Here is a 70304-nt window from a genome sequence, read left to right as displayed (position 1 = left end):
GCCAGGTGCAAGTCAGACTGGCTTGGCTCCAGCATTTAGTCACTCCTTCGGGGGAGAGGTGATAGCCAACAGCAAGTGGTCTGCCACTCAAGGAGCTGCTTAAAATGCAGATTGTTCCCACCCCAAAACCCCTTCGGCACCAGTCCAACCAGGCGCAGATCATCGGGGCCTGTGGTCCATTTCACACTCTGCCCATAATCACTGGGGAGGGCCCCCCTAGTGCTCTGATGGCACCAAAGCAGAGCTGTCCGGTAAAGCTTCATAATGAGAAGAGGGTCTCAGTATGGCACCCCACTGGTGGTCAGGCACAGCCACTCTCCCCTTATGCCAGAGGACTAGGGGTAAGGTCTTGAGTTCCCGCTGAGGGGTGAAAGAGGACAAGTGCAACCCCCACAGATCCTGATCTCCTCATAATGCCTGGGAGACAGCAGACCACATTAGGAGTGAGCCGAGCATGACCAAAAGAGTAGCCTGATGGGGCCCTTGGTGTCTCAGTGGAGCACTTGGCTGGGTTACACTTGTCTTTGTCTGAAAGGACACATGGATTAAGTTCATCTTAAACTATATATCAACACAGTACAACAGCCAGGCCTGAGGCTACAAATAATTAGTCAAGCTCAGACCTGGGTGGATCCATTGATTCAATTGCTATGGTCATGACTGCCATGTTTTAAATGATAAATTAATACAGAATGATCACATAATGACTGGATATGGAGTTAGCTGCTAAAACACAGCATTGCTGCTTTGGACAGTAATGAGAATAAGTTAAACTGCATCAGACAGCTTAGTCTTAAAGCCCTTCCTAGGATGCTCATGGGCTGCTGGGCAATGTGTTAAGATAAAGGAAGGAAGGCTTTGACTGACTTTATTTGTTCAAGTGTGTGCAAATAATCCTTTGCCAAGACTGACTGGGAGGATTGTATTTGCATGAGATGATTTAATGTCTACAAGGAAACGAGTAATGGTAGGGAAATAAATAAAGGAAGGAGGCCCTTAGAACCAGGAGAGATCCATACAGCAATATTTGTGTGATGAAGACCTACAAAAGCAAGGACAAATAGTAAAAGATTACAAAGTGAAAACCAATAGTGAGTAACAATTTTGTCAAGTAGTAAAGCTACAAAACCCCTTCCAGCCCTAAAATCCACCTCATTAAGCAGAACTTTTGTGCTTTGAGTAGATAAAAAAGATGAAAGCAGCCAGAAGCTGAAGAACATTGGACTTTCTTAAATGATGAATTGGTGAGCAATGGGGATCAAACAGGTGGTTGTGGAAATGACCATGGCACACGGGGTACAGAGGGTTTGAAGAGTGACCAAGCAGGAAGTAGCAGTGCATAAATTTTCGGGAAAGTTCATTTTTTCCCATTTCTGTGAACTAACCATGCAACCAAAAAGTCTCAAATCAGAAGGACACCAGTAACAGAAATGGTGATGGACGTTCGGCTCAATCTAAGCAACAAGCAAACCTCCCAAGAATTAATAGTGAAATATGGCAGTTATCACAAATTCCAACTTCATAACTTTCTAGCATTGTGGAACCCTGCACAAGACTTCTGAAAAATTCTCCCTGCAACTCTTCAGTATCTCTCATTTCTGTTCAGTTGGAAACACCTGTCGCTCGTTTTGTGTAAAGAGACCCTTTCCAAGCGCGGCTGTCAGTATGGGCGGTGAGTGAGTTATTAAAAATCAAAGTGTTACCCTGTGATGCACTGACCTTCTATCCAGGGTCTGCTCTGCCTCATGCCCTGGATAGGCTCCAGACCATTGCGACTCTGCGCTTGACCACAGGTTACTGATAATGTGCAGATGGAGAGAAGTTTTTTTTTGTTATAGCTCTACAGACTCTAACTTGTAAATATATGGAGGGATGTCCGGATTATGTACCATGCATTGATTACAACTCGGTGCAGCACCAGTTGTGTTTGTAAGCTGAGGAGCCAGTGAAGTAAAAAAAAAAAATTTTTAAAAAGTTAATTAGCATTTATGAATTTTTTCAATAAATTAGATGTGAAACAAAGAACATGCAGTCCTTTGCGGAAGAGCAAAAGCGGTGGTGGAAGCAAGCAGCGTAGGGACGTGCACACGCAGCTCGGGTGTGGAGAATCTGTTAGAGAATCTGTTGGAGGGTGCAGAAGCGGGTCAAGAACCAGCGTCTCCCCAGCTGGACGTCAGAGCTGTCAATCCAGGGCCTGGAGAGACAGACAAAAGGGCCTGTCTGCACCGAGGGGCTCGTCTGGCTGCCGCGCTGGGTCACGTGACACAGCTCTGGGCGCCATGCCGACAATCGAACAAATGGGGATTACCCAGGAAACACAAATGTTCCCAAAATCAGTCTGCCAATGAAAAAGCCTTTTAAGGAAGTAAACATATGGTCTAATGATCAACGGTTCACTTTTATTGCCGTGCTGTTGCTTAGCTCACGCTTTTATGACGCGGAACTGCAGCTCGTTTTTCTCGTACGGTCGGAGATTACAGCAGAGTCCCTCGAACAGGCAACAAAGCGAAGCCCTTAACCACTTCTCTACCTGCTGCCCATGTGCTGCAATGCGAAGAGCAATAGACTTTGTCGTTATGCTCGGGTACACATTTGGCACCGAAAGGACCACATCGCAGCAGATCCTCAGCAGGTACGCTCACTGCTATCCAGATATTAATTCCGTCCTAGCAGCGCTAAACTGCTCACTGTGAAAAGGGCGGCAAAGGGGGTCTTGGGGGTGTTGTTGTCTCTGTCAAGAAGGCTGCCTGCCGGGGGCCGTCTGGCACGGACCGGGCTCCTCCCATCCGCCTGCATGCGGCCGGGGGGCTAGCAGACCGCACAGCGGGTACCTCTTCCTGAAAGGAAGGAGCTGCGGGGTCTTCTCACAGGTGCCAAACGGCTCAACGAAAGTTAACTACTGCCAGGGGCTGCGGGCCAGTGAAAACGGGAGAGGTGGAGCAAGGAGCGAGCAAGATCACACACACACACACACACACACACACACACACACACAGAGTTCATCAAAAGCAAGCACATATCAATACAATTAAGCGTGTTTGTCGGCACAAAGCTCACCTGAGCGCACATGTACCGACACAATTCAAGTACGCACGGACAGCATTCAGAAGAAAGCTAAAAGCAAACAAATGAAACTGTTGAAGCCCTTACATGTCAACCATTCATGCATTAAACACATTTGTATGGCATTGGTCGCACTATACGTTCAGCACTTTGCAGAAGTGTTTAGCCTCTTATTTTACTGGCTCATGGAAACGTTCCTCAGTCGTCGTTCGAAATACAGACACACACGCACTGACTGAAACCGCTCATCCCAAGTGGGGTTGCAGCGAGCCGGAGCTGAACACAGCAACACAGGGCGCAAGGCCGGAAGGGGAGGGGACACGCCCAGGACGGGACGCCAGTCCATCGCAAGGCACCCCAAGCAGGACTCGAACCCCAGACCCACCGGAGAGCAGGCACAGTACAAACCTGCTGCCGCATCACTCCCCCTCTTGTTTGAATCACTGAAACCCAAAATTATATTGGCATTGTTTCTGTTAGAATTTTTAAAATATTTTAAGAAGAATTTAAACAACTGACATATGCCGTTTGCATCAGTGTTCAAAATCCAGGCTGTTACGGCTGGTTGAGTGACACCTATGGTCACTGTGCTCCCGAGTTGCTGGGTCACAGTGATCCGGAGCCTATCCTGTACATATAGTGCACTAAGCTACCCGTGCTACATGCTGGATGGATGTCACTCAATCACAGGGTAGCGACACACTCGCACACTCACACCCAAATTTATGTGAACTGAATGCACCTTGTAAATGAGAGTGTGATGTCAGCAAAGGCAGTTCAGGAGGTTAAGTCAACATTAAATCTATTTTATTTTTGTGATTCTTCAGATCTTTGAGTACTAATTCCACGAACTTGCCATTTACTATAGTTTAATGTTGAATATTTGAACACTATGAACACATTTTCCTGTTTTTACAGTAAAGCTGTCTAGTTTCCTCTTGTAGTCCCCTTCCTCCTTGCGCTGCACCACAGCGCTAAATCCCATTGGATGCAATAGTCTAGTTCTGTGCAGCTTTTCCAATTGCAAGACAATCTCAGTCTCCATGTGTATGGAGAGCGTATCCATTCTGTTGCAGTAAGTAAGCGCTCTAGTCCTGTTGTGTGGATGGCTTGCAAACTAATCACTCACTAGGTTACAGGCTCCTCTTGCATTCTAACCAGGCCTCCAATGTCAGCATCAGCACTGGAATATAACGTTAATCATTAAGTTAAAGGATATTTTGCTAGCTCTAATAAACTATCCGTATTCCTTATTTTCAAGATAATGCTTGTTACTATGTCATTTTGATGTCCTAAATGAACCCTAACTCTAATCCAGGTAGCAATATAAGTCAGGTAGACTTTCACTCAAGTCGATTTTAAACGTAATAGTACTTTAGTTGTTTTTGGCTGCTCTATCCAGCTCGCGTTGTTGTGCTGTACTGTGAAAAAGAAGAAATGATTTGAAGTATGTTGTCACTACTAAATTTGTTTAACCCATGAATCTAAAATGACTCAAAATTATATAAATTTGTCTAAAAAAGTAAAAGTGAAAGACAAAAGGATTACTGTCAAGTGTAGGAATTAGTCAATTTGATGATCAATATACCTACTGGTTGGGTAATTTTTTTGGCACATTAGATATTAAATAGTGTATGCATGACTCACTGTCGTTTGTGAAATTGTGTGCAGTGTAATTTTTTTGATTCATACACCTTTGCAAAGTTTTAGAAAACCACTGAATATTAGTGAAGGGGTGTGAGGTGGGGCCTTTCTTGGGATATTACAGTATGTGATACATACAGCATTGGAGCTTGGGCCTTCCTCACATTGCATCCATTGGCCAGATAGGTGTCAGGACCAGTTTTCAAAACAGGACACAGCAGGTGACACTCAAAATCCTTTGCAGTTTCCGTAGCACCAACTTGGCACTCCGATAAGAAAATTTGCATACAAACAAAGGGCAAAATTTAGCAGAGTAAATCCCTCCCTGTTTGAAATGCTGAAATAAAACAGGACCATAAAATATGCAGATGGTGGGGGGGATTTACTTGCTCACTGAGTCCTGAGTGCCCAGGAAGTGCAAAAAATCACTAGGCTATGGCAAAGGCTAGAGCTCCCCGGAGCAGAAGTTCTGCTGTGAATATTTCAAAGGTAGATGGGTTTCCGTCAGTTGCCTCCCAGAAAATTCTTCTTGACTGGGCTATTGATTCATCTGGGGAAGGATGGGAGGTTTAAACAGTTTCGTGTTCACTTTCACATGAGGTGTGAGGGTGAAAAGGTTAAGAATCCTTGGTGCTGGGGGGACACGATATCTTCAGCTTTTATTTTCATCCCTGAGCACCTTAGTAGATGATTGATTCAATGACAAATATTGATCAATTTGCTGATCTCTTAATGCTGAGATATTGGCTGTGCACAAAAGCTGGAAAACTTGCCCACTCTGCAGACCCCTAAATCCAGAATAAGATTCTACAACATAAAGAACTGTAAGTAGCATAAAATCAAATATTCCTACAAGATATGAAGTTTGGCCTTCAGATTTCTGCGAATCATGACTACTTCCTCTAATGGGAATCACTTCCTATAAGCAATGAGGAGCAGATGGGTGGATGGAGCATGGCGAGTTCTCTTGAGCATATGCAATCCAGTTCTTACATTCTATCAGCTTTTTCACAAGTCCATGGCTTCGTAAAAGGTGGAAGAATGTTTTTTTTTGGGGGGGGGGGGGGGTAGCAGGGAATGGAAAAAAGTTTGGTAGTGCAGCAGGAGTGACATTGGTAGTGATCCCATAGGAGCTGAGAACGGGTGGGAGATTCTCTGCACTCTCAAGAGGATTTCATTGGGAGGCGCAAACACTTGTGGAGATATCCTTTACAGCCATAAACTAGAATCTATCAGAAAATATTAAATAAACAAACACTAAAAAGTAGTATTAGGACCACTGACAGGGATTTAATCAACAGTCATAAAATTTTCATAGACCAACACTTACACATAAATAGAATAATAATATCCCAGTGGCAAATAATGCTTCAAAGATGATAGAAATCAAGAAATATGACTCAGGTGGCAGTCTGGCACTCCATGTAGCTGTGACAAGCTAATAGCAGTGCTGAGAATAACTGAAGAAAATAATACTCAGAAAAAGAAGAAAGTAGTTTTGAAAATCATTTCAAGTCTGAAAACTGACTGGATCACAGGTATAAAGTGTCGTGCAATGGATATAGGTGTGTGATGTTGCTAGGAATATCTGGTGCCACCATTTAGGAAACATCTCTCAATGCACCTTCCGGAAGTGTGTGGAGAAAGTTGCTCTCTGGCTGGCAAGGTAAGTAAGACCTCACTCATCTCCTTTCCTGTTCCTCTTCCTTTCCAACCTGCATTGTTCATGTGAGGCACCCCAGGCAATGCAGCAGTCCACATGTGCAGGGAACATCTGGATAAACTGTGGCGCATCCTTCACAGTGTGCTCTTTCAACAGGACATGTATTTCTGCCCAATTAGGCACTCAATTAGTCTGAGCAGAGAGACGCTCTGTTCCACAACATCTGGCAGATGGGGGCTGGAGAATCAGGTTCAGCAGCAGAAAATAAGATACACATATCTGCCCTTTCTTGAGGTACAAGTCATTTGGAATTTTTTGAACTGGGTCAGGATTAATCCACTTTGCCCGCTCTCACACAATGCCATCGGTAATTGGCTTACAGTGAAACGTGATTATCCTGTTTCCTCCAGATTTGTAGCCGGACAGAGGATTTTCCAAAAAAAATAATAAAATTATACGATGGACAACAATGATTCTATCTGCAAAATGCTAGCAGTTCTGGTCAGACAAAGGACAGCATGCAAAGCTTTCACAGCCCCACTTATATAGTTTTTTTCTTGACATAGATGTATATGAACCCTGTTCCCATTCTTTCATAGGATGCAAAAAATACTTTACAACACTGTAAGTAAACTTACACTGTCAGGCTTAGCCTTCTCCGATTCACAAGTGCTCACAAGGTTACAGAGCAAGAAGAATACGATGGTAGTTTAAAGTACTATGTTTCAATTATATTTATTTATTCACATGATAATATTCTCCAAAGCAATGCACAATGATTTACCCATTTATACAACTGGGTCATTTTTACCAAATCAAGTCAGGGTAAGTACCTTGCTCAAGATATTTGCTCAGTGGGGTGTAGGATTTGAACCTGAGCTCTTTCAGTAGGCAGCAGGCCTAATCACTGTACCACCTGATGCCCCTTAAATGTTAAATACTAGTTCAATTTAGGTATAAAAATAACTAACCAAATATTTTAGAATGATAATCTATGGCTAACACTACAGCAAAAGTGTTGGTAAAAGCTGTCGAATGACAGCATTTACTGCCATTATGTCACCAAAGCATGAAGACCGAGGTTTTCTTGCCCATGGTTGCCTCTGTCGAGAGCCATGAAAGACACACATTAGATCACAGGATATGATGGGATTAAGGAGCCTGTGATAATACAAGTTAGGGTTTATCGGACTAGAGTTTGGTTCTCCTGCCAGGAGCAGGCTCAGGGTGGGATTAGCACAGGTTTATGGCCAGGATTAAGATACATTAAGATACAGAGTACAGGCAGCTTACGTCTGGCCAGACCTACAGACCATCATGTGGCCCCCATGCAATTAGTTTTTACAAAGATTTAATGGGTACATTTTGTAAATTGTAATGCCTTAGTAATAGCGTACAAGAAAGCATTTATGGGATGGATTATATTTAGTTCCATATAGCAAATTTTCTCTGTTAATTTGTTCCACAGTAAAATTTTCTTTTTTCTCATTAGCGCTTGGATGTGCAGTTGTTAATATATATTTTCCCCACCACTACCACCATCAACACAAATAACAAGAGTAATAATAATAACTAGACAACCGGTAAAGTGACTCATTGCGATTTTGACTAGAACTACTTATTCCCTCAGCCTAGCTGGAATGCTTTATTCTAATTTATTAATTTAGGTTTAAGATCAAACTTTCCAGCACTTTTACAGCCTTGTGGTAATTACCAAACTATTGCATCATTGTTAAATTTTTCTTTAAAATGCACTTGTTTTTTTCTATTTGGATCTATTGAGTAACCTTCTGACTATGTGCTTGTTTTAGTGTATGTGTCGTGTTGTACGCTATCAGAGCTATGGTCTGTGTGTGAGAGACAGAAGACACTGTAACTCCTGAACTGGTAGCCCAACCCTGACCTGGAGAAAATGAGTCAGCGTCCTCACGCCAGGCTGATGATCTAGGGTTAGCTGTGGCACAATGAGGCTAATTAGAAGGAGCTCTCCATGGTTCTGTGGGTGAGAACCCCTGGCCTCTGTCCAGTGCTGAAAAGCTCATCCATCCTTCCCTCTGGAAGCAGCAAGAGCTACAATACATAATGACCCTGAATATGGCTGTTGATATCCCCCATGCCCTCTATAAAACAGGTGAACAAGAGAAGGAGCAGAAAGGGACCTACCAAGCAAAGCATCAGTGTGTTACACCATGTTTTTGAGAAGGCAGAGATAGAGTGTTGAACACAGAGATTTCTTGGAGGGCGAAGTTTCAGACACAGCAATTATGTGATTGACCAGGTATGTCACCTGTTACATGTGTGAACTGAAATCTCCCAGCAGGACCACAGAATCGAGTGGTACCCTGTTCATCATGTGTTAAAGGGCTTGGGACTCTGCACAGCTGTTGACAGTTACATTTATTCTTTTATTCATTTAGCAGATGTTTTTGCCCAAAGTGGCATGCAGTATATCTCAGAAAACAATACCACAGCACATTACACCAGCAGAAGGAAAGATCTGGATGCAGCCATATAGTAATGCATACAGTCAATTCGGTGCACAGGCACACAACTTTGAGTTTTACCCAATGCAATTCATGCTGCACAATATCACTGCACATGATTCCAAAGTCCCGGTCAGTGTAGTCTGGAGACCGTCTTCTCATAATTTACGGTTCCCCTCACAATCCATAGATGGGTCACCTCGCTGTGAAAGTGGGCTACGAGTAAAACATTCCACTGCCAAGGTCTCTTGGTACAGCAAGTTGTGTTTGGGGCAAAATCTGAATGTTTAAATGCCACTAGTGTTTAGTATTTTTGCATAAACTGTACTTTCAGTTTTATTTCAATATATGAACATGGAGGGGCACTTTGTAACAGCTCATCATTGAGTAACTATTGCATTTATGTTTATTCATTTAGTTGATGCTCTTCTTCAAAGCAATTTATGGTATTAGTCTACCTGCAATTATTTGAAATAATTTATAGAGCTGGGTAAGTTCACTGGAGCAATTTTATGGTAAGTACTTTGCTCAAGAGCACTACGAGAGGAGGTGGAATTCAAACCTGCAACTTCTGGATTCTAAGGCAGCAGCACTAACCGCTAAGCTACCAATTACCCCTGCAGTCCTTGCTGTTAAATATAGACACATCTAACAATGTGAGCTGCTCTCTAGCCCTGCCTGGTAGTCTGCATGACACAAACATGCCATCCTTCCATCCATCTATTTGGGGACAATTCACCATGTGACCCAGAGGATGTTGTTCTTCTGTGGTTAACATTCAGGAGAGAGGCAGACAGGCTTGGGAGAGTGTCTGCCAGGGCGCAGTTCCAGTAAGATTGAGGGGCCCCCAGTCTGTTTGACAACGCTCCAGACCAATCAAGGCAGAGAATTAACCCCAGTAAAGCTGCAGGTCAGGGAATGGCAGCTCTCCATTTCTGCTGTTCTGCAAACATCCAGTTAACACAATGAGGAGACACGCTCATTTCCCGCAGTCCAAATAAATGCCTGTCAGTCTAAAGGAGTCTCTTGAGGGGGCTGTGGCACTTAATTAAAGCAGGAGGTGGGAGTGATGGTTGGTGGGGGATCTGAACTTATTTTTCAGATTCTTACTGCCATCCTCTGGTTCAAGGGGCCTCTCCCCGACAGGACATCCATTAGCGCTATAGTGTGCCTGGAAAACTATGTCAGTCAGATCTTGTACAGCAGACACCTCTCCTGAACACACCATCACACAAAGCCACTCACACAGCATCACACACTGTGGACTCCCAGAAAAAGAATTTATACTGAATTTGTTTTCAAGATGGTTTGTTCAGCATGAGCAAAGCTTTAACAGGGCCACATGACCACAGTGAGAAAGCAAGTAAAACTTAGCCCTTGCATGCAGGGTTAAACAGGTGTGCGAATGAGATGATGCACACACAGACATACAAACCATGCTACTATAAATTTGCATGCTGTTGCTCTGAAAATTCATATCCCATCTTTTTAATATAGCCTTTGAGCTGTAATTATACATGTATTATCCTGTTAATCTATTTCCAAGGTAAGAAATGACCAGTTAAAAAAACATAATTTCTGGGTGCTGAACCTGAAGTTTGTAGCATCTGAGATGGACAAAGTACTTAATGAGCTTAGCATATAATATTTATAAAATTTATTAAATCATCACATACCTGACACTGTCACGCCTGAAACGATGAAAATGTCTCTATACTCACTGGCCACTTTATTAGGTACATCCGCTTCTTACTGCACAACCTCCTCTTCCAAACCTTAAATCATGCTGCTGCAACTTAACATGTCTAAAGCATGCGGACTGAGTTTAGAGGTTCAGTTACTGCTGAATTAAGCATGAAAATGTGCACACAGGCCCCACCCTACATATGGTGGCAAAGTGAATAAAGTTTGCAGGCCACCAGTAAAAAAATAACAGTTGAGCACAGCAGTAGCACCCAGAAAGTGTCGAAAGGCACCTCCAAAGGCACAACTCATGAAACCCTGATGAGAATGTGCAAGTGGGCATTCAGTCACCAACACTGTATGACTGAAGACGTGAAAAGCTTATGTTTCTGTCTTGTCTCTAAAATCCCACTTTCTGTTGCAACATGCTGATGGCAAGGTAAGAAACTGGTATAAAAAGAATGAATCCATGGACACATCCTACTTGGTGTCAATGGTGCAGACTCGTAGTGCTCATGTAAACATGTGGGGAATGTCATCTTAGCATACATTAGGTTTTTTAGCACCAGTTGAACCTCATTTTAGCACCACGACAGTGCCTATAGTCCAGCAGCTTGCACAGTCCCTACCTCTCACACCAATAAAGCATTTTTGGGATGAGGTGGAATATGACGTTAGAAGAATTACACGTGTCACCAAAAAAATCTGCAGAAACTGTGGGAAGCTGTCCAGCTAGCATAGACCATTAGCCCTGTGGAATGTGTCCAGCATCTTGTCGCAGAATTCATGCTGTTCTGAAGGAAAAAGAGTCCCACTCGATAATAGCTACGTGTACTTAATAAAGTGGTCAATGAGTGTATATCTGCATTAATAATCCAATAACATCTACTAACTACAGCCAGTACTAATATAAATGAGTCACACATATCCAGTCAGTTTATCTGTTGATGAGCCAACAAATAGTCAACAACAAAAACCTGACTGACTCACTCAGTCTCAGAGTCATAAATGTACAGAATTTTACATCTATTAGTGTATGTCGTTGAACCTGCCACTGTGCATAACCACAAATGAAAGGGGTATCTTTTCCAGTGAATGTCTACTAAACACTTCTGTTGCACTCCCACCCTCTGGTGGATACAAGTGATAGTACAGACAGGGTAATAAAATAATCTCTATTAATGTCTTCAATGAGTCAAAGACGAAGCCTTCAGTCCAGCTACAATGGTATGGATTGTGCTGTTTTTCAATGTCAAACACTGAAATATGTCTGGGGAAGAGAAGAAATCACATAATCATTTGTATTCTGAAAAAGGTGTGTCAGTTACATTTGTGTTTCAGCTATAGGTGTGCGTGGATTTAGTACTTTGTGCAGCTTCCCCTTACCGTATTCACTGTGTGGAAGAGTGAGAAGAGAAATAGGGACAGCTGGTAATTTAGTAGATAGGGCTGCTGCCTTTAGATCCAAAGGGTGCCAGTTTAAATCTCGCTAACTGCTGCAGTACCCTTGACCAAGGCACTTACCCTAAAATTTCTCAAATACACACACACACACACACACACACACACACACACACACACACACACATACATTTTCAGAACCGCTTGTCCCATATGGTGTCACGGGGAACCGGAGCCTACCCGGTAACACAGAGCGTTAGGCCAGAGGGGGAGGGGACACACCCAGAAAGGGACGCCAGTCCGTCACAAGGCACCCCAAGCAGGACTTGACCCCCAGACCCACCGGAGAGCAGGACCGTGGTCCAACCCACTGCGCCACCGCACCCCCTCATATTTCTCAAATAAATAAATAAATAAATACATTCACCCAGCTGCATAAATAGATAAATGGTTGTAGGTAGCACACACATTGTAAGCTGATTTGGAGAAAAGTGTCAGCTAAATGCAAAATTTTGGGGGATAATAACTGCGACATATTTTTGAGATTTCAAAAAAGATTTTCTTTTAATAATTATGCATCAGTTAATAGTTAGCTTTGGGTGTAAGATCTGCCATCTAAGCAGACACCTTGTCATTACTGTCATGGCCCCGGGATCAAGCTAAGCAACCGCACCTGCAGCTTTTTAACCCGGTCCGGTGTAAAGGGAGCTCTATAACCGCACAGATGTGCGTATTCTTGTAAACGCCTCCTTGTGTGGATTTTGCAGTCTCAGCGTTTACTTCTTGCCCTTAGTTCCCTGCTTCGTTCTCAGACTCCTGGCTCCTGACCTTTGCATGCTCTCTTGACTCCTGAATTTAGCTTCACCCTGGTAAAGACGTCTGCACCTCACTCGACCTTTGCCTATCCTCGACCATCTCTCTTTGTCTGACCCAGCAAACTCTCTCGGAAATAAAAACCAACCCACAATTGGGTCCATTCACTTACCTCCTGTTTCCGGTCTGCCTGTGTGACAGAAGAATCAACCTTTTTCCATGGACCAAGTGGAATTGGAGTGCCTGCAAGATGCGGTGTCCGCGCAGGGAGCCCTGCTGGGCTCACATGATCAGACCCTGTGGCAGATCCTTGATGCGCTTCAAAATCTGTTGCATAAGCCACCAGTCTCAGGACCCTCCATGTCGCTCAAATTGGCTGCCGTGAGAGCGCCAGCAGCTGCTTCCGTAGCACCCCCCATGTCATCAGAAGTTGCCATGTGCCTGCCAGCGATGGGCCCCCGGCTGGCCAAGCCCGAAAGGTACGACAACTCACCTGAGAAATGTCCGGGTTTCATCCTGCAGTGCAAACTGGAATTTGCAAGCTAGCCCCACATTTATCAATCTGACTTGATGGTGATCCAGCAGGGGAATCAGACTGTGGCAGCCTATTCCCTAGAGTTCTGGACCCTGGCAGAGAAGAGTGTCTGGAACCAGGCTGCCCTCTTGGCCTCCTTCCGCTGCAGGCTGCATCCTCAGATCCAAGCTGAATTGACATACCGAGGGGAGGTCTGGACCCTGGATTTCTTTATTGAAAACACGATCATTGTGGATAACCTTGCACGAGATCATCTACCCCATCCCGGGCTGCCCCTACAGGAGACGCTGATGCCTCCTGAGGCCCCAGAACCGATGCAGCTGGGACAGGGGCGCCTCTCTCACAAAGAGAGACAGCGGCAGCTCCGGGGCCAGCTGTGTCTGTATTGTGGATGGTCGGGGCACTTCCAAGTAGACTGCCCCATGAAACAGCCTGCTACAAACCCTACTACGGAGCAGAGATGAGTGCCGCCCTCCGCACTGAGACACAGCTCATGGTACCACTAGAGGCATCCTGGGGGGCCCCTCAGGTACGGACTTGCGCATTGATTGAATCAGGAGCCGTCAGCTGTTTTATGGACACGACCTTCACCCAGCACCACCATATCCCAATGCATGAATGGGAAGTCACACGTTGGATTAGTGCCCTGGAAGGGCAGCCGCTGGGTATGGGGGTGGTGGAGAAACAGACAATGCCGTTGCGGGTCTGGGGTGGTGTGTGTCACAAGGACCTTGTGTTTTATCTTATCCAGTCCCCGGAGATGTCTGTTATATTCTGGTTCATGTGGTTGGCTAAGCATAATCTGGTCTTCTCCTAGAGCAAGGCGGAGTTAGCGGCATGGGTGACCGCAGTGCGCCACCACTTGTTTGACCCTACCCTGCCGGGCCACCTCCGTGAAGAGCCCAGAAGCACCTGAGGCTTTTGTCATGCCCATGGAGTATAAGGACCTTGCCGAGGTTTTCAATAAGAGCAAGGTGGTTACTTTACCCCCGAACAGGCCATGAGATTGTGCTATTGATCTGCTGCTGGGCGCGTCTCCCCCTAGGAGTAGGATCTACCCTTTATCGTTACCCAAGCAACAGGCCCTACAGGAGTACGTGAAAGAGGCCTTGGCCTCCGTGATCATTAGGCCGTCCACCTCCCCAGCAGCCGCCGGATTCTTTTTTATTACTAAGAAGGAGGAGGGATGCGGCCCTGTATTGACTATGGAGGGCTGAACGCGGTCATAGTAAAATACCCACACCCCTTGCTACTCATCACTGCTGCTTTGGAACAGGTCCATGGGGCTCGAATGTTTACCAAGCTGGACTTGCGCAATGGACTGACTCGTCCATTACCCTGGCTGAAGTTGCTGAGGTAGTCAAAAAACTCCTCGGTAGCAAGGCTCCGGGGGTGGATTAGATCCGCCCCGAGTTTCTCAAGTCTCTGGATGTTGTGGGGCTGTCTTGGCTGACACGCCTCTGCAGCATCGCGTGGAGTTCGGGAACGGTGCCTCTGGACTGGCAGACCGGGGTGGTGGTCCCTCTTTTTAAGAAGGGGGACCGGAGATTGTGTTCCAACTACAGGGGGATCACACTCCTTAGCCTCCCTGGGAAAGTCTATGCCAGGGTACTGGAAAGGAGAATCCGACCGATAGTCGAACCTCGGATTCAGGAGGAGCAATGTGGTTTTCACCCTGGCCGTGGAACACTGGACCAGCTCTATACCCTCACTAGGGTGCTGGAGGGTTCGTGGGAGTTTGCCCAACCAGTCCATATGTGTTTTGTGGACCTGGAGAAGGCATTCGACCGTGTCCCTTGTGGCATCCTATGGGAGGTACTTCGGGATTATGGGGTTCGGGGCTCGTTGCTACGGGCTGTTCGTTCCCTGTATGACCGGAGCAGGAGCTTGGTTCGCATTGCCGGCAGTAAGTCAGACCTGTTCCCGGTGCATGTTGGACTCCGCCAGGGCTGCCCTTTGTCACCGATTCTGTTCATTATCTTCATGGACAGAATTTCTAGGTGCAGCCAGGGAACGGAGGGTGTCTGTTTTGGTGGCCGCGAGATCTCGTCTCTGCTTTTTGCGGACGATGTGGTCCTGTTGGCTTCATCAAGTCAGGACTTGCAGCGTGCACTGGGGAGGTTTGCAGCCGAGTGCGAAGCGGAGGAAGATGGATGGATGGATGGACTTGCGCAGTGCCTACAACCTCATCCGGATTCGAGAAGATGATGAGTGGAAGACCGCGTTTAGCACCTCCTTAGGGCATTACGAGTACCTGGTCATGCCGTTCGGCCTAGCCAATGCACCATCCGTGTTCCAGGCTTTTGTTAATCATGTTTTAGGGTACCTGGTAAACAAGGAAGTTCTCATGTACCTTGACAACATCTTCATATACTCCCAGACAATGGACCAGCATGTCTGCCGGGTGAGGCAGGTTTTATGGAGGTTGTTGGAAAACTGTTTTTATGTCAAGGGAGAAAAATGCGTGTTCCATCAGAAACAGGTCTCCTTCCTCAGGTTTGTTCTGAAGGCTGACGGTGTGGCTATGGACCCAAACAAGGTCCAGGCAGTACTGGACTGGCCCCACTCCATGACTGTCAAAGCCCTGCAGCACTTTTTGGGCTTCGCCAACTTCTACCACAGGTTCATCAGGTGCTTTAGCTCAGTGGCAGCCCAGCTGACGGCACTGTTGCGGGGAAAAGGAACAAAGCTGGCGTGGGCTGAGGAGGCCCAGACAGCATTCCAGACCCTCAAGGAGAGGTTCACTATGGCACCGATCCTACTACACTCTGATCCTTCGCTCCCGTTAGTGGTGGAGGTGGACGCCTCGGAGGTAGGGGTCGGTGCTATCCTTTCGCAGAGACAGGGTAATCCCCCAAAACTCCACCCTTGTGCATTCTATTTGAGGAAGCTGACTCCAGCCGAGCGCAATTATGACATTGGGGACCGGGAACTGTTGGCTATTAAACTGGGAGTCTCAGTGAGCCTAACGTCCGGGCATCATCCGCAGGCTAACAGACAAGTGGAGACATTACACCAGGACCTAGGCCGCTTCCTGCGTTGTTATTTCAGCAAAAACAACACCAATAGACCCGCTTCCTCCCCTGGGCCGAATATGCCCACAATTCCTTGTCTCACTCATCCACTGGACTTACCCCATTTCAATGTGTCCTAGGGTATCAGCCTCCCCTGTTCCCTTGGCATCCAGAACACACCGAAGTCCTCGCCGTTGACGCCTGGTACCAGGACAGTGAGGAAACATGGAGGTCGGTAGCAGCCCAGCTCCACCATAGCGAGCACCGGTATAAGCAACAGGCTGATTGCCACCGTCGCCCCATTGCCTTCCATCCCGACCAGTTAGTCTGGTTGTCCAGTAGGGACCTGACGCTGCGTCTCCCGTCCTGGAAACTCAGTCCTCCGGTACATAGGTCCCTATTGGCTCATCCACCAGGTCACTCCAGTCACTTATCACCTGCATCTGCCTCCATCTCTCCGAGTCCATCCTTCCTTCCATGTCTCCCTCCTCAAACCGTATACAGTATCTCACCTCCAGGCCCCAAGAGCTGCAGCGCCACCTCAGCCAATACAGATAGATGGGACCCCGGCGTACCACATGCGGGAGCTCCTGTACTCTCGAAGGCACCGCGGCCGCCTGCAGTATCTGATGGACTGGGAGGGATACAGCCCTGAGGAGCACAGCTGGGTTCCGGCGAAGGACACCATGGACCCAAACCTGATCACCGCTTTTCACAGGGACCATCCGGACCGCCCGGCACCTCGGCCCAGGGAGCACCCCCCTCGGCCTCAGCGGACGGCTGGAGCTGCCCGTAGGGTCGGGGGTACTGTCAAGCCTCTGGAATCAAGCTGAGCGACCGCACCTGCAGCTTGTTAACCCAGTCTGGTACGAAGGGAGCTCCATAACCGCACAGAGGTGCAGATTCTTGTAAACGCCTCCTTGGATGGATTTTGCAGTCTCAGCGTTTACTCCTTGCCCTTAGTTCCCTGCTTCATTCTCAGACTCTTAGCTCCTGACCTTTGCGTGCTCTCTCGATTGCTGAGTTTAGCTTCACCCTGGTAAAGACATCTGTGCCTTGCTCGACCTTTGCCTGTCTTCAACCATCGCTCTTTGTCTGACCCAGCAAACTCTCTCGGAAATAAAAACTGACCCACAATTGGGTCCATTCACTTACCTCTTATCTCCGGTCTACCTGTGTGACAATTGTCTTTTTTGCTGTTTTTTTCCAAGGGTGTCATTAACTGTGGAATGCATTTTACCTTTGCTCACCAGTCTATTCTATACCCTTAAAGCCTTTTATTTAGTTTTTTGTAGATTGTATGTGTGTGTTCTTGGATTGTTTGTGAAGTGCTCCTCTGTTCTACATTCCGATGATTCTGTTACCTGTGGGGTTTCTTCGGCATCCTTGTTTCGCTCCCTGGTTGCTGATTTTTGTCTCTGCCAAGTGTCCTAGTCACCATGTCTCCTTTTTGCTGCACATTAAAATCTTTGACCACAGAACCGGAACTGATCCCCTTTGCACTGGTAAGTGGCACCATTACTAAACTCTGCACTTGAGTCACAAACGTCCATGTCTCTGTCAGACTGTGGCATAATTAAAAGGTTTAAATTCTTTTGTAATGCATGCAAACTAAAATGTAGGTTTAATATTAATATTTCACGTATTGCCTTATCTGTGGAGCGTGCATACAGATGCACTGGGTGTCCTCAAAGGTCAGCAATATATTTTAATGGTGTTCCTCCTCTATAACCAGTTTCAGTTCAACAACAACACACTCCTCTGAGTCATTTGTACACTGAATTTAATGCATTGTAAATTATGTCTGAGATACCTAAATCAGGTTCATTTCACATTGCAATGCTCAGTAAGTTGTAGAATGTCATTGCTAATGAATTGTAAGTGACCACTTGTAGGAAAAATAGCAGACATCGTAAAACTTTGGGAATAATCTTTGAAAGCTGAGATAAAGTGTAAAATCAACTCTCGCTTATGAAAATGTTAAAACTGCAAAACTGATAGCCAACATTCCCACATTCAACTCGGTCAGGAATCCATAAAGCCTCCTGCTGGAGGCATGTACCACAGGCTTTAGCTCAATGTGTTTTTTTCATGTAAATTCAGGATTTTGGGAGGTTCTGTTTGAAACCAGTTTATGGTATTGATTTGAAAACTACTCATAAACCGTGACCTTTCCTCTCTGTTTGTTTTATCTCCTTCATACTCACTGACACATTCAGTGGTTCCTCTTTGACAGTCAGGAACCTTGTTTTTCGAGATACAATATCCAGATATCTCAGAACTATGTTTCAGCATATAATACATATTTGCTTTTTGACCTTTTGTCTGCAGCATTAGTCCTGCAATGACTTTTAACCACCTGTGGTGAAGAACATCAATGCCCTAATGATGATCCATGCTGAGAACATGAATATTGTAAATGATTGTAATGCATCTGCACCAGTCTCTATATTCATAGGAATTGAATACAGAAGAAACTGAGTTTTCATAATAGCCTCAAACTTTATCAATAGACACAATAAATAATGTGCACATCTAATGAAATCTAACCAAATATACATGAACTCCTGTTGTCAGGTGGAGTGAGGGGAATATTTTGATTAAATAAATGACAATGGTGCAACAGTATTCTGTGCCACAAGGACAAACCCTTTAGGTCATACTCACTCCACAATGTCCGTAACATCCATACTAGAGAAATACTGTCAAAAACATAAAAATTAAAGCACAAACACATCCTATGCATTTAGCCGACTCACAGGTCCTGCTTTTGTGACTGTTTTGCAATTACATTGCAACAGTGTTACAGTACAATTTTATGAACATTGTGACTGGATTCAGACAATTAAAGCATTTGAACTCAGATTTTGATTGCATATGAGTGCATTGAGTGCAACATACATATCTATACACTGTTCATAACTTATATGGAGCACAAAATGATGCCCATATGCTCCACTGTGACATTTTGACTCAATAAATTTGTATAGAATACCAATCCACTGAAGAGACATTTACTGATCAAAAGTGAGTTTGACTGAATATGCACAACTGACACTGCAATTGTTTTATTATTAGGAGCGTCTCAGAAAGAACAACATAAATTAGCTAAATAATAAAAGTCTCACAAACACCTTAAGTAATATTACTAATGTATCCAATGTGAAAATGTCAGCATTCCTATAACATTCTTGCAAGACTCTCACTGATATGACAAATGTGCAATGCTGATAGGGCAAAAGCTTGCTAGTTGGATGTGCACCTCTGATCTTTAAAAACATCTACAAATTAAGTGTATTTTCTGAAAAATTAATACAGCTATTTAAATGGCCTACCACAGTCACCTACTGCAGCTTTGCATAAATGGCAAAAGTCAGCTGAATAAAACCTCTGCTACCCAACAAAGGCATCTTGCATATAAAAACTCTACAGCATTGTCAAATAAACAAAGGTGCAATATCTGTGTACGGCCCCTGAACAAATCCACTGCCTGCCTTTAGCAGGGCGCCTGTTTAGAGGCCACTAAGATAATATCACTCTCACTCGGTTCTAGGCAACTGCTGGCCAGTTCTGTTACCCCGGGGGACATCCATATAACCCTCTTTCAAGAAAAATTGTGCGATGTTTAAATGCCTGAGACATCTTCAGTCACTCAATAGTCCATCCATATATGCCAAGCCTGGATGACCAGCAGCATGTTTCTCATTCCACATGACATATACTGTGGGGAAGTTACTACCTTGAAATACTGTACTTGCTACACTCCAACAGAACATGAAGGCCAAATAATGTGGTGAAACGAACAGAGTAGTCAATCGTTATTGAGATTCATTATCATATCCTGAGATCAAGCCTTGAAATAATGAATCATTGAAACACTGCATTTAAATATGCCATTGAGTTCTGTATAAGGACAGTTTTAAGTTGGCTCACCATAATTTGAAAAAAGTACTAATATCAGATTGATTTGGGCTTCTTTTTCCTGGACCTGCTTTGTTAAACAGCTAAATGATTAACAATACATCAGTAACACTTAAATGCAATTAAATGCAAAACAAGTTCCAGTACTTCCCCTCAGTATAACCAAGTACTGTACATAACATTTAGTATCAGTAAGAAAATAACTTACATACCTGACTGATAAATATACTAAACTCTATAAAATGAAAGGGAGTTCAACAGCATGGGAATATGCCTTTCCTGATTTTTAAAGATCCAGATGGACATAATCGCATCCAGTAGTAACTGTACTGAAGACAGTGCTCAACTGAATCAACTGTGCTGTGTGTAGTGTGAAAAGACTTCTATTTTTATATTTCCCTTCTATTCTTACACTAATGTTTTCATTTTCACACCGAAGGCATGCAATGTATCGAAACGGAAACCCTGTGAATACTGTAAAATTTTTCTAATGAGTCAGGAAATTACAGGTTGTGTTTTATATATATATTATATATATGTATATATAATTATATCCTATTAAGATCTACAGATCACCTCTCAAATGAGCCAACAGAAACAGTAAATGCAGCAGAATTAGAAGGACTTGTCTCAATTCACAATTACCTTTAGTATGTCACAATTAAAAACACGGCAGGGGACACAGATGTGTGTTCGTCAATGAGGTGCTCTCGTCGGGGTTGTGGCGACGCCTTGATGTCGGGAGGGACGCCACTCACATGGTGAAGGTGAGAGGACCTTTCGATGGGGTGCTTTGATGACAATGGTACCACGGGCTGCTTTCGGGATGTCCAGGCAAACTCTTCCTGTGCAGGAGCCCTCACACAGTGGTCCGACACTTGGGGAAAATGGGCCCCCCCTCAAGCCTTCTCTTTCGGACTGCAGTCACAAAAATTAGCGGTAAAGGTGTGAGCGCCACCCTATGGGCAATGCACAGAGCAGAACTAATTCAACTTCAAGAATGATCTCAAAATAAGAACTGATTTATTCAAAGACATTATGTCTGTTTTCCATCTAGCTGTGCACTTCTAGATTTGATAATTAAATTACTATTATATTGCTATAAAATACACCCATATTGCCAAAAATTTACATACATACAGATCACTGCAAAAATAACAACTTCTTTCAAAAAGTTTCTTTTTTAAAAGAAAACTTTTGAATACTCACAAATACAAAAGAAATCCTTCTTTTCATAATTCACAGAACCAGCGCAACCTGATTTATGGATTTGGAATGATTCAGGCATGTCCAGCAAAGTGCTTTTGCACACAGGTTAACATGGGTGCATCTGAATTAGCTGCATTCATTTACAAACACCTTTCAGCCTTTCACCATCATGTTTACACACTTTGAGATTAAATTTTGAAGGAAACTTCATATACTGTGTTGTTATCAGGCATAAAATCAGTAGAAACTTATTGACAAACTGCTAAATGAAAGAAAAAGGCAAAAATGCAGCAGATCAGAAAGAAAAAGCAGCATCATGGACAAAATCCAAAAGGAGAAAGGGATGGCAAGGGCATGAGGGTCCAAGAGTGCAGTCTATGTGTGTGTGTGTGTGTGTGTGTGTGTGTGTGTTTGTGGACCACTAGGGGCTTGTGTGATCTTTTTACTTTACCAAGGACACTGCAAGGCTTATATCAGGGTTCCCTTACGAGTAAAGAGCATGTCCTTACTCAAGGTCAGCTGAAATGGTGAAACTGGAGAATTTATGCCTTGTTGTTGTGGACAACCTTTGTTTTTAAGCATTAACATGCTGACCGTTGTTCTCCTTACAATATGTCCTGCAAATTTGTTAAAGGATCACATCAGTTGATAGCAGAATTCCAAAGGAATTTCACTAACAACTAGTCTTGTATGTCCTTAGTGGTATGAAGAGGAGCTTATGTAAAATTCCCTTTGAATAAATATCACATGACAGAAACATAGAAAGGCTGTTGATATCCACTGACAGCCTATGCTGTTGCTCAATAAAGCGTTGGCTTCATATCGACAACCATGAAGTGAAGAGTAGATGGAGGAGGAACACTCAAAGCAGCGGAGTAAAGTCCCAGCAACAGGAAAGCAAGTTGTAAAGAGGAAAAGAGGGCGATTAAAGCATCTCTCTTTACTTAGACTTGGACTTGGCCTTGCCCGTCGACTTGAACTTTTTATGAAAAGCCTTCTCCAGCTCCGGCACTGACAATGTGAGGGTGAAGGAGCCATCTGAGTCAGAGCGAGTCACCCGCGCTGCAACACAGCAGTAGTTAACAGCACTGATGTTAGACACACACAAGAAGACAAACACACTGAAGCACGAGAGCAACCACATACGGAGAAACTAACACCCACAGACAATCCACCAACCAAGGCAGTGCCATGGATACAAAAAGACATGCATTAAAACACAGACACCAACAAAGGACTGACACACACACATCAAATTAGCAAAAAGACATACAGACACACAGCTAAAACACAGAGACTCAAAGGTGCACAATGATGCTCTTTTACACCTTACAATCAAGGACAAAAAATCAGCACCCACGCACATTTCAAATAATGCAAAATTCCTTCACGAAAACTGTTGATATTATTGTCCACATTATGTATTTCTTTGGTTTGCAGTGGTACAAAAGAAAACAGCTGAATAATTAAATCTTAACTTGTTCCACAGGAAATCCTAAAATAGTCTGGACAATATCACTGGCACCTTCAACAAGTAGTTGGAAATAATTACATTTCAAGCTAGTGATTCTTCTGTACTTTGGAACTATGGTGAGTTGCAGGTGCTTGCAATATAAAAATCGCCCACTGATCCAGTTTGAATAGAGAAAAGGACTCATTCTGCTGTTTTAAGGACAATCTCAAGACCGCAGTTCCATTTCCTTCATCTTCCTTTTTCCACCATACGCGATACTATCAAGAAGTCTAAGGCACAAGGCACTGTAGCCAAGCTTGCTGGACATGGCTGCAAGAGAAAACTTGACCAAAGATTACAGTAAATGATTGTTTCAATGATGGCAGAAGCACCTTGATCAACTGCTACACAAACTGACCTTCAGACACAAAGTATGACTGTTTCAATTCCTGCCATCTGCTGCCAATTCAGTGAAACAGGGTTTAATATTAGGTGTCCCAGGAGGATGCCACTGTTGTGGAAGTGACCCAAGAAACCTCAAATGTAATTTGGCAAAACACAGCTGAACATGTCAAAATCCTTCTGGGAAAATGTCCTGTGGACAGACAAGACCACATTAGAACCTGTAAAGCACACAGTCTCTGTGTTTACAGAAAAGAAGATAAAGCCTTAAAAGAATAGAAACCTCTCCTTACACTGAAACATGGATGAGGTTCAGTGATGTTTTGGGGTTGCTTTGCTAGAGAAAATGGAGTTATCTGCAAAAAATCCAAGAAAGCCAATATTTTTGGCCACAAATGTATACAAAATACACTCTTACTGAAACACTATATGACAGAACTGTGCCTGCTTTCAGAAGGGCCATGTAACAATCCACTCTAATCTTCCGTCAGTGCCAGTAGATGAAGGACAGGACCAAGAGCTGGACTCCAACAGGGGCCAAAATGTGAGAAGGTCCACAAGTGCTAATGGGAATAGGTGACTTACTGACAATGTTACTACATTCTACTAGGGATGACCCCTTTATAGTTCCTGAAGGCAACTTCTGTCCAAAGTGAGCCAATAAGCACAGTACCCGAAGGCATCTATCCAATGTGCCACCACCACGTTATCCAATGACATGTAGTCCTCTGCAAGTTCTCTTCAAGTTCTGACAGGGACACCAGCTGCTCTTCACTGAAGAAATCTTCCTGGAAGCACTTTTCAAACCTGAGCTCAGCTGGCTGAGCTTCCACAGCCTTTCCAGTTGAGCTCCATGCCTACATCTTATTGGTGCGTTCAGTGAACTTCCCATTGCCTGGAAGAACGTTTTTGGCTCATGTTCCAGTACATGATCAATGCTCACCCAAAGTGCACAGGAACATTGTCTGCCCAGATCCTCTTCATCACAGCACAGTCACTGATGACACTTATTTCAGAGGATTTCTTTGTATAGTTGTGTCTTACTCTGCATGAATGGGTAGTAGTATGTACATTTTTTAAACTTGATGTATGTGCTTTGTTTTACCCTGTGTGTATGTATGCTAGTTTGTGTGGGTTTTACTCTGTATACATATCTTTGTATGACTATTTTTTATGCTTTATTTTGCGTGAGCATACGCACACGTGTGTGTGTGTGTGTGTGTGTGTGTTTGCATAAATGTATATGCATTTTCGCCTGATGCTCTGGCAAACTCACCCAGGTCGTTGTTGTTCATCATGGCATTTGAGCCCCGCAGTCTTGGGCCCTGTTGTGTGAAGTGGTAGCCAAACTTGAGTAGCGTTGTATTCTTCTCCAACATGTTGGCAATCTCCATCTCCACCTTGTTGCCCAATGGCTGGCTCTACATCAGTAAAAATGGCATTGAAGAATCTGATCCAAATAAGAGTGTCTCTGAAACAAGCTGTGACTGTACTGTGGTTATAGTGCTTCTTGTTACAGTTGCGATAGATGTGGCCACATCATTTCATTATACTGTCAGTCTCTTATGTGGTTTTACTTTTTTCAGAGAGGTGTATACCAATATTTAACATACTGTAATTTATCCACTGTGGGAAAAATGTATACTAGGGTCAGCTGTTATATGGTTCAATGAGCGAGTTTGTACTCGGATTATATGTGGTATGTGGCTTTACGCTGCACCTGGTTGTCGATTTTGAGCTCCAGAAGGGTCGTGTTGAATTGCAGCGCCTCCACCAGGGCTAAGATTCCGGCCCCTGTGATAAAGTTGGACTCCACGTTCAAACTTTTCAGCGTTGTATTGACCTTCAGCATTTCAGCCATTGCCTATCCAGAAAAACATGTAAAAAAAACCTTCGTCACAATTCTAACCAAATCTTGTTTCTCAGGATTTCACATAAAAACACACACTGCAGGAAATTCCACATTTAATGGCATCACCAACACAACACTAAGCACCATCGTATCAAGTTCTTTCAGGTTATTCTGGAAAACTGACCTGTAGTATTAGTAGTGTTGAGCACAACTCACTGTGCAGTGGAGTCACAGCTTACACAGGGATTGGGGGAATGAGAGCACATTAAGAAAAACTGCATATAACTAGTTTACCAAATGAACATTATATGGGATATGCTACCATAAGCTTGAACTTAAGTGACAGCTGGCACTTACATGAGCCACAGGGTCATTACTCCTGGTTCCCACGATGCTCAGCTTCTGCACGACTGTGTTGGTTTTCAGGGCCTCTGCATAGGCTTTTAGTGTGGGCACCGGAATGTTCTGGGGTATTGACAGGTCTCAAGTTATGACACCAGTAAACCACTGAAAAATGGGAATCAGCTGCATGTAGTTTTAGCAGTAAAAGAATCTGAAACAGAGGAGAATCCATTTTTCTCCACCTTGATATTGTTGAGGTTGACCTCCACTAAACTGGCATCATTGCTCTTGATCTTCTGCAGGGTCTCCTCCACATCTGTGGAGTTGGGCTGCTCATCAGGGACAGATTTATACTGCGTGCACTGGATAACACCTTGGGGCACAGGCATAGCAGAACACTGGGTCATTTAAAAATTTCTGAGCACATTATGCATACAAAATCACTTTGCATTTTTGTTTATCATCTTATATGTGATTTTATGTGTTTGTCACTCAGAAGCAACCTTTACTTTATTAAATACATACGTATTACATATTATTACTGTATATACCTGTCAAAATACACTGGTTCCTCATCTTATAAACAGCTGAGTTACAATTTTTTAAGATTAAAATGTTCCCCAGTTTATCTTTTATTTTATTTTCTTTACTATTCTATTTTATAAATTTTCTGCTGAAATTAAGAAATTACCTACATTGCTGCATGCTGCCTTCACAGTAAAAGGCAGAAACAGAACAGGAGTGTGGAAGTGCCTTTACTCAGCTTGCTTCCACAGTGTTTACAGCTCGTGTCTGTGTTCCTGAATGTCAGCGAACAACGGCAAGGAGAATGGTGTACGTTCATAAGATCCACAATCAGCATTCAAGCAGGGGTTGAGGAGAGTATGCATTTTTATTTTCAGTCATTTTCAATCAATTTCAGTTTGATATGGCTCAGACTAAATAAAATTTTAAAATGTAAAGTCTTACATTTTTTTTTACTATAGCTATATATAAGATTTTTTCATAACCCTTCCTGTAAATTTAGAGACATTTGTTTTAATAAGCCTTTCAAAATTGTGAATGTAATAAAAAAGATAAAAGTGTCCCTAAGCTTACAGACATTGCACATGATGATGGTCAAGAGTGAAGATGATGCATTTTAAATTTCAGTAATCATCAGTGAGATTTAAAGCAACAGTTTTTAATTCTGAAACTAATAAAAAAATAATTGCTACATCTGAAGTGTACCCTGGTTTGGGCCTTGTTTGCAGAAAACAGCAGACAACAATAATCTTGCTTTGGTCAAAAAGTCATTGATAATGTATCAATGGATGTGTTACAGAGTATTTTTTATTTATTATAACTTTATGTGAAGTTTTAACCGGACCTACCCCTTTATTCATTGGAGGGACGTATGTATAACTTCAGCTTTTATTGATAGCGACTTCATGGTAATAGTGACTTTGGAAGTACAAACAATTTCAGTTACAAACACATTTCTTGTGTTCATAAGTTGAAGACCCAGTGTATATATTCTAAAAAAAATGCACGAGCATCAGCAAACACAATTGGAAGTGTTGAAGTTATGCAGTTGCCAGGAGTGACTGTATAAGCAGTCAGCTAAGCCACTGTATAAAAATGATAGAAAGTGACTCACTGTTCAGGCCCTGTTTGTTGACAATGGTGCTGCTGGCCAAGGCCTCATAGTACTGCTGGTTACTCATCAGGGTGTGCATGCCCAGGATAGCTGGGTTTAACAGCAAGCAGAGCGAGTAAAAATGAAAACAGAAGACAGACAGAAATCAACCATTGCATACAGTGAAAAGTTACACCAGCAGAATAATGAAGTGGTGCTGCAGCAACATCAACATACAGTTCTGCAGCACTGATAAGAACACACACTGGCCCAAAGGCGCATCCCCTAGAGCAGCATAATTCATAGCCATGGTAATCACTTTTTTAGTCTCAGCACCCGAAACTGTAAGAATTAACCATGAAATAATACCCACTAATGTACCGATAAATCCCTGTGGGACATGCAACTGAGGGAACGGACAGATGTGTGTGAATCATGTCTCTGAAAAACAGATTAAAGAATTACGTGCGGTGCTAACTGTTCCCTCGCCAGATTCTACTTTGTAATTGCTCATCCTAACAAATACACTTTGTTTACAAATAAGATGTATTTTGATATAGTGCTCATCGCAGCATTGACGTAGAGTGCTGAGGGTCGTGTGTAACAAATAACCTTCACTTAATGCAGACTTATAGATACTGTGAAAGGGTGCATCGTGGCATTTTTTTTGAAAACATCATCTAGGCTCTTACACCTAAAAGCAACACTTTTCATAAGCTCTAACACTGCTGATGAGACAGGTCGCAACACAAAAGTCCTCCATGCTTTCCAGACTGGATCCATTCAGAAAGAGCACTGATGCTGGGTCCTGAGTCACATCACCTGGAACATGAGATGATTCCAGACAGGCCACAGCAGGAGCACAAACAAGCGATTTTTCACAGCTTGCATGTTAGGATCAGCCCTGATATTCCTCATTGGAGGAGTCAATAGATGTACGTACACACACACACACACACACACACACACCATCTGAAACCGCTTGTCCCATGCGGGGTCTCGGAGCCTAACCCAGCAACACAGGGCTTAAGGCTGGACGGGGAGGGAACACACCCAGGAGGGGATGCCAGTCCACTGCAAGGCAGCCCAAGCAAAACTCAAACCCCAGACCCACTGGAGAGCAGGACCCAGTCAAGTCCGCTGCGCCACCATGCCCCCATTAGATGTATAGAAACCACGAATAATGTTGTATTCCAGCGGGCAGGTTTAAACAAGTCAAAACATTAGTGTATATCATTTAGAGACATGAGAAAATCCAGAGTGGCCATTACTAAACAGGCTCATACATACTCAAGTGGGTACAGCCACATACCATAAAATATGGTCCCGTGTGGCAAATTCCACTTAATAAAAGCTTTATAAGGACTGGCACACATTTGTCACCGTGATTCAAACCACACAGAGAAGCGGTTTTAAATAACATAAACAGCAGCTAACATCTTTGTTTCTGAGGGAGTCATCTTTTCTAAACACAGCGAATCAGAGCGAGTCCAAGTATCTGAAATAATAATGCAGCACAGTTCGCTCAAAACAGTACCGCCGCGTAACACACACAACAGCATACAGCAGACAGCTATAATGTCTGTGCTACAGCAGCATAGCAACACCGAGGAAACGCTACACATCGCATGAGACAGGTCTGCCCAAGGGGCCGTCTGCAAGCCATGCTCTGCCTCTCAGTAACGGGCAGCTTGACAGGCAGCTTACGCTCCTGCAGGGATGATTAATGAATGGGTGATGATGGCGCAATGGGGGGTCAGGGTGAAAAGGGGGGGTGTGCTGGAAGATAAACACACATAATGTTAGGAAAGCTCGAGACAGAGTGAGAAAAGATAGTTCTGACTTTTACTCAACTTATTTTTTGTCACAATTGTCACAGCAAGGAAAATCTGGACCATTTTCACTGTCAGTGGTTTTACTTTTTACAGGGACAAAACAGCAAAATGCTTTAAAAGGCAAAGTTAAATGTGTTCCTGAATGTCCCATGTCCCATAATGTAACGCACACATTGTATTTTCTATGAGATGTACGTCGCTTTGGAGAAAAACGTCTGCTAAATGAATAAATGTAAATGTAAATGTCCACAGTGTTCCTAAAGTACAGGAAGTAATTTTTCTTGGCATCATTGTGGTGTCACAGTACTATTAAAAATACTACTAAATAAAGACAAACTGCTCAAACAATACAAAAAGCCCTTTATAGTATTCTATATTTAACCTATACCTGTAATGTGCACTTTTCTCTTTCTGTACTTTTTTAGACTGTAGGAATCTTTTAATAAATTTGTTGAGGTCAATATGTTAAATCAGTGACACTTACAGAAAAATAAAATATCAGTATATAATTATGAGCCTGAAATTAGTTACTACAGCATTAGTTGTTATTTTTAGGTAAATCTAAATAAATGGTGTATATGTGGTATTTATGCGTGCTTCGTCACTGGGTGTGCATATGCGTAATTGTGCAGATAAACATGTTTGTGTGTACAAACATGGTATGGACAATAACTTCTAAGACCGACTGCCATGTTTTGCTGCAACGGTTGCAAGCCATAAGCGCACGCCTTACAGCAGCGTCACACAGCAGTCGGCCTTAGAACCTATCGACTACGTGACATGTGTGTTGAAGCACGTACAGTACATGCTTGTATATATAGTGTGTGTATACAGAGTGTGTCCTTTTACCTGCGATGTCGCAGAGCTCCGCATCAGTGGCATTGGCCAGAGCTTCCTCCAGCTCCGGCTCTAGGGTCACATCTTCCATGATGGGGTCCACTGCCTTCTTCTTGGGCACCCACACCTTGCCTGGATGCATGCGAACAAAAGTTCCCTCCCACATTGAATTGAATTGTACAATACAATACGACATTAAACAGGCAAAGATATTACTAGGCAGTGATTGAACTTGCACTCCTAGTTTGTGTGTCTTCACTAAGGTTTTATTGCTAGTCCAGGGCAGTATGGTGACAAAGAGAGTTTTGCTGGGACCTGCTTCACCTGGGCTGTGCATTTGGGCATGGGTTTGAATCCAGCTCAGTCCGCACGGATGTTTGCATGTTCTTCCCATGCTGGGTTTCCGCCCATAGTTCAAACACATGTGCTGCAGGTGAATTGGTGACTCCAAATTCCCCTTGCTGTGTCTGTGTGTTACATTGCTCTGTTGTAAAAATGGTAGGTAGTCCAGTGTATCCGATATTTTAAGTCACCTTTGGTTGAAGGTGGGAGCCAAATATCAGTTAATTATCAATGTGCATTGCTTTGAAGAAAAGTGTATGTGAAACAATTAAATGAAAATGTAAACAAAAGCAGAGAATAACTAACCCCTCTTCTCCCCAGTATAGGGCACCAGATCCTCCTTGTCTGGGTGCTCCCTGGCCTGCTTCTCCAGGTGGGCCAGTAGGCTGTCCCTTTGGAAGCTGCCAGTGGGGGCCTTCTTTGTCTGATCCTTCTGTCTTAGTCCCGCTGGCAACAGGGCGTTCTAAAACAAAATAATGCTCTCTGGGCCTTAACTCTAAATTTTACCAACTGCACTCAGGGAATGTGTACAGCAACATTAAAAAGGGTTAAAATTGCTGAAATATCCTTTACACTGAACAGCTGATCATGTAGATGGCAAAACAAGGTGAAGATAGATGTTTCCATATAAGAGCTGGGGACAGTACAGGGCATGAATAAAAAGGTAGTATTATCCCTGTCATGTACCAAGATTCATTAAAAATAAAGAAATGCATAATCATTTTAAAGACTAATGAAAATGTTCTTGGTAATAAATAATATGTAGCTGTATTACAAGAAAACATGAGTACAAAATCCAGACTATTTTTTCACATTTCTAAGCAGTGTCCTCAGAATTAACATTGCTTATTGCTTGAGCGACACAATATACACTGGCTCCTCAACTTACAAACACAACTGAGGTTGAATGACTTTTCTCAGCCTGGATTTTTTTCAAACTCTAAAGTCGTTTTAACCTCTAAAAATCACTAATAAAGGCTGAGCAATAGACTTAATTAACCAACAGAATAACCAATAAAATTAATGAACTAATTTGGTTCTGTATAAACCTCACATATATTCTAACTAAATTTAAAAATCTAAAGACTTTGTATTTTTTATTTATTATTTTATTAATTTATTCCCACAGTCTAAAAACATGCGTTTCAGATGACTGATTCAGTGAGTGTGAACTCATTTGCATTGTTTTCATTGATTTCTTTTCTCTTTACTGTTGTTTTGCATTTTGCATGTAAAGTTAAATTCTCTGCTCATAGCATAGCACTTAGAGCTGCTGCCCTTGGACCCTAAGGTTGAAGGTTTGAATCCCACCTCCAGCAGTAGTACTCTTGAGCAAGATACTTATACTAAATTACTTCAGCAAAATTACCCAGCTGTATAAATGAGCAAATCACTGTAAGTAGCTTAACACAGTAAATTGCTTTCGTGAAACGCTTCAGCGAAATGAATAAATGTGAATTAATATATAAACATGGAGTATCATGTATGTATGTTTTGGGTGTGAGCATTTCTTAATAGCTGTTGTCTGTTCTGTTTTATGCATTATTGTCTGCTGTCAGTATTTACTGTATGAGTGTATTTATTGTTGCTGGTTGGCTGTCTGTGCTCATTACCTTCACGGTCTGTGGGAGACATGCAATTGGAAATTTCACTGCGCACCGTGCACATGTGCTGCATACATATGACAATGATAAGCATGAACAGGTATGAAAAAATTGAAGGACCAAAGACTGACAACCATAAAATATTATGCTGTATAGTAATTAATGAAAGAAGACAGCTTTGTTATGTTGCATTATGATAATTGTTATGTATTGAACTAATTTTGTCCATTTTGATGGGATTTTGTGATACGGTGTTAATTTTCAGGCTCAGGAACACAATCAAATGTTCACCATTGAACTCATTACAAGTCTTTGTTTAAATCTCAAATCTTCGAGTTATGAGAACTGACCTTAAGAAAGGTTTTTCAGGAATGCATTACCTTTGTAGGGCTGTGGAAGACTCCTTCTAGATGTGCAGATGTATGAAAAGGTGGAGAATTCATTAAATATAAACTAGTCTACTACCTCTACTGGAACTACACCATTCAGAAACTGTGTTTATTATATGAACTTCCTCAAACTTATGTTACTATGACCTGTTATTGTGTAGAATGTCCACTGACACATACACAGTAAACTGACAAATTTTTTTCCAGCTCAGAAATGGTGTTTGGAACTTACATCTGGGTCAAGCTCCTCCAACTCATCTTCTAGCCTCTGCAGCTCTTCCTCTGAAAGTGCCCTCAGAAGCTCATCCTCATCCACATCGCGGTATTTCTCCATCTCCTTCCTGAACGACATGGTGAAGGATGCAGACACACAAAAAAGGGAAAGACAAGCACAAGCAACAGGCTGCTTCACCACCGGCTCTTCGAAGGGGATATGTCTGCGGAGACAAGAACAGAGAAAAAGAGAATCCCTTAAATGAACTCTTTCCTAACTTTATCTCAGTGAAGAGATTCTGTGCAGACAAAAATACTCACAAGAAGACCATGAGTCTCCCAGGTTAACAAAGAAAATAGTAAGAGTGCCAAAGAAAAAGTATCCAAAATCTGATGCTGGTGCTTGAAACAGTGATGTCAGTAATCTCCATGTGACTGATTGAGGGGGATGAGGTCTGTGAGTCAGCCTGGGAGGCCACCCTCCCCCCCTTCTCCTTAACTCAAGCATGAAACAGCTGACAAAAAAAGATCCACTGTCACACCCAGACATCTGTGGAGATCATATTCTCGGGGCCCAGCTGGCACCGTGACTAAAATAACATTTGTGCATCCTGAGAAGTTCTTGCACAACCTATAGGCTCGCTACAGAGAGCCGGACAACCGAAAGTCTTTATGATTTAATGGCACCAAGTCTTCGCAGATATCTTTAAAACGTTTTTCTTTCGCACATTTCTTGTCCACATATAAAATGTGTATTTTACCTAGCAGTAGCATGGTAAACTATTTTCAACCCGAATAGCTGTGTAGTCAGTGTACTTACAAATGCCTCTGCAATGTGGGCACTGGTTCCTTCACAGGCATACAGCCTATCGTATACAGTGACTTTAAAAATGCTGTATCTTCAGGCAAATCTATTTAATGCTTTATATTATATGTTGCATGTAATAAATCTCAGTATATTAGATCAGCAAAACAAAACGCCTTCTGTGCTGTGTATTCCTACTACTGTTACTGAAGATTTCATACAGACTGGTGTACTTTGGCAGGTTTTACACCTTTTTCCAAATAGATGAACTCCACTATTCCAGTAGGTATAATGCATATTGTGGGTTGTTGTATAGGTTCAAAATTTCAACCGTGTATTTGCATTTATAACAAAAACATAGTTAAAAAAAAGTTTTGTAAGTTATTCTACAACGGGTCTCCACATATTCAACAAATATGTTTTCATTTCGTAACTGCACTTTAATTTCCATATTGTAAATGAAACCTTGGAGCCAACAGTAGTACAGTACAGAACAATGTATTTCTCTAGACAGGTTCAGCGCGTATTGGCAACGTTAAGGCAAAGCAAACGACAGACTATGGCATATTAACACATAGCGCATATTTAGCATTTTAAGTAACGTTACATGTACAACTAAAAATACGTACAAAAAGTTTTTAAAAAAACTGCTAGATAATAATAAATGAATACACAGTAAGATGTACGGGAAAATATTCCACAACCTAATTATAGTTGCAGCAATACCCTTGAACTGTTCTTCGTTTATATCAAATCAATGTAACGTCTCAGTTTCCTGACTGAAACCCCCCACACACAGGTGATGAACTTAATCACTTCTGTCAGCAATACGCCGTGATTAACAGCGACAAAACCATTTGCGCGCCGCGTTAAAAAATGCGCCCGAAGTGCGCGCTGCAAAAGCCGCTGTGCCCGACACTCTGCGACCAAACTGAAACTGTCACACATGTGGCGAATGTTGCCTAAATAAAGGGCGCAAAAGTTCCCTTTTCGCACAGTTTCCAGTCGCCCTCCCGCTCACGGGCTATTTATAGCGAGCGGCTCCCTCTTACTGACAGCTGAATACTTTGACCAGATATGGTTTTCTTCTCGAGACACGCGGCGCTCACTAATGTCAGCGCCGACAGGAACAATAAGTACCCACCTCACGAACACAATCGGCGGGGAAAATGCTCCCGGTCCTCCGCTTGTCGCCTGCGGGCTCCGCGGGGAAGTTTTGCGGTCCTTTTTCTCCCTACTTTTTTTTTTTTTTTTGCGCTCGCTCTCTGGCGGAGACCCTCGCGCAGGTCGCGGACGAAGCTCGCGCAGCCCACCCGCGCGCTGCCGCGCTGCCACTCAAATGAGGTCACTGGCGCGCTTCGACTGCGGCGCGCCGCTGCCGCGCTGGGGGTGAACCTCTCTCGCGATCCGCTCGGTCCGACTCCAAGCGTTTCAGAAACCCGCTGCTAATGTACTGGTAGCCCACTTTCATTCAGGAGCCACGTGTACTATACCGGTGAATGCCGTCGAGTACCGAGCGTGTTCAGTTAGGCCATCATGGCATTTATTCTCGCTAGCAAGGTCACGCGCAACTGAACTGTAGGAATAAATCTTTTCCTCGCATAACGGGGTTAATTAAAGTTTAGTGAAAGCACCCCGTTCGGCGAGCTGTCGTTGGAAGGGGGTCGAGTTCCCATCCATTCTTTCTTAAACATCATCGGTTACTGGGCAAAATTAATACGTCGCCTAAGATTAATTAAAATATCTAAATAATATTTGTTTTGAGTTTAAGAATGATAACGCCAACATATTACTAAGAAATATTTGTAACAAAAATAATTCCTATATGTTATATTTTCATTCATTCATTCATTCATTCATTCATTCATTCATTCTCAATAAGCTCTTGTTCAGAGCATGTACAGTGCGTGAGGCAGCTTACACCCAACACATAGACAGTTTTAATAATTTGGCTCAGGTATGTTTACAATATGAAGAAATGAAGTTCACAAGATCACTGCTATGTCTTTCACTCTGAAAAGCAAACAGAGGCTATGCAGTTAACAGTTCTGTGTAGTGTTACTAATAAATGCTAGTTGTTCGATGATCTTCATTTAATCCCGAAATTAAGGCTTTATTTATGCTAGTGTAAGGGCATTGATGCTATTAAATCTATTTATAACAACTATAAATAATTGTTTTACACTAAATTGCACTTGGGGGGGTTGGTGGTATGGTGGGTTTGACTGGTGCCTGCGGGGTGGTAGGTCCAGGGTTCAAGCCCTGCTTGGGGTACCCTGTGACAGACTGGCAACCCCTCCTGGGTGTGCACAACCCCCCCCCCCCCCCCAACCCCACAGGCTCTGGCTCAGGACAAGCAGCCGTTAACATTGGTTGAATTGCACTGAAAGGGCTGAGGTTCAAACCCAATTGACCTTAGAACCCTTCAGCAAGGTGCTTACCCTGAATTGCTACAGTAAAAATCATGCTGCTGTATAAATGTTTGAAAAAAATGTTATTAATTTAGCACTATAAGGTGTATTAGAGAAAAGCATCAGGTAAAAAGAATTAACCTTAATCAGTGGTTATGACTGGTTGACATTGTCAGTGCAATATTGAGACACTAAGATGTGTGTGTGTGTATATATATATATATATATATAATATAAATATATACAGGCTGGTTGTTTTTTTATGTAAGATACTCTGTTAAAAAAATGTTTAAAAGAGTATCTGTCTCCATCAAAACCTGCGGAGGTGGATTCCCGCTTCTCCACAAGTTGACATCTGACATCACTGATCCAAAACTGTTCATAAGAAGGTACTTCTCATGTTTCTCTTAGCAGGTTGGTCTTGACCAGACAGTCAGTTCTAAGTTATTGTCTGGTTATTGTAATTACAATCAACCCCATGGAAGACTCAGACCTCAACCTTGTGTAATCAAATAGTTAAAGGCACCATCTGAATCACTCATAGGGGTTTTAATCTGTGATCATTTTGTTGTATCACAAATTCAATGCCTTTCTTAAAGTTCAAAAGCATAAGAATAATTATGTAATTGCAATATCTGAAATTACCACAGGGTAAAAAATACAATATGAAAAATAATACTTTGGGAAGTTATCCAGGTATTCCTCAAGCACTAACAGGACCAAATCAAATAAAACCAACCTGAAAGTTCAGTGGCATGGCAGGTTTGCCCAATGCCTGCTGGGTGGTGGATCTGGGGTTCAAGCCCTGCTTGGGGTGCCTTGTAGTGGACTGGCATCCTGTCCAGAGTGTGTCCCCTACCCCCTCTGTCTTGCACCCTGTGTTGCTGGGCAAAGCTCTGGCTCACTGTGATGCTCCTTGGGACAATGCAGTTGTTGATGTTGGTTGGTTGAAGATGAGACAATGATCAGCAACACTGGATTAGTTGTATTCTCCCTTGGAAGAGTTACATAGAAATAAAGTGAATCACCACAAAAATTACTATACTGCACAGGCATGGAAAGCAGGGTCACATATAAAACTAATAGGCATTAGTCAGTCTTCCATCCTTCTAGTGGATGGCTCTCCACTCAGTTGTTCTGGTTCTCTAGCAGGGAAATCAGTTGTATTCAATGCAGCAACTTGCTCTTGGCAAGTGCAGTAAACAAACCATTATTGAATCATATGATAATTGGTCTTTGGAGGAGCGAACACCTGGCTGATTGGTGCAATGGTCAGCAGCAGTGTTAAATGGCAATTCAGCATTGACAGTGATCTCCTGGAAGGCTGCACAGATCTGGTTAATCTGAATAACAAGACTCTCCTCCATCGTGTTCTAGTAAAGCTTCCTTTCACCTATCAATATCACCAGCTTGTACAGGTCTCACTAAGGTTGCAGCATAAGGTGACCTAGATGACAGGCCACGGACATGTGTACATCCATACTGTCGCGTCTCTGAGGCAGCTCCAACTGTAAAGAAAACATGTCACCAGACAGCAGCAGATGGGTTTTCTTGGGCAAGTGGATAGTACTGCTACTCAGAAACACATTCTTCTTCTGCTTCCACAGGTGCAAGTCAGTGATCTGCCAACCAATACAGTGATCCAATTCATGAACCTTTTTAGAGTGAACTAGCTGTACAAGTACACCACATGCTTGGCCTCATACAATTTAGCTATCTACAGGATAGATAGGATGGGTGGGCAACAAGGTCATGGTCAACCACTGAAAAGGGTGTTAAGATCATTTATGAAATTTTATAGTAATCATTTCAACATTTGCCCAAGCTGGCAGCTAGAGCGATAACACTAACAATTCCCTAGCAAAAAACTGCTGAGATAGTGACCTTTATGCTGCATTCTGTGGAGTTTAGAGTTTAGACTGAGGTCCAGATGGGCCACAGCTGTTCACTAGTCAACCAAGTGTCATGAATAAATTTCCTTAATTGATCATAATAAGTAAGTAATGTTCTGAGTTGCAGCATTCCAGCTATCTTTAGTTAGTAGTACAACAATGCTTTTACTGCATTTTCCTGAGTAATCTGACATGTCAGCATGGTAGAAAGGATGGCAGCAGCACCCACCTTCAGGTGTATCAGCCACACCTGATCGAGAGATAATGAGTGGCAGGTGCAGCTATAGTGTTGTCCAGAGAACAGGAGTTCATCTCATGGTGGAGCTCAAACTGCAGTGGATGCAGATGCTGCCCAAAGCTCCTGGTTTATGTTCTTCTGCTCTGCTCTGTTTATGTTTATTAAAACATTTTGTAAGTCCACCCCACACTGGGGTGGGGCTGCTCCTGAAAGGGAAGGCAACTGGTGATGGCTGGTGTTTGGTTTTTTTTATTCTTTTTATGCAAGGCATAAAGGATGCATTTACTGTGTCAGGGGTTTCACTAGCGCCTTGCCAGTCTAGGCACCAACATGACCCAGTTGCTCTCAGCTGTTGTCCTTTTGGGCTCATTTGAAAAGATATACTGTATTGATATTCTGCTAGTTAACTATGCAATTTATTATTATTTCTACACAAGCACCTGCAGAAAAATAAATGCACTCGCATTAACAGTAAGTAGTTTTTTAAGTGTGGAAAAGGATGAATTGCATCCATGTAATACATTAATCTGCTTTGGAGAAAAACTGCCATTAGACTTGTGTGATTTAACCAGATAAAGACAACAGGAAAACATCAGGAAACGCCATAAGATACAAAGCAGTCATTACAGCTTAGATGATAATATGGTGCTTTAAATCATCACTAAAATTACAATGGTCTTTTAAAAAAACCACTTTGGATTGTTACTTCTTCAAGTTACACCAGAGTGTGTTAAAAGAGATCACTGCACTGCCAGAGGAAACCACTGGAGTCCGACAAAATACCAGTAAACACCAATGCAATCCAGCAAAACCAGATTTTCTGTATCTTTTTCAAAGGTATCACAGGGTGTTCAACAGACTGAATGAACACGAATCCATGGTAGAGACCAAAAAATTCTTCATGCACACTTTACGTACAGCTTCACTTTTCATTAACAATGCAGTCTTCACTATCACTCACCTTTTCATGACGCCTTGACACTGTGATAATAGTGCAAGCATTTTACAGCATGCAACACTTTTTCCCCTTTTAAAAACAGTCACTGCATGTTTGCTGTGAAGAGGTAAACATACTTCAGTAGCTAGTTACAGTAACGGTTGATATATGAAAAATATAAACTAGAGATGTCAAACTGATTTCATACCATGGTCTTAATAGCAATCACAACACCTGCTGCAAGCCAGAGACAATAACTAACAGAGAGGGAACACACTGTTTATAGGTAGTGAAAGTAATTAAAGCCGTTGCATAGTATACTGTTGTACTGTTCTATTCTTAGCTCAAACTTTTTGTGATTTGAGGAGATCCCCGTTGAAAGAAATTGCTATATAACAAAATTCATAGAAACTCATAAACATGGCAAGTAGCCTACTTATTTAAATATTTCTAATGAAACAGTTCATTAATAGCTCTTAGTAAAATATTTCGCCAGTCATCCTGCAGATTGTAAAGTGTTGCTTGAAAGTATGTGAGCTCTGCAGGGATGCTCATTACTCTTGCATATAATATTAAAAGAAATTAAAATGTTAAATCGTAAAATACACTTATAAAACTAATAAATGATTATGATTTACACACCTGATTACACTTAGCTATTTAGTTTAACCCGTGTAACTTAGGGTTCATTTATTTTTGCAGCTGCACTGCTTCACTTTTTTTCTACTGCACACATCATTTCCCCTAAAGCAACATATAGAAGTGGTAATCACCCACCTGTTATGTCAGATTAGAAAGACTAAAGACTCATTAAGTAACCATTTTGCAGTCAGACTAAGGGACACCAGGGTTTCACCTACTTTCAAACAGAACCGTTCTGTATATCTGACACCGCTGTCCAATATGTACAATACACAGAAAACAAATTTCACTGCAGAATGCCATGATAAGCTGAAAAGGTACCTTCAAAATCGATAGCATTACTTCCAATATATTTAAAAAGAAGAAGAATGACAATAAAGGACCACAGTTTGTTGTCCATGACATTTCATGTGCATATGCACTCCATGCTGACCAGAATCAGACAACAGAGATGAAGCCATTCAAGGGAAGGAAGACATGGGTCTTCTGGAATTGTATTCTGCCAGAAATCCGTTAGCAGACCTGGCGCTCTCTCAGCGTGCCAACTGCATCTGGATCGTCTCGCTTTTGTAGCGACAGTGCCCGACTCTGAGACTCCAGCACGTAGGCGAGAGTGATTGTGTCCAGGCCATTCTGCTGAGAGCCGGGTCGGCGTTTGCGGAGCAGAATCAGCTGAGGGTTTTTCAGGAGGGTGTAAAGAAGAAGCCATCGTCTCCGTGCCCGACTGTACACCGCTGGCACTGGGGAGCACAGAGATGGGCATTACGATTTGGCAATCATTTCCCAACAACAGTATTCAATTTTAATATCTCTCAGCTGCTTAACTACTCCTATTATGTGAAACTAACCTTAGACCAACCCACTAGGGTTAAAATCCACTTTGACCAAACCCCAAAAGTAGCAGAGGTGTATTTAAAGCGGTCCAAGTCTGAAAATGTTTTGTGTTTTGTCACTCGAGTGTAGAAAGACTGATTACAATCTTAATCAAGAAAAAAAAACATTTCAGAACACACTGTCAAACCAGGGAAATGATTGAAAATACACAGGGGCTTTCAGGTCTGAGCTACATTTCTGTTGCTGTTTGAACTGATAACACACTTGTTTTTCCAATCACTGACTTGTTGATAGATTTACTTTCACTTTATCATTCTTTAAATTGGGAGTTTATTTACATTAGGTGTCCAAGTCCTGGGGAAGTAAATTACTGCATTAAAGATAATCTGAATAAATAAAAATAAGAACAAAGGAAAGGCCATACTAATTCATACCATATTTGGATTAAATGATAGAACGACGCAAGCACTGACCAGACACTTCATTGTTGAACTGGGTGTATGATGGCTGTGTTCTCTTTTTCCTCGCTAGTCCTTCATTCAACAGGATGTGGCAGAAGCAGATCATGACAGGGTTGCCATGGTAATGGTCAGCAAAGATCATACCAACCCAGGTATTGTACCCTAAAAGTAAAGGCATAGAACTCAACCCTTCACTCACATTTGATGTCAACAGTTAAACACAAATATTCCTGTATTGTTTGCTTTTTCATATTAGAAACAATTAATATTTTCACTTGTTAACAGAAACAGCAGCCTTAAGAAACATTATGCTTTTGGCCTCCTTTGTGAGGTACTGCACATTCTTACATCTCTGTTTCTACAGAAAGAAAAACTTTTCTCTGTCTTTTTACAGTTGACCCACAGAGGGTTCTCACCTGGGTCCAGGAACTCATAGCCCCTTTGCATGATGGTGCGATCTATGCGAGACACCAGCCACGTGCCCACTACTACACTCAGGAAGAGACGGAGGATACAGTTGCTCAGGCCCATGATTACGTTGTAAAAGAAGAAAAAGTAGTTGAAGTTGTGAAATGCCTTCCTGAAAATAAAGAGAAACTGTCGCTGTAATGATTTGTTGACTTGTTTATTTATCTCTGTTTAAATGTTGAACTAATCTTATTTCCATCAGTCAAGAGATTTGCAATTACTTTAGACTGAAAACTCTATTTCTTCCAGCACACTGATTCCATAACTCAATTTTATAGATGCCTCCCCTACAACATTCATAGAATTAGCTCACATCTCACACCACACTGAACCCAGTTCCTGGTCCAGGCCAAGGTGATATCTCCCCTGGACTACTGCAACCCCCTCTTGTCTGGTCTTCTGGCCTCTACAAATGATCCAAGTTGCCACAGACAAAGCTGTGTTTGATCCCCTAAAGTGTTCCCTTCTGACTCCCCTCTCTGGGCTACTCTGACTGTAGCAGCTTGTATCAAGTTCAAGATCCCACTCAGTCTTTATATCCCAGCAGAGCATTGTGCTCCTCTCCCTCTGGCTGTTTGCTTGTCCTATCCAGGAGAGGTAGAAAACCAGTGAGCCATTAGACCTTGTGGGTAGTTATGGAATGGAAGTATAGCACAGTGGTCATGATACCAGGAGCCGCTCTTCATTACTTGCAAAGTTTTCTGCTATGGCACCAGTGTGGTGGAACAATCTTGCTCTTTCCCTCAGAACTGCTGAATCCCTTCAAGCACTCCAGAAGGATCTCAGAACCCGCCCCTTTCAGAGCCACTTCTCTCTCTCACACACACACACACACACACACACACACACACACTCACACGCACTGTTCCCAACCCAGCAACACAGGGCTAGAGAGGGAGGGGACACACCCCAGACAGGATGCCAGTCCACCTCAAGGCACCCCAAGCAGGACTTGAACCCCAGCCCCACCACACAGCAGACCTGCTGTGCCACCACACCCCTCCTCTGTCTAGCTCCTAAAAGCTAATTTGACCAACACTATCTGCTCTGATAATCTACAAATTTCCTTTTTGAATCTCACTTTAGGCTGTATGTAAGAATTTTTTACCAGCAACAAGGCAATATCAAACACAGGCAATATTTATTTGCATGCTATGCAAGGGTGATACACATAGAAAAGCCCAAAAAAAAAGAGGATGAGCCACCTTAATTCAAGTCGGTTCCACCATGTTTACAGTTTGTGTCTGGTGTTAATACCTCTTTGCAGAAGATTGACACTATTAATGTTGTAATGGAAATGAAAGTGGTTAATAAAATTGGTCAATAATTTGTTTTTTTAGTTTTTTACTACTGTTTCTTAATTTCTAAATGTTTTTATTTAGTTTTTTTGTCTTTTTTAAATTGGTATTCATTTTTATTATAGTCATATCCAAGGTAAACGGGATAGGGCTACAGTCTTACGAAGCTTTTACAAGTTTCTGTTAAGGGGTCCAACTGAGGAAAAGTTCTGCACTGTCAGTTGTGTTCATAACCACTGTAATCTAAACAAGGGATCCTTTTAGTGGTGCATCTGAGGAATATTTGTTCTGATTTCCGCTCTTCAGCTAAAACGGACATTTGGGAATGTTAAGTGCAATTAAACTTTGTTTAAAGGGAGCACTTTATTGTGCTTCTGGTTGCACACGAAACATACCTGTTGTTGAGGGCTAGAGGTTTATTCTTATTTGTGGGTGATATCTTCTCTTGAAGGAAGAATATCTGAACCAGTATAATCTGAAGTATCACTAATCCAATGACCAGTGCCACAGTTAAACTAAAACAATAAGAAAAAATAAGAGTTAATTTGGTTTCCATGACTCTCCTGTGGCTGTAAATCATGCCTCTGTCTTTTTCTGTTAGCTCACAGGATTAAGCCAAGGTGTTTGAGCAGTTCCAGGACTCTGCCGTTCACAATGGGCAAGATGATTCCATATGCAACAATCAGTGCAAAGAGGAATTGGACAAAGTGAATGATGAGATAGCCTGCAACCGTGAAAATACAAGTATATGTGAGCAAGGGACACACGAATCATGCAGCAACGAACATGCAGCAAAAGGGTTTTTTGTTTAACAATTTATTTCATTCATCACAACCATTGTATTGCTGGTTTAAAGCATCTGCTCATTGGGTTACTTTGTAACCACAAGCTTACTTCCAGCCCGAAAGCAAAATAATATTATTCTTTCATAGGTGTAACAAGGGCGATGTCTCATCAAAGTTCAATCAAACATCCATGTAATTGCTCTGAGGACTATCACTGATATTTTTTTGTCCACCCATTACATGAGTTTGTTATGCCTCTACTTTTTATTCAGACAATGGCTTAAATTATTCAGTTTAGTTTTGGGACACAGCAAAGACCCAGAGACCCAGAGACCTTCACAGGGAAGTTCTGGATACCCCTGCTATTATCCATTAATGCAGGCAAAGTAAGTTGAAGTTGAATTTAAATAGATTTAAATGACCTCTCTTCATAAATAATTAACTCAAATGACATGATCTAAAGATAAGTCATACTTACCCCATAATGTAAAAGCTATTTGCCAGCCAGAATACCTTGCAATGGCAGCCTAAAATTAATAGCAGATTGCGAAATTAGAGACATACCTTTATTGTACATAACTATGACTTCTTTATACACTTTGATATAATAAATTGGTCAGAGTTCCTTTTTTGATTATTGTCAAAACGTCAACCAGTAAAGTGTTTTTGTTTGATTTTCGTCACTCATTTGATAAGCTCTCACTTACCACACTAACCGCAGGAGTGGGATTATGAAAATACTTTGGCAGAAAGCTCTTATTTCCTGCCCACAGCCTCCTGAGGTGCTTCCTCAAAGCAGAAAGGGGAAAAGAAAGTCATTCTTCCTGCACACATAAATCCAGTAAAGATATTTTTCTATTAAAGTCACTCTATAATTTTTTTAACATTAAGTCTGTGATTTAGGTATAAAGAATGAATTAAATGACGTGTGACTTGAATTTCAAAACCAAAATCTGACACACACCTGTAGCATGATAAGACATGAAAAATATATGACACAGATGTCAGGCAGGAAAAAATGGCTGTGACAAGCCAGGCTTCTGGAATGAAAAGAAACATGAAAACATAATCATTTTATGACCAGCTACACATCTCTCTTATATACAGTATATTGATCAATAAAGTAATGCAGTTCAACAAAGATATGGAAAAGATTGCTTTACTTTGGCGAGATGAACAAATAAAACCCCAAAGGAAATACTTATCAAGAGCAATGAGCAATAACCGATTGTCAGCTATGAATACTGTACCCTTTGAAATAATATTGTCCTGCACCCTTTCTTAAATAAGAAAAATTAATTCCTTCTGAAATTTCTGTGGGCCCTTTCCAGGTGTGGGCACCAAGAATAGTCACCACCATTCTTCCCACTAGCAACCACCCTGCTGACTGGTTACTGCCTTACTTCTGGCGACATAAGAAAACCTTTCCATGTGAGGGATAACAGCAGCAAACCAGTTGTCTGTCTGGTTGCAGGAACCACTCAGGTCTGCAAAGGATTCCTTTAGCTTGTCCAAATAGTCAAAGGCGTAGCTGCTGACACTGTGGTCCGCTATCGTGATCTACACAGGATGCCATCAGGAAAAAAAATACCATGAGGAAAATGACATCCAATAATAGTACAGATAGGAACCTTATCTAAGCAAGAAGAGTAGCATCAATGCCTTTCAGATAGACATAACAAACAGGTAAAATAAAATCAAATTACTCCCCACCTTCCTCAACAGTTTACTTTGGCAAAGTACCAAAGAACAGAAGTTGCTGTTACACCAAGAGTGTTGTGAGAAATTTATGATTTATGCTAATTCACTCCATTGTGATACGATAGGAACACACCATGTACAGGCCAATAATCGAGACAACGGAAGTGCCAATGATTCTGTTGGGGAATTTAAAGTAGGGGTCCCAGTCGTATATCTTCCTCTGAAACCAGTTTTTCATCATTCTCCTGCATGGAGAAAAGCAACAGCAATGAAGGTTTAAACTGGAGAACAGAATAAAAGTGTATTTTAGTATCACCAGAACCACCACTAATAGTGGATTGCAGAAATATCCAGAGCAATGTGCAAAGCAGAGGCAATGTTCATATCCTACACTACAAGCAAAGCTGCTCTCCACTTCACTCATACCGTTCTGGGGAGTTTGACATCAAGGCCTGCACATATTTGGCCTGGTGGGTTTGAATGAGCCCCCCCTGGTCCTGTGGAGAGAAATATAGGTGATACAGCAGGTGAGGAGCTAGAACTCTGACCAAAGGGTAGCTGCTCCATGTCAGTGATGGGGGACTGCTGCCACAGTGACTTTGTTGCCAGTACTCATCCTGGAACACGTGTGTGTGAAGAGATGCCATAAAGTACTTCTGGTTTGTTATGCTGTTTAATTTAGTACTTTTAGAGTTCATCATTTACAAAAATAAAAGGTCTGAGGCTTTTAAGACATTTGCTTTGGCTGCAGAGAGCTGTCAGTCAAATATCCACTGCCTTGTTTTCATTCAAGGCCACTGTCCATATGCAAACTGCCATAATACATCGCAAGTAAAGGTGCACCACGGATAGTCACCTCCTTATTCTCCAGGCCCATGTGAATGCGAACAGCCTTCACCAGCATGTGGACAAAGCGGCCCAGCAGGAAGATGAGACACAGAATACTTGGCCACTGAAATATGGGTTTCTGGTATTGGCCCAGCACCTGGTCAAAGGTAAACACCACAATAGTTTATTGTCTGAAATTACAGCAGGAAAAACATTACATCTATAATACAAATTTTCACCCAGCACCTGGTCAAAGGTAAACACCACATAGGATGCAAGGCAGGATACAGTCCAGATGGGAAGTTATCACTTGACAATTACACACATACACAAAACAGGCCAAATACAGAGTCATCAATTCACCTGAAATGCATGTCTTTGGATTGTGGGAGGAAACCAGAGCACCGGATAAAGCACAGTCGAACTAGGGTAAGTGAAAACTCAGCACAGACTCAAATCCACACCCAAATCACAGTCCAGGTGCTCTGAGGCACCAGCATGACTATAACCCCCTTTTGTAACTTATGTTTAGTTAATTTCATTTTCATTTCATTTACAATGTGCTGACTTTATTTCAGTAGTGCACATTTTAACCACATTATTTAACTACATTATAAGCGGTTCAGATAATGTGTGTGTGTGTGTAGATTATATGTAGGGCTCTGGTGACATTTTTTGAGTTTTTGTGAAGCAGATACCTACTAAACCACCAGGACAGGTGATGGTGTCCCACAGAGTCACAATAACCCTGTAAAAGAAGTCATATTGCAAATTTACATTGACCCTGTGCAAGAAATTTAAACCAAGGACCTGGAACTGAACAGAAAAAAGTCTACAATGATAACATTTCATAGATAAGATAAATAAAAAGAACCTTTATTCATGTTTCAAAGATTTGTTTTACTAAAGTTTAGTCATCTGTTTGTTAAATGATTCACTAGGAAATTTTTCTCTAGGAAATATTTGCTTCCAAACTCATCTGGAGCATAACTTTAGCCAGTCCACTATTATCACCGTAGCCATCAGTATGGTTTCCAACATTATACTGCACAAAAATGAGGTGGCACACCTATCAAGCTGGCTAAATTAGTAAAAATTTAATGTTACATTGGACATGGACGTGATAATAAATGGATTTCTAGTGTGTTTATCTGTTTCCAATGTTCTAAAGTATCAGTGTGGAGGACAGCAAAGAGCACTGACCAGACCACGGTGTAGAGGATTCCCATCACAGCTCCAAAGCCAAGAAAAGGAGTGGACAAGCAGGCAAAGAAGGGATAGTAGGCCAGGCCCACCTCCAGTGCCCCAATGAGGTACACAAAAACTGCAGAGGACACAAAAAGCTTCACGTTCATTTTGTATGACAGTTTCAAGTCACGTTGCCATGTTTATAATGCTGAAAAGATATTTTTGCACATAATTATTCATTCAGCAGATGTTTTATTCTAAAGCAACTTGGAAATTTCCCAGAAAATAACAGAACAAACTTATTGTAGTAAATGCTCTACCAAACTAGACTGGAGAAAACTGATTATCTTGTGTTATCTAAACTGATCGTGTGACATGACTATCGCAAAGTGCTTCCACAGTCTTATTTACATATCATGGAAATGACTAAAAACAATACAGGTGTCACTCTGACTCTCAGGCTCCATTACTATTACTATTAGAAATGACAAATAGATCTGATCAAATGTGTCATCAAATGTAATGTCAAAAAGGTGGAAAAACATGTTTTTTTTTGTTTTTGGAAATGGGCAAATGCTTTTTCATAGCACTGTATTAATAAAAATAAACATTCTGGAACAAGTCCTATAACAACATATAATTACATATTGCTGGGGGGACATAAAAACTAGTAATAGTATTCAGTGGCATTATACAACAAATCTGCTCTGAATGTGTGGCATCTGGACAATATACTGTGTATATATATATATATATATATATGTTGCAGCTAAAAAAAAATAAGAGTCTATTGTCTTAAAAAAATTATACACATTTTGGCCGGACTAGTGTGTGATGGCTTACCTCTTGCCCATGTTGGGAAGTTCACTGGTACGTATGCCTCAGAGAAGAGTAATATTACACTGGAGGACACGGTACCAAAGGCAAAGCCATAAGACCACCTGTTGCTGAAGCTCCCAGTGAAGTCCAGTGGGCTGGCAATAGGAAGCAGAGTACATTTACATGTACTCATTTAGATTAAGTTTTTCTGTAAAGCAACTTAAAATTATTTTCACGTTTACATATACTGCTGGGTAACTTTTACTACTTTCTAGAGCAGGAAATTGGATTTGAAGTTGAGTCCTTCTCAGTAAATGAGAATAACAAAAGCAGCTCTAATCAATATTCCACCTTGTACCCCAGGCAGTCCAGCACATCAGACCTTAATTGGTACCTTATACTGGGGCTTTAAGGCTCTAGCTACACCTTCTTCTGATTTTACTTACCAGTTTCTAACATTAAAACATGAGGCACATGTTGATATATATAAGCATTTTCATATCATACATATTTTCATTAACATTTTTTGTTTACTACAACTGTCATTCTGTTTAGTGCTTTGCCATCTCTTGTTTTAGAAGAGTGATGGTGTTTTATTTTACCTTATTGTCTCTTCTGTTAAATTATATTTTGTTTTATGTTGCATACTATTTTAATACATCTTGTGTTTACTGGAGATATCCAGTTGCAGTCTCTGACGGAAATGTTGAGATGGAAGCAAAACTCACACAACTATCCCAAAACGGCCTTTCAGAATCGAAATTTTCTCATCGATAGGCAGATGTCGGACTCTCCTTTGCAGATATGAGAGCACTGCAGCAATAAACACCTACAACAAATGAAAGGTGTGGATAATTTAATTATTATTCCTTTGCATTAATGGTTGTCAGAAAATATTACATACAAGTAGAAGAAAAACCACGGTGCTCATTATTATCTATGAATGTGTGGGTTATAAAACACGAATATAAACCGTGGTTCCTCTATATTCTGTCTGTAGGTGCAAATCGGAAAGGTGATTTCGTTATCAATAACCTGAGAAAGTGGACACTTACAGCAGGAATAATTGAGTAGTGCAAGAAGATATGCATTGAGATCTCATTGTCACACGTCTTGTTGCCTGAGGTCCTTGAGATAAGATGACACATAATTAACAGGTGAAGGAGGTCAAGCAATTTGCAAAGGCATAACGGCAAACAAAGAATAAGCAGAAGGTATACAGAAAATTGATTGTATTTCTTCCTTCAGATTTGAACCAGGTGCAGTACACCAGGCAGCACTGCTATCTTACAGTGGACAAGCTTTCAAACATAATGAGTATATCTGAACTCACCCCCTTTCAACAAAGAAAAACAGAATCAGAATCAATATCAAAAATCTATGAGGGTAAGCCAAAAAGGATTCCTGATATTAAAAATCTGATCACAGGCAAATAACTGCGGAAGCTTACCCACATATTTTCCTGTTTTACCATGGTAATGTGGTTATTCTTTATGTTTGCCAGTATGCCATTGTTTGTTACATTTACATCACATTGTTACATTTTAAGTACAGTCCATGACATTCTGCGTTTTTCTGTAGCTCATACAAGTTGCACAGTTAACGAATCTTAGGTATCTGGTCCCCAATACCCAAAAGATCTGATCACTCCTGCAGTCCATCCAGACCTATACACTCCTCCACCTTTGCCCGCTTGCTGACCCTACAACACACCAGAGGTCCAAAATCAAAAGGCTGAAGGTTCTCGGGTCTGGTTCCAATGTGGTAGAATTAGTTCCCTTTGTCCTTCAGTATTGCTGAATCCCTCTTAACTTTTCAGCAGACTCTCAAAAGACCTCTTTCAAATACACTTTTCTCACTGATCTGTTATCAGCCACATAAACTTTCGCTAAATTATCCACTTTAAAAAAATTATCAACTCAAACAAATGCAGCTACTTGTGTAATGTATGCTGGTTAAACTGTGCCATTGGACTCAGTGACTGCACCTGGTGAATAATTGTATGTCTGCTTCCGTAGCTCTCTGCTGAAATGCGCCTTTGTTTAGTCCGAGTTGTACTTCGTGTTGGAGAAAAATGTCTGCTAAATCAATAAATGTAGTCATAAATTATGGCACACACATATTGTCACATCTACAGCACCTGACGCTGATCAAGCACACGATGACAATCAGAACACTCGGCTTTAAAAGACCCTCCTCAGCCCCTCCGCACTCGTGGAATCTCACTGACACAACCGTCCCCTTTTGCCCCTATGGCTCGATCTCCTTCAGCCCCCAGCTTCTGATCATTTGCCTCGCCCTCTGACTTCGTCTACAGATCTTCACTCCCACTCTGAGCGCCGATCGACCGACTCTTCACCCGACTCTCGCACAACGAGAACTTGCCGGATCCCTTAGTTCCAGATAAACGATCCTGCGCTTGGGTCCAGCCACCCTCACGTCCTCTGTTCTGCGTGACAATATCGCATATTCTTAGTTCTCCAGAGCTATTTTTCAGTGTTCTACTCACCCACTTCTTACTGTTTCCATTCCTAGTGCCATAATGTTTATAGAAAAAATGAAGTGAGCAAGTGGAGCAGAGTGGTCCTCCTGGTTTCAAGGGTGTTTTCTTCCACCGTTTCTGTCACCCTCTGTAGCTCATTACCCAGCCATATATTCCAAATGACCTTTGGCCATTCTCCCTCTGCAGCCTGGCTGCCATTCAACCTACCGCCATGTTCCAGTGCACCAGTAGCAAAATAAAGCACAGCTTTGTCATTTATTAACTTATCTGCCTTCCGCAAAAATATATTCTTAGTTTACACTCAGTAAGCCCACTTGTAACATTCAGCTTTGCAGTAAAGCGGCCGATTTGTTGTTTTCTGAAAAATATTGATTAGTACGTGGAGTTCAAAAACAATAACCCTAGGCAATGTTTAATATTTTATTATTAATTAACATAAGTTAATGTACATACAATAAACCAACCAATTCAATTCAATTTCTTTTTATAGAGCGCTCTTCTCACGCAATGACACAGAACGCTTGAACACAGGCGTAGAGCAAAGAAACAAATACTTCAGACAAGGAAACAAAAACTACAGAACTAGTGTAATACATAAAAAATGTTTTTATAAAGCTATGTCTACTGACCACGAAGCAAAGGAACAAAAAACTCCCAGCTGAAATTCGAGGGAGAAAAAACCTCCGGGGGTACAAGTGCCAGTGGCTGCTCACCCCTTCTGAACATTCTAGATTAAATAGGACTTCTGAGTCAGATTACAGGTAACAATGGCACTGTTACTGTATGGTAGCTTGATTTACCGGTTCAGCAAGGTACGCCTTGTCCATCACGGCAGTTGATCAGCATGGGGTGCTTCTGTAATGGTCGGTCGGGCCTCTCAGTTCTCATTATAGGGAAACGATGCTTAACAAGAAGAAATTGTTAGTAATTTATAACTTAAAGAAACAAGTTTAATATGTTTTCATAACTGGGAAAAACTGAAACACAGCCAAGTGGAATTAAATTTCCTTGTGTTATGCCCGAGCGAACATGTAAGTCTTTAGTCTGGATTTAAAGGCTGAGATAAAAGGGCATTTCTGACAGTAACTGGTAGACTATTCCAGAGCTTAGGTCCTCTATAGCTGAAAGCATGACTTCCTACAGAGGTCTTATTGATCACAGGTACTTTAAGGTAACCTGCATCCAATGAACATAGATATCGTCCTGGGATATAAGAATCAACAATCTCACAAAGGTAAGCTGGAGCAATGCAGAGACTTCAGTACCGGTGTTATATGGTCATACTTCCTAGTTCTAGTGACAATTCTTAATGCGTTCAAGTTTCAAGTTTATTGTCATAGGTACAAGTACCGTGTACAAGTATCACGAAATTCTTCTTGAATGCTTCTCCACAGACTATGAACAGTAAAACAGCAGAGAATACTGCACAGAACAATAACAGTAAATAAAGGTAACAATAATCACAATAAATAACAATTAACAGCCAGAGATCTTAAAACAGAGAATGCTTCAAGTGACAGTGTAACGTTCCAATGTGCTTGGAAGGAACAGTCCAACTCTAGTTGCAAAAGGTGGCACATTGGTGAGTGTTGTATACTCTTACAGCAGTGGGGTAAAAGCTGTTCCTGTACCTAACAGTGCAGGTTTGAATAGACCTGAGCTGCTTTCCAGACAGCAGAAAAGAGAAAAGTGTCCATGCTGGGTGACTATGATCTTTCATGATGCGCATCATCTTTCTGAGGCAGCCTGTGGTTTAGGTGTCCGGGACTGCTGGCAGCTGTGCGCCGATGATTTCCTCAGCTGTTTTGGCCATCCTCCGCTTTCTTGTCCTGCATGGAGCGGTTGCCACATGAGGATGCAATACACCCTGTGAGGACGGACTCCACAGCACACCTGTGGAAAGTGGTGAGGACTATAGTGGACATCCTGGCTTTCTACAGACGCCTGAGGAAGTGGAGACGTTGATGGGCCTTTTTGATGTTTGATGCTGTGTGCTCAGTCCATGTGAGTTCAGCAGTGAGCGTGACGTCTATGAATCTGAAACTGTTGACCCTCTCTACAATGTCCCCTCCTATGTAGATGGGTGCATGAGCCGTATCCTGTTTCCTGAAGTCGATCACTAGCTCTTTAGTTTTACTGACATTGAAAGACAGGTTTTTGTCCTGGCACCACTCTGCCAGGAGCCTCATCTCCTCTCTGTAGGCCGTCTCATCGTTGTTGGTGATCAGACCCACAATGGTGGTATCGTCAGCAAACTTTATGATGGTGCTGGAGCTGTGCCAGGCCACACAGTCATGTGTGAACAAGGTGTATAGCACCGGGCTCAGGACGCTTCCCTGTGGAGTGCCCGTGTTGAGGATCAGTGGGGAGGAGGTAATTTCTGCCACATGCTGGGGTCTGTTGGTGAGGAAATCCAGGATCCAGCTGCACAATGTGGCACTCAGCCCCAGACCTAGTAGTTTGTGGATCAGCTTGGTTGGGATGACAGTGCTGAATGCCAAGCTATAGTCCATAAATAATAGCCTTGCATAGCAGTTTTTATTGTCCAGGTGAGCCAGTGTGGAAGTGTGTGTGATATTGTGTCTTCAGTGGAGCTGTTGTAGCGGTAGGCAAACTGCAGTGGGTCCACAGTGTCTGGGATGGTGTCCTTAACGTGTCCCGGCACCAGCCTCTCAAAGCATTTCATTGCAATGGGGGTCAGTGCCACTGGGCGATCGTCATTAAGGCAGCTCACTTTTTCTTATGAACAGGGATAATGGTGGTGTTTTTGAACCAGGTGGGTACAGTTGAGCTTTTTAAGGAGGTGTTAAATATGTCCGTGCACACAGCAGCCAGCTGTTCACTGCTTGTTTTTAAAACTCGCCCTGAAATTCCGTCCGGGCCAGCAGCTTTGCGGATGTTGACTCGCCTAAAAGTTTTTCTCACTTGTGCCACAGAGACGGTGAGACTGGAGTCATGCAGGACTGTGGGAGCTCGTACTAGGGGGTCATTGTTTGCGAGCTTGAAACGGCCGTAAAATGCGTTCAGTTCACCAGTGAAACGTAGCGGCACCTGTCAATGTCCGTGTCTGTGGTTTATAGTCTGTTAAAGTTTGGATTCCTTGCCACAACCTACATGCGTCTTGAGTGCAGTTAAACTCCGATTCTACCTTCCTGCTGTATTCATGTGTTGTGCTGGCGATGGCTTTGCGGAGCTCATACTTGCACTTCTTGTATGCGTCCATGTCTCAGGACTGAAACTTGCAGGTACACATGCTGATCTTATTTTTGATTTCGGCGGTAATCCACGGTTTTTGGTTAGGGAATGAGCGGACTGTTTTATGGGGTATGCAGACACCTACCCAGTACCAGATGAAATCCGTGACCACTGTGGCATACTCGTCCAGATTGGAGGTTTAGTTTCTGAACATGTCCCAGTCCACGGAGTCAAAGCAGTCCTGGAGCCTTTCCTCCGCTTCTGGTGTCCAGCACTGCACAGTACACGTCACAGGCTCCTCTTGCTTCAGTTTCTGCTTGTAGACTGGGAGCAGCAGAATCGACATTCCTGAAGTGAGTTCTAACCTTTCTAAATTATACATAAAGCCATTCAGTAAAGTAAATCAATGTAACAACAGGGTATTTGAATTAGAGCAATTTGCCATTACAGTCTTTCTCAAAGACATTACAGCAATGGCAGGAGTAGAATTCAATAGGAAAACTTTAGGCTACAAGTCATTATCCCTATTAGTACAGAACTGACTACCCAATAAAATGAAAACTCAGGTACAAAGCAGCAATATCCAAAAAAAACAACAAATGAATAAGACTATTCAGTTCTGACACTCAAAATCCAAAGGAAGGTAAAACCCTGTAAGGGGCAGTCACATTCTATACTATATTCTATTCTCACCTCTTCACTTGCGTTGTCACTTTTAATTTTTTGGCTATTTGTTGTTATTGGCATTATTGCTTTTTAGTGTAGTACTATCTATTGTGTTGTCTATAGTCTGCGGAGAAGCATTCAAGCAAGAATTCCATTTCTTCGTACACGGTACTTGTACTTACGACAATAAACCTTGAACTTGAACCTTTGCTCTCAATCTTCTATTTTGTTTCACAAGGGGGTGCCATATCCATATAGATGTATTTCAGGTAAAAATAGTCTAGTACAGTGCAGATATCTGCGTTCATACAGTATACATGTACTACATTATTACCTCTTATAGCACTGTTGTCACACCCACCTCTCAGAAGTGAGGCTAGCACACCTGAGCAAACTTCAGATTCGGGGTAAATTGGAAGAAGCCACTGCTGGGAAGTCGCAGTATCTATGCCTTCTCTCCCGCTTTTTCCCCCTTCACTTTTGTGCTGTTTCCCAGAATTGGTACCCAGCTTAGACCCTGCACGTACTCGACCACGATCCAGCCTGTGCCCATGATGAAGATATTGGGCCTGACCTGTAGCCCCATACGACTCCGAGCTGGAACTGCCCTTCTGATGTTAAAACTCTGCATTTGGACCCCTTCCCTGCTCTCTCTCCAAGTCTGTGTGTGGCAATAGTTTTATTTAGCTTCCCCCGCCATATTTCAAAGACACAACTATAGCGCTAATCAAGTTATTACATTGACTTTACATTACATTTAATTAATTTAGCACACCCTTTTCTCCAAAGTGACGTACATCTCAGAGAAAAATACAATATGTGCATTACATCAAAAGAAGGACTATTGTATTACTGTGTAATTCGGTAGAATTTATGGTACGTATCGTATACATTAACAATTTGCACAGGTTCTCGCGAGCCACATTACATCCAACGGTAGGCAACGTGTGGGAGGCACAGTCGGATAACCCTGCTATGCCCAACTACACAATGCTCTTCAGGTACAGCAGGCTCGGCTACAATATTACATGTAAAGGAAAGCAACTTGTAATTTCCTCTAGGTAGAAGCATGGTAGCACAGTGAGAACAGCAAGTACTTCACATGGCCATCGCTAGTTGGGATGAATGTTAGTGACAGTCCTAGGGGCCCAAAAACTTTATTCAAAGGGGGAATGGAGCTTTATTCTTTCAGAGGACCCAGAATTCCAACCCTACACCACGCCCCAGCAAGAAGAGGCTTCCACACCTGCAAGCGGTTAGGGTTAAGTATAAAGGCAGCTGAACCACCCACTCGAGTTGAGGAACTTCATCAAGACCATCCCCTAACCTGTAATAGCGACTACCGCCTGCCACCGGGCACCTACTGCTCCACCAGTTTGATGACATTGGCCCAAACCTTCGACCTGGAACTTAGGTTCACTTCTCGGATGACAATCACACCCTCGGCTTTCATCTTCATTTCGCTCTCTGACGTGGATTTCGGATTAGCCGCACAGAACACGACGACCTCGTTATCTATTCCTCTCAGTAAAACCCGTGCCCTTGGTACAACACAACACCCCAGTGTACAGTGCCTGGAATGCTTCATTTAATATAGCTCATTACATATAGCTTCGGTTCTGCTCAGTTTGTGTGGAGTTTGCATCTTATGAAGAGCAGCTCCTGGTATCATGACTACCTTACCATACCTCCATTCCAGAACCACCCACAAGGTCTCACTCCCAAAGAATGACTGGCTGGTTGCAATTGCTCAAGACTATAGTTACATTTCAAGCAACATTAAATACAGCTTCATCTTGTATATGGGGAAAAATGAACCAGATACAATAATATTAATAATTTTTATCCAAATAAAATGTATTTACATCAAAGCTTACAACATGTTGTACTGAACTGCTGTTTCTCCATGAAAATGTTTCAAGTGAGGGGCCTGACAAGAAGCATTACAAATAACAGACATCTGTGAAAGTTCAAAATATTAACTGGAGTACTTTGCTTCTATCTGAGTTAAGGCAAAGGAAGGCAAGCTTAAGAGTGGTGGATCCTGACATGCACCTGGGGGTTGAGAGTCTGCAAGGAGCAACACTTGTAGGCTCATTGTATGCAAAATGAGGGCTGTGATCTCGACTGGTATCACACCAGCGTTCCCCGGAGAGGGGGGCGTTGGTGAAAAGAATCAAAGTCAAGTCAAAGTCAAGTCAAAGTCAAGTCAAAGTCAACTTTATTGTCATCCTGCCTATATGCGAGGTATGCATACAGGAGAGCAAAATTCCCCAAAATCTCTTTGGACTTCTGTGCCGCACAAAACATATAGTGCACAACATGAAATGAGAAAGAAGAAGAAAACTGACTTCTCTCTCCAAAAAAATCAGGACTTTATTTTGTTTTTGCCTCTAAACAGGTACGCAAAAGGAAGCGCTTTCTAGGTTAAAATGGCAGTTTGATGTTTTGTTGTGGACAATATTGGTGTGCGTTTTTTAAGTGTGTTACAGAATACACACACACTGGCTGAAACCGGTTGTCCCAAGCAAGGCTGTGGCATGCTGGAACCTAAGCCAACAACAAAGGGCATATGGCCAAAGGGGGAAGGGACACACTCAGGACAGGATGCCAGTCCATCACAAGGCATGCCAAGCAGGACTCAAACCTCAGACCCACCAGAAAGCAGAACCTGGCTAAACCTGCTGTGCCACCACACCCCCTGTTACAGGACACTGAAACTATTTACTTTATGAACTTTTATTTGTGTTAGCTTGAGTGGCATCCTGCCTGTTGTTAGTCTTATTGTTTGATAGCAGTTTTAGTTCCACAAAATAAAATAAACCAACAAATGTAGAAAACGGAAATGTTTCAGGGACGAGCGTTGAACTTTAAGACGCCGAGAATTTCTGCAGACCTCGAAATTGAGTACAACTGACACTTGTATTTGTTGTGTTTTGTCACCAGGCACAAAGTTCTTGTTTTGATTCGGCCTGGTCTGTTTAAAGAGGTACTTGGCAGCTAAAAGCAGCCAGTTATTCAGTTTTTTGTCTTTGTTGTGTGTTTTTTTTTTAACCTTTTTAAGAAGAATCAAATGGGTCGGTCCTTGTGATGAACGATGTTGGAACGCTGGCACACGGTGGGAGGCATCGGTGAGCACGCGAGGAAATGGAATTCGAGAAAGTTCAGATGCTTCAGATTTTTTTTAAAGAAAACATTAACACTGTACATCCATTAAAAGATTTCTCAGTTTTTCCCTTCACAAAAAACAGAGAAAAATCACAAAAATGTACAACAAATAGATAAACTAAAGAGTGAATTCATCAGAAGTTGAGCACAGAAATTGTAAGTGTAGCCACATGTAGAACACAGACTTGGGACTTTAAAACCCTATAAATTTGAAAGTGTTTTGACAAATTCATTTTAAAAGTATATAGTATGTGAATGACAGAGAGAGTGTGTTCCACTGATGTATGGATGAGTGACCCAGTGTAAGTAGTGTATCTAGCAGTGTAAGTCACCACGGTGAATAAGGTGTGTGGGCTCATAACACTGCATAGAGTTTATTGGAAGGTGATTTGGGAAAAGCGTCCGCTAAAGAAATAAATCTGTAAAAGTGACGCAAAGAAATAAATCTTTCGAGAATTATTTATTTTTTTCCTTTATCAACTCCAATTTAAAAACACTTACAGACAGAGGGAGGAGTTCGCTCCACGAAACACTTTCCAGAAACATGCTGCTCTGCTTTCGAGAACACCCTTTCCTCAGGGACCTGCACCTTACTTATTTACATTTACACAATTAATTATACTCGACAGACCTCTCTGCGGGTGTGCCAATAACCGCATTCCCACAAACAACTGCATACATCCTACATTTCACACAAAGAACTGCCATTATTTACAATCATTTACAAGAAACATTTGTTCCCGCTCGATTATCAGGGGTCGCGGCTCTTCGCTTCGCTTCGGCAGCGCGGGTGGTGACAGTAATAATAAACTAAAGCAGTACATCATAATACGAGTCGCAGTGGATCATATATAGGCTTCTATTTATGCATGATATAACAGATTGTTTGCGGGGATCATATATTCCAGAGAGAAGGACATTGGGAAACCGCGGCGCTTGTCTGGGATTAAATTAGGGTTTAATTTTTATTCTCCCTTTCAAACGCATTTTCTTCAGTGTTCGGCCATTTTCAAAAACCATGGTATATGTTATGTTGTGTTTCTCGTGTTGAGCAAGGGGGTACGAAATGTTTAACTAAAAAAAAAAACCCAGTTCTGCAGGTCTTGTTATTCAGACTAACTCCTCCCTGCGTAAAAAAAAAATGAGTTCTGTTCAACCTGCCATAGGAATTTGCATCCGTTCAGTACTGCGCTTACCTCATCACTGATAAATTTATCTTTTTATTTTTCGGAATGTAACATATAGTTTTCAATGATCAATTTTCAGTAATATTTTCATTGAATTTATGTGAACGTTTTAGTCTAAACATACCATGAGAGACTCGACTAATTTCTCTGCTGTGCAACAAATATGCACACTGGTCGTGGTTCTCAGCTTTGTTCACATTGCGTTTATTTCTATTTATTACCTGAGGAATGTAGATATAAGCGTTTCGTTTCTGCAGTTCCAGCAAGAGCAGCCGTCCGTCCCCGACCAAACGGAGCGGACTTCCAGCAGCAGCAGCAGAGGAGCTGCAGCAGAGCTCGGAACCCCGGACCCCTCCGTCACGGTCACGCCGGCGCCAGTAGAAAAGCTCTCCGCTCTTAACAAAAGCGCTCCGCCGACTGACGCCAAACTGGACAGGTGTCCGGACCCGCCGCCTGCTCTTGGTAAAAATAACATGATTAGTCGCTTTTGATTCTTCTCACGCTTACAGTTATTATTTCTTCATTTGTGCAGTCGGACTGAATAGCTCGCGACACTTCGCAGTAATTTACTGCACATGATGATGACGTACGCGCATTATTTTTCAAAGTCAAGATTTACCTAAAGCACTGCATGTTTTCTTGGAACATGATCATCATCATCATCATGTTCCATTTCGAATTAGAGTTAGCTCTTTCAGTCCCTAAAATTTCACTTTTGATTAGAATGGCTGAAATTTGGGTTGTGAAGCTGTTACATGTACTAAGTCTTAGACCGGCGTACAAAATTAAAAGGTACGAAACATTAAGAAATTAGCCAAAACTGCTAGGTTGCTGGGAAGTGTGTATTGCCCTTCAAAATAAATGCTTTAATACTATTTGAAATGGATTTATACATTGAATTACGTTTTAGTTGAAATTATTATGTTCCTAGGTGATGTTTCCGGAAAAAATCTGATACTACTAGTATTTGCTGAACCCTGCTATAGCAACAGAGGGTTACAATTACATTTTTTTTTTTTTGCATCCATTGTACTTTCATTTTACCTTGACAACAGTCGGGGGGGGGGGGGGCGGGGTGCCTATGCTACTTACAGTATACTGGAGTCATCCCCCCTCTGGAGGAAGTCTTCCCTAAACATGTGTCTGTCCAGAATGAATGAAAGAATTATGGTTTATCGCTACAGGTTCAGTTTTTCATTTTTTACACAACTGTACACCTCTTTCAGCAATGATAGCTCAGTGTTTATCCAGTGTCAAGTTTCCTGGTTTCAGTCCTGATGCTTACATTTACATTACGTTTAGCCACTACTGTAATTAGCGAAATCCTTCTCTATCCAAATTTTGCAGGTTTGAATGCCCCCTTTAGCTGTAATACCCTCGAGCAAGGTATTTATGATAAATTGCCCTAGCAAAAATTGCCTGTCTGTGTAAATGGGTAAAGGATTTTAAGCAGCTTAACATTGTTATGTCACTTCTTTTTTCCACCATATGCACCAGTGTTCATCACACAAGTACCTGCATAAAACTCAGAATATCAATGATTCTTGATCACCTTCCTACAATTTATGTTTTTTTTTTTTTTTGAGATACACAAACATTTACATATATTACAGGAGTAGCGGCTGTGTAAAGGCTTATCCGGGCACGATCATAAAGTTATGGTGCATGAACATTTACACCTTACTTGAATTTAAGAGATCATGGGCAAAGTGAGTTTGGAAGAAGTGAGTTTTCAGATCCTTCTTAAATGTAGACAGAGTTTCAGCAGTTCTGAGTGAGAGGGCGAGGTCGTTCCACCACAACGGAGCCAGAACCGAGAACCTCCATGCTTTACCTTTCATGTGCGGGACCACCAAGCAGGCAGAAGTAGATGAGCGAAGTGGTCTGGATAGGGTGTAGCAGTCAATCAAGTCTTGTAGATAGTTGGGAGCAGTTCTATTGATGCATCTGTAGGCACACAAAGGTCCCAGGCTGAAATTTCACTTCTTGCTCTAGGAAGCACACCTCAGTACAGCTAATGGGTAAATAGTTGTAAATACCTTAACATTCTAAGTCACTTTGGAGAAAAGCATCAGCTAAATTAATAAATGTAAATTTACTGCCAGAAGAAACATTGTCATTAACCAAACAAGTCTGGCAGAATGGCTCGAATTGCTGTATCCACAGCATCTTGTCACTACCCCTTCCATGTTCCCTTTATTTGTTAATGTTTTTAATCAATGTTACAGAACTCACCAGTGTGTTCCACTTTTAAAAGTGTAAGGTGGACTTCTTGTCTCTGTGTCACGTTATAGAAATGTGAAGGCTTTCATTACCAGCTTGTTGTGCGTAGTATTTTTTTTTTTTTTTTTTTGTGCGCTTTTGTTTACAGTGGGTCCACTAAGGATTGAGTTTTCGGATCCAGTCAGCATGGATACCATCAGAGCAGAGAACCCCAACTTGCGGGAAGGGGGCCGCTACAAGCCCAAAGACTGCATCGCCCTGCAGAAGGTGGCCATCATCATCCCCTTCCGTAATCGCGATGAGCACCTCAAGTTCTGGCTTTACTACCTCCATCCCATCCTGCAGCGCCAACAGCTGGATTACGGCGTGTACGTCATCAACCAGGTAAAGATAGAAATCTCTACGCTTGCTTGGTGCCAGGATGTTTATAGTTTGTTTCTGAATAAGACACGGTCTCTGTACCTTTAGGAAAGCCCCAGATACTGCATGCTTTACACAACGATAAACATTTAATATGTAAGTTCATGCAAACAGGTAAGATTTCAGTAACATGCAAGTATTTATTCTTTCGCAATATGCAGGCCTGGGTTCCAGATACTTTAGAAATATGTTTATGACAAAAATATGTGCGTGACAAAGCAGATATAAGCAAATTTTTCACGACCGTCACCCTCTCTGTATCTTCCTCTTCTTTCCCAGCTTTTCTGAGTATACAGTTTCTTCCTGTTTTCCTGTTGTGGCATTTGGGCACAAGTTTCAGCGCTTGGGTACTTCAGCTTTTTCCACATTAACAGTACGTGTATTATCATAGATTTGCTTCCTTGTCATCATTCTAGATGTCAGATTTAAAGAAAACATGCAGAGCATTTGCATAGCTCTGAGTTGCACATCGCACTGGAGAAAAGCATATGCCAAAGCATAACTGTAATCTAAATGTAACGTTCCAGGTTAGCAGCGTGTCCACACTGAAGTGGTATTAGAATTCAAGCTAAAAGAACAAAAATCTAAGTAGGCTCCAGAGGATTTGCAGGACATTTTTTAGACTGTTCTGCCGCATTATACTGTTCCACCTTCTTTTACATTATAGTGTCTTGTTAAGAAACAATATATTGTAAAGGAATTAAATACAGTTGTGGACACTTGGTGAGGTTCAACATTAAGAAAGGACATTTCTGAAGATGACCTTCAAAGAAAAGCCATAAATGTTTGTTCTATTAAGGTATGTCACATAAAGTTATGAAACTATATCCAATTTTTGAATGGGACTCACACAATTACAGAAGGATCACAGAAAGTTTTTATTGCTGAAATTGTGATACAGTCAGTGTTTCAAATGACCCCCACTTCCCCATGCAGGATGGAGAATTAACATTCAACCGAGCTAAGCTCTTCAACATTGGCTATGTGGAAGCACTGAAAGACTATGACTATGAGTGCTTCATCTTCAGCGATGTGGACCTGATACCCATGGATGATCATAACATCTACAAGTGCTCCAGCCAACCCCGTCACCTCTCTGTTGCTGTAGACAAATTTGGCTTCAGGTTTGTTCCTGGTCCTTGTTCCATTTCCACAGTTTTATCCTATCGCATAACTTTTAGCTACTATGCCAGTGGTTATTTTGTGCTGTCTATGGCCTTAATGAATCAGCCTTAATATGTTACTGAACTTGCTGTATTATGCTACTGCAATTAAACTCACTGCAAAAAAGTATTATGCGAAATAGGAATGCTGCCAACGTTGTGTAACATCAGGAAAATGCAACGGAAAATGGATTCTGGTTACCTCTACCTTTGAGAACTAGTATGCAGTGTATGTCACGCCCTCATGCCAAATGGCCGCACCTGCCCCGAATCAGAGTGGCAGGACATAAGAGAAACCGTGTCGGCACATCTAGTTGAGTGAACCCACAGAACCCCACTTACCTCCTCGTCCTTCTAGTCTCTCGTCCTTTGCACTTCATTCCCTGTTCCCTGCTTTCCTAGTTCCTGATCTTCTGCTTCGTCTGATCAACTTGGATTCCCGTCTTGTCCCTAGAACATCATCGCTTGAAATGACCCACGCCTGTCCCCGACTTCGATCCTCGCTTGCCCCTTGCTTGTTACCGCATCTAAAGAAACAGCGATTGGGTCCACCACCAACTCCTCGGTCTCCCACCCTCGCCCCATGAGAGTGACTCACTTTTGATTCCATCTTGAGAAGCTTTAGAATGGTTCTGATATGCTCTACATTTTCTAGGCGCTTAGGAGCTTAGTTGTATGTATTGGCCACTGAATCTATTTGCCATCCATGTGTGCTCAAACTCATGAGAATTGCAGCTTTTTTTACAGCTAAGTTACAGTATTAAAACCCGTAGGCTTCTGCGGTTGATGTCAACTGACTGGGAGTTTTGTATTTCTGGATTAAGCGGTGCCGTGACCACGACATCATACCGGTCTGTTGCAAACTTCGTCACCATAACCACTCAACATACACCAAGAAGATTCTCCATCTAGCTAGCACCAGACTTTTACATAAAGAGATTCAAGTTCACTGGCGTCTCCTGGACCAGCTAAACTGAAAGACCTACAATCTACACCTCCGCCTTTCTCACACATTATCTCCAGAAAACTGGGAAAAGGTAGACAGAACAACCGCAATAGAAGCGACCCACGTGTGGCATAAGATCCCATACAACCGCACACGGAAATCTGAACGACTGCATAAGAACAAACCCCAGGACACTCTGGACCCTAAGAAGGTAATCATCAACCTAACACAGAAGACACTGGACAAACCTACAGAAGAGGTACTGAAGAAGGACTTCAACTTCACAATTGCCCCAAGGAAGATCCCAATAGAAAAGATAATTTGCGGTATAGAATCAGCGATCACTGGTCTCCCGCTCAAGATTGCAGAAGAAATAAGACGAGACGTCTCAGTCTTAGTACATCAAGCAAAACCACCTACCAGTAACATTAGCAAAGAGGAGTTAAAAGCACTAAAACAACTACGAGAAGACCTAGAAATCGTTGTTCTCCCAGCGTGCAAAGGTAACGCAACGGTTATCTTGGACACGAGAACGTATAAGAACAAAATGAGGGATCTACTGGAAGACAGCTCTTACTGCAAAATATGCAACCCGACCAGCAGCATTAAAACGAAACTGCATGGACTGATCAAGAAGTTATCCATTGATGAGACCACAAAAAAGGAATTACTTTCAATCGACCCTCCCCCGCCGCTCCTCTGCGGGTTACCTAAAATACAGTACATAAACCAGGGATACCGATGAGACCCATTGCCCATTGTCAGCGCTATCAGCTCCATCACTCATGAAACCACCCGTTTCCTAGCACAAGCTCTCCAGCCATTCACCGGTCACATTCTGAGCTATATCAAGAATTCCATGCACTTTATAGAAAAGCTGAGCTCAGTGAAAACCTAAGACGGTGGCATTTTGGTCAGTTTTGATGTCGTTTCCCTTTTCACCAACATCCCCATCAATGACACGGTTTCCCTAATACAAGAAAAACTGCCAGAGAACTTAGCCGCTCTCGCAGCTTTCTGCTTCCATTCTACCTATTTCTTATTCGATGGAACATATTACAAGCAAAGGGAAGGTTCACCAATGGGCAGCCCTCTATCACCCGTCGTCGCCAACTTGTTCATGGAGGACTTCGAGGAACGGGCACTCCAATCAGCAGCACAAAAACCCATCTGCTGGTGGAGATACGTCGACGATATCTTCTTGATTTGGAAACATGGAGCGACCGCCTTGGATGATTTTTTTTACATCACATGAACTCAAGACACGCAAACATCCAGTTCACGATGGAGAAAGAGGAGAACAGAAGCCTCCCCTTCATGACATAGATGTTCTCGTAACGAGGAGAAGTGACGGCAGCCTCGGCCACAGGGTTTATTGTAAACCAACCCATACAAACCGGTACCTCCACACAGCCTCCCACCACCATCCGGTGCAAAAGAACGCGGTCGTTAACACCCTGATCACGAGAGGCATCTGACTGAGCGATGAAGGTTCCTGGGAGGAGGAAAAAACGGAAACTTCTGAAAGCGCTCTCAGAGAACGGTTATGAGCGCAACCATGTCATGAAAATCATTCGTCGGCACAAAAACTGGAAAACTCCAGATAACGCGAAACATACTACGATCGAACCAGCCAGAATTGCCTACCTTCCATACATAAAAGGCACGACCGACAAAATAAGCAAACTACTCATAGAGCACGGCATCAAAACCACTTTCACTATCGGTTCCACTACAAGAAGACTTCTCGGTACAGTTAAAGATAACCTGCCAGTGAAGACCAGCGGAGTGTACCAAATACCCTGCAGCTGTGGAAAAACATACATTGGGCAGACAGGTCGACTTATCTCCACACATCTCCAAGAACACATAAGAGCAACGAAGAACAACAACATAGACTCAGCAGTGGCTGAACACTCACTGCAGACCGGTCACGAGATTCGCTTTGAGGAGACCACAGTTCTCACACCTGTCCCCGGATACAGGAGCCGCATAATAAGAGAGGCGATCAAAATAGAGAAGCACCCCGACAATTTCAATCGGGAGGAGGGCTTCAATTTATCTAGAACCTGGACACCTCTCATCTTGAGTCTCTGCGCCAGTTCCGCAACAACCCGACCGCCTCTCATTAAAACTCAGTTCAGCGAGCCGACCTGTAATATGAAAGTAACAGCGCAAGTGGAAAACACAGCAGGGGCACCACCTATCAGGACCACCCACTACGACCTCCGACCCCATTCCCCCCCATAAATACACCCTCCTCAAACACTCCATTCCACATCTAACTTTTATGAGATGTCGCAGCTCTTTGACGATGCTTCCAACAAGAAGAGAAGCAAAACGTTGGAACCAATGTCCCAGAAGTACAAAACTCCCAGTAAGTTACAGTATGTAGAGAATACTATAACCATTAATCCACTGTTAATTTTTGTCATCAGTTACCTTAGTGGTTTTCTTGATCACTGAAGCATTCTGGAGAGCACTGAGTACAGTGCTGTTGTTGACCATTAGCTATGACAGGAATTAATTTTCAGATCTTAAAGTCCTATAATCATTTATTTTACTGGGGGTGAGTCATTAGTGCAAACACTTTTTAAATCATGAACATTTTCTATTATGTGTGAAGTTATCTTTTACATCCTTATATTTTCCAAAATGACAACCTGGTGTGCACTTGAGAACCCTTCTCATGGTACATCCATATGTCAGAACCACATAAAATGGTTCCTCTGAATGTTGAAGAGCAGCAGTTATACTCCATAGGTGTACTTTATCACTGACCATCTCTCCCTGGGCCAGAGCATGAACCCACCCTTCAGGAACCTTAATTCTCTCAGTTTTATCCACAAGCTCATCTTTTTGATCACCACTCTGAATTTATGGTTATAAGTAACATTGGGCATGGAGATTTGTTGCAAAATTCAAAGCTTTGGGAACTCGGCTGTTGCATACTTAGCCCTTTTTTACTCAAAAGTCACCATGGTCTATGTGGTGTTCTTCCGTTGGCATACTGCTAGTTGGCGTTCATTGTTTGCAATGCGATTAGGGAGTTAGTAGAGGTGAGAACAAGAAGAGAGAGAATGTGTGTGCACTTGGTAATGTTTACTTGGTGTGTTCCATGCTTGTTTGTTATCTTTATTAAAATCTTTGAATGGTAATTCTCCTGTATCCCTTACTTACTGACAACACAAGAGTCTGGTTTAGCATACATCATACTCAAAGACCCAAGGAGCTTGAACTTCGCCACCTAAGGCAGTTCTACCTGTACCTGGTAAAAATTAGCAACCTTTTTTCGGAGTGATCCATAACCCCAGATCTGACGACAAACTCTTCTTTTTCATACGAAATGCTGAGGTCCAGTGGAGCCAACATTACCACATCATCTGCTTGTTATGAATGAATGAATGTTAACACAATCCTTCTTCTCTAAGTACAGTAACCAAATGTTATGTAAAAGTTGGTTTGTCACCTATGCTCCCCCAAGGACACCTGAGAGCACATGCAAAATGTTGATCCACTGTTCACTGTCTAGGACAGAATCCTTTTGGTTCTTGAATTTTAACCTTGACTGTTTACAATAGCATCCTTTCCAGCACTTTGGGACCACTTTCTTGGCGAAGGTGGTCATGTGTGATATCCCCATAGATAGGACACATTCTCCATTCTTTCTTTTCAAATATGGAAACAACTGGTGGTATTCCAGAGGATAATTTCTCAAACTTTTGTGTAGCATTCAACATTAGCCAACAGTCCTACAATTTCCAGCACTTTGAACACTGTAAGACAAATCTTATTTACCTTTGCTGCTCAGCTGCGGAGTTGTCTTTGCATGGTGCTAAGATTTTTTATCAGTTTTAACAAAATAAAACATCCCTTGGCATTTAGAAATCCTGTCTCTCTTTCACTCAGAGGCAAATTTTTAATAGGACAACCAGGTGAAGTTATTTTCTATTCAAAAGTATCAAGTTGTGGGAGACAAACACACAGACCTTGTGACCCTCATGATTGTCTACTTATGCTGTAGAAAATATTCCAAAACTAAATCAAAACTAAGAAATGCTTTGACAGAAAAGTTTGACTTTGCAGCTGGCAATATTGGCTATACTGGGGCAATTTGAAATCATTAAACACACGATTAAATTCATAAAAATGTTTAGTCTCTTTGTTGATGTATGGTTTTCATATTGTCATAGTGATTAATTGCAACTTGTCTTGGAATCTCATAGCTTGCCCTATACCCAGATTTTTGGAGGAGTCTCAGCTCTCACTAAAGAGCAGTACCTGCATATCAATGGCTTCTCCAATAACTACTGGGGCTGGGGTGGTGAGGATGATGACATCTACAAAAGGTACTGATTTTCTTACCATCATATAGTGTCTCACTCGAGGTCAAATCCAGAGAAGTGAATAATGCACTTTGTCTTGTGAATTAGATGCTGCAGTGATCTAAGTGATCTATCAGTCTGCTGTTACCAGTAGCATAAGCTTATTAAAGGAGAAGGAAATCAACACCAAAGTATGCTTCCTTGAGTTTCACAATGGAACATTTTGTCGAACTTTTGTTAAAGGAAACTACTTTGAAAATAAATAATCACCTTTGATAAAAGCAACAGGTAAGCAATTAAATAATGAAAATAGCATACATTTCAGCATACGCTCATATCTTGCTTATTGGAGTTGATTTCTTTCATGAAATCACCTGGTTATGTGAATGTTGTAAGGGGATCTGGGAAAGTTGAAAAAAGTTGCCTAAGACAATTACCAGGGAAAACTGAAAAAAGTGTCATCCTTTCTACAATCATCAAACAGCTTTAATAACATCAGTACCAATGCATAAGGGTATTCCCATAAATATATAAAATCCATACAAAAATTGCTTTACTAAGACAAATACCCCAAAATAAAGCTTCAATCTTGTGATCAAATGAAGATTATCTAGCGTCAAAGGTATGTTTATAATGCTATACAGTCTCTAAATTTCATGCAGAAAGATATATTTATCTTGTTGTTGTAATTACAGGTGACTCATTTTTTGTCCTGGAACTAATGATATTTTCCACAAGAATTCATGTCAATTTGATTGCTTGCAGCAGGAGTTTGCTTATAAGAGATTTCAGAGAACAAATCGATGGCTGTGATGGTTGTCAGTGTATTCGAGAGGAAGCTCTGCCCTCTGTACCATCATGCCACTATTAAAAAAAAAGTTAAAAACAAAAATGCACTGAAAATTTCTTGTAACAAACATTTCTGAGGCATATTGTGCACTGATAATGTTACCTGGAATGGTGATGAAACGTTTGCAGTCTAAATGCATAGCTCGGCGAATACCTGGACATCTGGACAATTCTAATGTAGCCTGCTCTTGCAGGTCTTTTTCTCATTTTTTTCCCACACTCAAAGCAGTTTTGTAGCTAACACTGTTCCATGCTCGTGATTGAAATGTTAGTAATGGGCTTCTGTTCCAGCAGTTCCATACAATTTTTAATTTTATATGCAGTAACGTTGTACAAATATTATAGTATTTTAGCAAATCTAGGTTGTTCCAAGTTACAGACAACTCTTGGAACTCTTGATCTGAGTTGAAGTTTCATTCTTTTAGCTGCCTGAATTTGTCCCCTTTTATACTTTTATGTGGACTGGTCCAACAGGTTGGCTTTCAAGGAGATGTCCATCTCCCGGCCTGATAGCATAGTGGGAAGATACCGAATGATCGTCCATCACAGAGATGAGAAGAATGAACCCAATCCTGAGAGGTAGGGTATGAATTTTACCAATGAAAATGAATGTTTGTGAAGAGTTTCAGTGTTGTTAAAGTGTTCCTCATGTCTGAACTCCTGGATTGAAACCTTCCAAGCATTTGTAGCACTTATTTCTATACTTCTTTTTAGATTGAATACATTATTAAAGTCATGAACTGTATGGAATAAACTGCAGTTATAAATAAACTGCAGATGGTTGCGGATACTTGTGCAAGAGGACATACTCCTCTGTAGGTCTTCATTAAAATCCTGTCCACTTTGCAGAAATTCCTTGAGATCCATTGTTGCGTTCAGTCCTGCTCAGTTGTGCTTCTGTTTTCCTTTTTTTTCAGGTTTAATAGACTCGGGCGCACCATAGAAACAATGAACGAGGATGGCGCCAACAGTTTGGTGTACCAAGTTGTCAGAGTGGAGAAAGACCAACTGTACACCAAAGTTACAGTGGATGTGGGGAAGCCTGCATACTAGGTAAATTCCTGTTTTGTTCAGAGGTTTATTTTTTAGGAACCAAATATGCCTTGACACGTGATATATGAATTTGTGTTGGACTTTTTAGCTTGTAAAGGCACCAGTTCCATGGTTAAATGTCTTTGTCTATAGAAATGGAATAGGTCACCTGTTCATATTGCAAATTATTCACTTGTTTCACATGAAATTGTGCACTGTGACAATAACCATAATCTACCAAATCAGTGTCCTGCCTAACTGATTTTCCTGCTTATTTTCAGCACATTACATTGTAAAAAACATCCTCACCTCAACCATTGATAACCTATGGACAGGGTTTGCGCCATAGCATTTCCCTTTTACATTGTGATATTTGCAACAAACAAGCTGTATAAACTCCACTTCTACTTCGGTGACATCAAGTTACACTGATAGTAGTGCCTTTTTACAACTGGTAATAGGGTCATAAAGTGTAAAAAGATGACTTATAATGACACTTACTCATTCATGTGAGGGTTGCAATCAACCACAGCCTATCTTGGAATCACAGGAACTAGGGTAGGAGGAGAATACCCTGGACAGGATCCTAGCCCATTGCAGGACAGCCACACACAGCCACAGCCACAGCCACAGCCACAGCCACACACACACACACACACACACACACACACTATGAGCAATACAGAGTCACCAGTTAACATGAGACACAGCTCTCTGGACGGTGGGAGCAAACCCAGGCAGACTCGGGAAGAACATGCAAAATCCACAGACTGAGCTGGATTCAAACCTACACCCAATAGAGGCCTGGTGCTGCGAGGGAGCATCGCTACTCACTGCATCATCGTGCCACTTCAAATATAATAATAAAGCAAGAATAATAATAGCCTTAGAATAATGTTATTATGGTTGTTCAGAAGTTTTCCCTTTAGAAATAATGCACATTGCATCTTTCATGTACAAACTCCTGCTTTACAAAAAGATTTTCATAAACAAAATAGGTTCCA

General features: G+C 42.1%; 3 protein-coding genes across 6 annotated transcripts; 1 reads left to right on the top strand and 2 right to left on the bottom strand.

Annotated features, from left to right (window-relative positions):
- Positions 1 to 18781: 18781 nt before the first annotated feature.
- LOC108927820 (tropomodulin-1-like) lies at positions 18782 to 34447 on the bottom strand. Of its 3 annotated transcripts, XM_018741379.2 has the most exons (11): positions 34266 to 34447; positions 32336 to 32540; positions 30417 to 30573; positions 29781 to 29900; positions 27118 to 27207; positions 25721 to 25851; positions 25494 to 25601; positions 25005 to 25148; positions 24561 to 24705; positions 22374 to 22491; positions 18782 to 21138 (listed from the first exon to the last, which is right to left on the bottom strand). In XM_018741379.2, the coding sequence occupies exons 2-11, from the start codon at positions 32453 to 32455 to the stop codon at positions 21120 to 21122; spliced, it is 1152 nt and encodes a 383-aa protein (XP_018596895.1). In that variant the 5' UTR covers positions 32456 to 32540; positions 34266 to 34447; the 3' UTR covers positions 18782 to 21119. The 3 variants fall into 3 exon arrangements, with proteins under 3 accessions (XP_018596895.1, XP_018596896.1, XP_018596897.1); XM_018741380.2 differs by lacking the exon at positions 22374 to 22491; XM_018741381.2 differs by lacking the exon at positions 22374 to 22491 and having other exon boundaries at positions 21118 to 21179.
- A 3710-nt stretch (positions 34448 to 38157) lies between these two features.
- stra6l (STRA6-like) lies at positions 38158 to 50256 on the bottom strand. The gene is made up of 18 exons (XM_018741383.2): positions 50133 to 50256; positions 48679 to 48751; positions 48352 to 48452; positions 47648 to 47778; positions 46820 to 46940; positions 46319 to 46364; positions 45645 to 45773; positions 45215 to 45285; positions 44922 to 45033; positions 44491 to 44647; positions 44052 to 44127; positions 43795 to 43876; positions 43566 to 43614; positions 42909 to 43026; positions 42698 to 42817; positions 40953 to 41116; positions 40549 to 40698; positions 38158 to 39981 (listed from the first exon to the last, which is right to left on the bottom strand). Exons 1-18 carry the CDS (start codon positions 50162 to 50164, stop codon positions 39755 to 39757), a joined length of 1959 nt encoding a protein of 652 aa, XP_018596899.1. The 5' UTR covers positions 50165 to 50256; the 3' UTR covers positions 38158 to 39754.
- Positions 50257 to 58326: 8070 nt separating this feature from the next.
- LOC108927818 (beta-1,4-galactosyltransferase 1-like) lies at positions 58327 to 69938 on the top strand. 2 transcript variants are annotated; one of them, XM_029259166.1, is made up of 7 exons: positions 58327 to 58804; positions 60714 to 60949; positions 61922 to 62109; positions 67321 to 67443; positions 68743 to 68847; positions 69186 to 69321; positions 69582 to 69938. In XM_029259166.1, exons 1-6 carry the CDS (start codon positions 58468 to 58470, stop codon positions 69319 to 69321), a joined length of 1125 nt encoding a protein of 374 aa, XP_029114999.1. In that variant the 5' UTR covers positions 58327 to 58467; the 3' UTR covers positions 69582 to 69938. The 2 variants fall into 2 exon arrangements, 1 of the variants encoding a protein (XP_029114999.1); XR_001965623.2 differs by lacking the exons at positions 69186 to 69321; positions 69582 to 69938 and adding an exon at positions 67528 to 67707 and having other exon boundaries at positions 68743 to 68817.
- Positions 69939 to 70304: the final 366 nt, after the last annotated feature.

The sequence above is a fragment of the Scleropages formosus genome, chromosome 16 (assembly GCF_900964775.1).
Source record: "Scleropages formosus chromosome 16, fSclFor1.1, whole genome shotgun sequence".
Lineage (NCBI taxonomy): Eukaryota > Metazoa > Chordata > Actinopteri > Osteoglossiformes > Osteoglossidae > Scleropages > Scleropages formosus.
This window is presented reverse-complemented; position numbering and strand designations above follow the sequence as displayed.

Excerpts from the sequence above, each read along its gene's own strand:
- LOC108927820 (XM_018741379.2), bottom strand. The coding sequence starts at position 32,455 with ATGTCGTTCAGGAAGGAGATGGAGAAATACCGCGATGTGGATGAGGAT. Across the intron at positions 29,901-30,416 it reads CTATACTGGGGAGAAGAGGG|GCAAGGTGTGGGTGCCCAAG; the intron begins GTTAGTTATTCT and ends GCATGCATCCAG. Across the intron at positions 25,602-25,720 it reads TCAACCTCAACAATATCAAG|AACATTCCGGTGCCCACACT; the intron begins GTGGAGAAAAAT and ends TCAATACCCCAG.
- stra6l (XM_018741383.2), bottom strand. The coding sequence starts at position 50,164 with ATGGCACTAGGAATGGAAACAGTAAGAAGTGG. Across the intron at positions 45,286-45,644 it reads TGGGCCTGGAGAATAAGGAG|GACCAGGGGGGGCTCATTCA; the intron begins GTGACTATCCGT and ends TTCTCTCCACAG. Across the intron at positions 43,027-43,565 it reads AATAGCTTTTACATTATGGG|GCTATCTCATCATTCACTTT; the intron begins GTAAGTATGACT and ends TCACGGTTGCAG.
- LOC108927818 (XM_029259166.1), top strand. The coding sequence starts at position 58,468 with ATGAGAGACTCGACTAATTTCTCTGCTGTGCAACAAATATGCACACTG. Across the intron at positions 62,110-67,320 it reads GTAGACAAATTTGGCTTCAG|CTTGCCCTATACCCAGATTT; the intron begins GTTTGTTCCTGG and ends GGAATCTCATAG. Across the intron at positions 67,444-68,742 it reads GATGATGACATCTACAAAAG|GTTGGCTTTCAAGGAGATGT; the intron begins GTACTGATTTTC and ends CTGGTCCAACAG.